This window comes from Dicentrarchus labrax, unplaced genomic scaffold (genome assembly GCF_905237075.1).
Source record: "Dicentrarchus labrax unplaced genomic scaffold, dlabrax2021, whole genome shotgun sequence".
Lineage (NCBI taxonomy): Eukaryota > Metazoa > Chordata > Actinopteri > Moronidae > Dicentrarchus > Dicentrarchus labrax.
This window is the reverse complement of record NW_026136715.1, coordinates 7,244,031-7,313,918: the sequence shown is the minus strand read 5'-3', so window position 1 is coordinate 7,313,918 and position 69,888 is coordinate 7,244,031. Positions and strand designations below refer to the sequence as shown.

The following is a 69,888-nucleotide window of genomic DNA, read 5'->3' as shown; positions in this document are numbered from 1 at the left end:
TACAGCATGTAACTCCATTAAATCACAACTTGTTATTTTTTTTACACTTAATACGGTAAAATGAATAATGGATTAATTTGTGAGCTGTAGAAGTGCTGGTGGGTAGATTTTGTTTCTTTTGCACAGGACCAGGCTAACTGTTCCCCCGTGTTTCCAGACTTTATGCTGAGCTAAACTAAGCTTACTGGTTGCTGACTTTAGCCTTATCATTAGTGTACAGAAATGAGAGTGGCATCAATCTTCTCATCTAACTCTTGGCAAGAAAGTGAACACACGTATACCCAAAAATGTTGGACTACTCCTTTAAGTGCTTATTTCAATAGTGTGACTAGAACAGTGCTCACCCTGCAGTAGTCCCATGAGGAATCTGGCCATCGCCATGAGGGCGAGGGTGTGAGAGCCTAGATGGGCCAGAAGAGGAGTACCAGCTGTGATCAGACCCCAGGAGGCCGCAGAGATGAACAGGACACGCTCTCCTCCCACTCTAATACAACAGCAAACATTATAGAGTTAGATCCTGAAACTCTAAACCTAACTCAATAATAAATGTTTCATGGAAGATTTGAGCTCGTCGTTCACACAGAGCCTTGTGAAGACGTGCTACGATGCCAGCTGAATTGCTCACTTGTCACTGGCATGTCCTCCCAGGATCTGTGTGAAACAGTAACCCCAGAAGAATCCACCCAGAACCAGTCCAGAATCGATCTTATTCCAGTGAAAAGTGGCGGCCATCGACACTGCACAGATTGGCATGGCCATCCTGGCACAGTAGAGGAGGCAGGTGCCCATAAACAGCGTCAGGATCCATTTTCGAGCCAGAGGTCTATAAGCGTGAAGGGGAAACTGTTTGTACTTAATGACAACATAATGTGTGTAGTAACAACTGTACACACACACACACACACACACACACACACACACACACACACACACACACACACACACACACACACACACATTTTAGTACACTGAAATAATAATAATAATAATAATAATAATAATACACTTTAGAAACTAATGAAACAATATTGCGTGTACTTACAAAATGAACTAAAATAAAACAAGTGTAACACTGGGATTTCTACATGATTGTGTATCAACTGTGGTCACACAGTGTTTGTATTGTAAAACCTTATCTGATTGTCTTAAAACTTGCCCCAGACAAATAGCCCCCATGTTATTGTTTTTAAAAAACTAAAACCAACAACAAAACTAATAAAAACAAAACTCAAAGTTAAAAATAAAACTAAACTGAAACTGAAACTGAATAAAAAACAAAACTTAAAAACAAAATAAAAATAAAACATACATATAAATAAAATACAAAACTATAATAACTCTGGTCTGGACCAACAATGCCATCCACAGAGCAGCACCACCGGCATGACTAAACAAATAACTTAATTCCAGGGAAGCAAGTGTGCGGCAATATTTGCCTCTGCCGTTCTGGTAAATGCACATTACATATTATGGTTGCCCAGTCAGCAAAACCGGGTTTACAATCCACTCATTTTAAGAAATCATGAACCGTGTAATCAGAGGCGGGAAGATGGGAAATGTCTGTACTTTTGACTTACATTTGACACATTACACTGTAGTAATTCAGCTCTGACGGAGAACTCTGAACATGTTTTCTCAACAAGTGACAGACTTTGAATGGAAAATCAGAAAGTGTGAAGGTGAAACCAGTTGAGAACCACTGACTTAGACTCTTACTAGCAGTAGGAAGGTGTAAAACTAAATCTCAGCATTGTGATCTAAATCTTGTGCAGTTCTTACCTGGGCCACAGTTTCTGGTCTTCCGGCTCCTCTTCGGTAGAATCACCGGCTGTACAAACCTCCGGCTCCAACAGAGGACTACTGAAGTCATTCCTACTATCTCTTGATGTGTGCTCGTCAGCCATTCAGAGAACACTGGTTTCTCCTCGGTCGTATGTGCAACTCTGCCGCGCTGAGAGGTGGTGTGCTTCAGCTGTACCTATTATCCTCAGGCAGACGTGCCAAACAGGTAAAACTTGTTGGGACAAAACTCAGAGAGAACTTGCTCGTGATTTGCAAGACTGACAGCAGAGGTCTGAGCGGTGGTGGTTTTCCTGGGTAATAGTTTGCATAGGCCCATATTTAAAAAGGACATAAGTATATTTGTTCTATTGAAAAATGCTTCATTAGTTTAAAAATAAAATAAACTCTTATATACCAAATATCAGTGGAACATCACAACAACAAAAAAACAGCTCTTGTATGGTTCACAAAAGTTTTGTTTATTTTAATAATTGCAAATCTGATCTTAAAAATGTTGAATAATAAAAGGGATGTGAGCACTCTGGGTCTCAGTATTTGACAAAGCCAATATCTATAAAGACAATACAACCTTAAAAGAAATTAAGGATGGACAACTAGCAGCAAGTTTGTTTTTTTTTTTTTATAAAAAGTAAACAAACCAAATAAAATAAAACAAGCACAAGTGCCTTTCCCCATTGAAAAAAAAGAAGATAAACTTACATGCAGTTGAATTGAAAATACTGATAAGTGGCAAAATGGACAGGAAGTTCTGTGACTGTTTTTAAAATGCCTGCTTTTGATCATTGTTAATTGCAAAAACAAAGCCAATGAACAGAAGAATAGGTCTGAATAGATTTTAATTATATGAGTTCTCTAACTAGAGAGTTGTAGTATTTGGCCCCCGTCACTCATTCGCATTTCTTTATCGGAGCAGCCCTTTCTCTCGAGCAGCGTATAAATCCCCCTTCCGGGGGGCAGAACGTTATCCTGACCTCAACCCCTTTTAACATAAAACCCATCCACAACCGTTTGGAGCATGTTTTGGGGGCCGTGCATTCTTTAGACTCAGAAAAAAAGGTGTTAAACTCAGTCAGAAAGCCATCTCTGATTTCAACCCGTCAGTCAGGACTTATTTCAACCCTCTCAAACACTCAAGAAATGATCATTTTGCAAAGGCAGTTCATCCCATAGACATACTGTAAAGGTACAATCAAATTTCAAAAAGTGTAGAAAGCAAGTGATACTAAACAAAAATCGATGAAATGTTATATTAATTAAAACTATATTACATTAATAAAGTGTGTCTTTCCATTTAATTGAAAAATACTCACATTTTTGTGTATGAAATTTAAATTTATTTCTGATCTAGACTCTTGCAGTGTGTCATCTCAGTCTAAACACATCTTCACTTATAAAAAGGGCGATTGTGTGCCTGCTGTTTCAAAGTTTAAACCTTTACAGCTGTACTCCCCTCCATCCTGTGGAACCAAGCTTTGGGCTCCACACACACACACACACATACACACACACACACACACACACACACACACACACACACACACACACACACACACACAAGCTACAGTATTAACAATGTTCATTTAAACCATCAACTCTCTTTCTGGCAAAATAAAGTCTTGGTTGGGGACAACGGTCACAATAAATAATACTATTGGCTTAGGCTTTAGAAAGACAAAATATAAAACAGCAATTTGAGTTTTCTTGTCTCCAAGATCTATCTAAAAATCCAGGATTCAGTATTTAAACTAAATAATTTCTGTCAATTTGCAAATACAGCAATTTACAGTTTGCACAATGAGTTAAGTCTTAACCTCTCATGAATGAAACATGAAAAAAAAAAAACAACGTAGCATTTGTTTATACATATATGTTACCTGGTTGTCACACAGTCACTGACTGATCATAAATTAAGGGGACGTGGAAGGTGGTTGTTCTTGTCTGTTATCTTCACTTGGGGTCCTCGATGGTGCCCGTGCTAAGGTCAGTCATTTTGGGGTATTTCACCTTCTTCTGGTCCAGCTCATTCTGTGCCCACAGCAGCAACTTCAGGAGTTTAGCCAGTTTGGGCGTCGACTCTCTGTTTTCATAGTCCAGCACAGCTTGGTTCACCTCACTCCACACCTGTGCATCAATATATGTGTTACAGTCAAAACAGAAATAAACAAATAGTAGTGGTCTGACACACACTCTGCCACAACAAGCAGGATTTCAGTCGCCTGGTGCGTTCACACCTAAGTGGTTTGTTTCAGTTTAAATAAACTCTGTTTGATTTAGATCGTTTAGTTCGGTGTAAAAGCTGCCAAATAACCAGCTGACACGGAGGGTCTCGGTCCACTTCCACCTTTTCAGAGTCCTACTACTAAATCCATCTGCTGATTCTGCACCGTTCACACTGTCTATAAACAAACAGTCTTTATGAGCATGGAATATGTTTATGTAAATCATCTGGTAAACATGGTAGCATGTGTGCACGTTATCACAGGAGTGCAGTGAGTTCCTGATACATAAAATGAAGCAGTCAAATGAAGCTATAACAGCAGTGTGTCCTGTTTGTATCCTACTCCATGTACTTTTAGAAGTCTATTAAAAAGTGTATGACATAGCAACTCCACAATAATAACCTTTCCTGTAGTGCGGCTGTACAAGAAGCTTCTTTTCTTTCCTTTTCTGTGTTTGTCATAATTAATAACGTGCTGTTTATTTGGAGTCTAATAATACATAACAAATGCTCATAATCAGTTTTTTCTTCATCTTCATCGTCTCTTTTTGAACATAAATGTATAAATATGAAGCACAGTCACTGGGATTTCCCCACGTGGGTCCATGTAATGCTGTTGAAGCAGGACGACACCTAAACTGTCACGCTTACAACTCTTGACCTGTTTGTAAAAAGTTAGTGTGCACAACGTGGACCAGAACTACAAAAGGCAGAGGACCTCAGGTACAAACAGGACAAAAGAAAGGTAGTTTGTATTGTAATATTACAGGATTAAAAGGCAGCAGGTGTGAAAAACACACTTTTTCCCCAGTGAAATAGTGTAGTGAAATAACATTTTAGTCTGTTTATCAGGCCCGGACATAAACCAGCCTACCTTTTGTCGTTGCATCATGTTAAGCAGGTCTCCGAAGGGTGACTCCTCTGGGTTGTCAAAGGCCAGAAGGGCTAATGTTCTCTCCATCTCTGTCAGACACTCGCGGCTCTCCTCCCCCTGCTCGGCCAGCTGTGTCTGGGCAAACTCCAGCGCTGACTCAGTCTCCCTTAGCCTGATTAACTCAATCAAATGTTGCTGCTGCAAGAGGGGGGGATGGAAGTACAAGCAGTGAATGTTTAAGTTCACACTTTATCTAGTATCACAATATTTTCCTGATGAACCAGAAGAGATGACAAGAACATGATCTGACAGCCTGGTTATTACCTACAGGGGATGGACGGGGGTTAAATGTTTATTTAGATTGTAACAGTTCTCTTCATCACTTCCAAAGTTTGTAAAGTTCACCCCATAAACTTCAGGCTCTTCTGTCTACAACTAACATGACGATGAAGTACTTTCTAGTTCACAGAGGAACAGACTAAAATCAGAACTACTGATTCGGATTACAAAGATCTGCGCACACGTACCTGCAGATGAAAATACAAGTATCGATTGGTGTCAAGCAGCTCCGGGTGTAAGCTGTTGATGAGTGCAATAGCTTCCTGTATCTGTCCCTTCAGGATCATCTCTCTAATCTTTATCCGTTCATCCAAAGAGTCCAGGTCCACACTTGGCTCGATCCCAGACTCCATCCGAAACTTCTCCGCAGCCTCTTTGAATCCCTCTTGAAACAGATGTGAAACAGGCAGAGACACAGATGTTAATTTACTTATTTTTTTTAAGACTTGTACAAAAGTTATATTATATATTTAAGCTCACAGTCACTGCTGTCAACCTCACACGCCTCACCTGTCACCAGGTAATTCATAATGAGCCGATTCATATCCGCCCTCTGTATATGAACATTGTTTAATTTGTCCATCCACTCTTCTTTCGTGATGTCTTCTGGCTTTTCAGCATAACTCATCATTGGGGATCCTGGAAAGCGGAAAAGCCAATGGAAAATACAGTGAGCAAGACTGACACAGCTCGGCCACAGTTTGTACCTGCACGACGAGCAACGCTACAACCGCGCAGAGACATCGATATTAAACGTTGAGCGTCGACACGGACGACAAAAAAAAAAAATCACAAATTTAACAACAAAACAACAGACGTTATGTTTCTACGTTTAAATCTCGTCTGAGGGTTTGCTAGGGTCACGAAGAAATGATTCAGAGGCTTTCAAAACAAACCCGTTTCCTCCCGGGCAGCAGCCCCGGCTAGCTAGCAGCAGCCTGTGTGCGTTTACACAACTCACCGTGCAAACACAAGCTCCGGCGATTATCCTCTCTGGCGGGCGGAGACAAGACAATGACGAAAAAAAGGGACAACTCCGCCGTCCCGTCTGTGTTTTTATTTTTGTATCTTATATGATTTAAGGAGTGTTTAAATCGTAAAACAGCGGGGGCACACAGGCAAGCTGTTTTTTTTTTTTTTTTTTTTTTTTTTTTTCGCGGCTAGCCAACTCGCCGAGGCTAACGTGCTAACCTCGCGATAAGCAACGTCACTCTCGGCGAGCTCTGCGATTGGCCGGGGCGGTGACGTCACGGTTGCCGAGGAACAGTGAGAGCGGCGAGATCTTGAAATCTGTGACGTGAGGATGTGTTTGTTTGTGTTGTTTACACCCTTTCTGTCCAAATATGTTGTTTGTTTGTGTTGTTTACACCCTTTCTGTCCAAATATGTTATCTGTTTGTCTCTCTATACACGCTTATAGGGAAGGATATGAATTGAAATGGAGATGTATAACGAATGTGGTGCAAATAGTAGAGAAGAGTTCAAATACAGTAATATAATCGTAAAATAAACATACATTAATAACATTACGAGCACTGAATTATTCTGTAATTATTCAATCATTCCTTGTAATTGTCTATTACATCTATATTAATCTTAAACTCATTGCTATTTAATTTTCTGTCACTGTGGAATATGTTTACACTTATATTTACTTTGTGTATAGGCTCTTATTATATTTCCATTTTTATTTTTATCCTTATTTTTATTGATTTATATACCTGTACATACATTTCTATTCTGTATATTGTGTTAGATATTGTAAATATAAGTATTATTTCTATTCTTTACCATGTGTGAGTTGATCAACTCTAACAAACAGGGATTAATAAAGTATTTCTGATTCTTACAGGTGAAGTAAATAACATTGATTATGTGCGTGTCATGGCCCCTATCAGTGGGTGGGATATATTAGGCAGCAAGTGAACATTTGGACCTCAAAGCTGATGTGTTAGAAGCGGGAAAAATGTGCAACGTGAGGATTTGAGCGACTTTGACAAGGGGCCAAATTGTGATGGCTAGACGACTGGGTCAGAGCATCTCCAAACCTGCAGCTCTTGTGGGGCGTTCCCGGTCTGCAGAGGCCAGTACCTATTAAAAGTGGAATACAGTGTGCAAAACATATTTCAAACAGTGCATATGTGCAATTGTTACAAGGTAAGTTTGTGTAAAAAGATACAGGTTAAAGTTAAACAGTCTTAATTAGCAGAGGTGGGAGTGCTAAACACCTTGAACAGACATTTTACAGAAACCATCAGTACCAAATTATAAAATGATCAAATTAATAATTTCTCATTCATATGTTATTCAACAGAAGTAATATTTATACTGGTTTAAATAATCAATTTGAAAAATTACTGAGGAAGAGTTTTGTGCTAAAGGTTTTAAAAGCTCTGTTATAAAGGCAGGTTGAGTTCAGTGAGCCTGGGCTATTAATGAAAGTTTTACAGTATGTTTATGTGTGATTGACTGATTGATTGATTCACACTAGATAGATATAGACACTAAAGCAGTAGTTCCCAACCTGGGGGTCAGGACCCCTATTAGCAGTCGCCAAACATTCACACAGGGTCACAAGGCCTTCTTGATTTCAAGGGTTGTGAGAAAACTTTACAAATATACACAGTAGGCCTATATCTCATCATCTTGCAGTAAAATAGTATTCAGTTAAAGCAACCAAAGAGAAAATAGAACAAGCACTGAATTAAGTGTGTATGACTGTTTAAAACTAAATAAAAACACAATACAGACAAAGAATTGTATAAAAAGTTCCTAAAAATATGAGGAAAACAATCAATAATCCTTCAGTTATTGTGTTCACTATGTACAAATGATCAGTTGTTCTGTACTGTTATTTCTATACATTGAATATAATATGAGATATCCACAAAATATGTCATTTAATTAGGGGTCAGCAGTTTAGTCAATGATAGAAAAAGGTTGAGAACCTCAGCACTAAAGCAACATCAGCCAGGATCTCCACATTAAAAATCATAATGTTACATTTTCCTGACCAAAATGTCTCATTATGTTGGATACAGTGCTCTTTGTCTTAATTGCTATGCATCTTCTGTAAATCCTGCTAAAACAAAAATCTTCTCCTGGAAGAAGAAACTCAACATTTCTGCTTCAGACAACAAAAACAAATCAATTCTTCAATTGGATTTTTTTTTAAACAGATGGTTCCGCAAGTCAGTGAAAAACAAAATTAAATTCATCCTCAGTAACACCAACGCTGAACGCTGCTCTTGAGGAATACCTTTATATCTTGCCAACCTCTTAACTGAGCACACTGGGACCTTAAATTAAATATATACGGCTCTGTGTCGTAGTCTTCCTTTGATTTTGATAGTGTCTATGAGTTTATATCAAATCTCCCTCTTTCCACTGTTCCTTATGGATCTGTAATAGTTTGCTATGTGTCCCCTCACAGTCACCAGATCTTAATCCAGTTGGACATCTATGGGCAAGGCTGAATTAACCAATATTTACCATGCAAATTGGGCAACTGCCCCCGGGCCCCCGAGCAATCATACCTGGTCACTGCAAGCCTGAAAACATGCATTTTCAACTGTTAGTCCCATTTGTTTTACCTGTGACTTCTGTAAGGTAATGTCATGGTTTAACTGCCTATACACTGTTTGTCTGCTTAACATTGTTTTGTATTAAATGTAGAATATTTTAATTTCACCATTATTTCCCTGGTTAAAAGTTATCCCACTTAGAGAATGTATAAGAATGAATATTGTGTTCATATCTACAGTCTGTCCACAGTATAGGTGGAATAATTCAATCTTATCAGACGGGGATCCCTGAGACTACATCTGATCGTATACGGGTCTGTGGTCTGATGTGTATCAGTGTGGGGGGTATCAGGTTCAGAATCACTCATCTACTTTGCAGGATGGTTGCTTTGGCCAAGAGACAACTGTTGAAAAATACTTTCACCTAACACTGGCACATTTACAGTGATGTTGATCAGTGTGCTTTGTCACTAAAATTAGATAAATTAAATCACTAGGGACCCCCAAAACCAATCCCTAGGGAACCCCAGGTTTACTGCATGTCAGCTGGTTTTTGGGGAATTTGATTACTTGTAATTTGCAAGAAAAATGCACCATTAAAGTTAAGTACCAACAAAGGTGGGCCCTGCATTATTAGCTAACATTGATACCCTGTCTTGTAGAGGAGCCCTGCTTCAGAATCTAGTTTTGACACTTTAATTATTTTAGATTTTTATAGATTATTTTCTGCTCACATACTACATTGTCCTAGATAATCGAGTAAATCAATTTACAGCAAACTAATGTAACAAACACACAAAAACAAACAACCGTATGGGCAGATTAGAAACTCAATTTTGTGACCATTCAGTAGGCACATTAATCCATCACACCGTTGCTCTCTGCCTCGCAGTATAAAGGGCACATTATGTGCTGCTATGGCACTGGACGTTTGCAACAGACATAAATCATAAAGTACAGAATCTACCAATATGAACATAATTCGTAGGACACTAGTGAGGTTATTCCATCATATAGGAAACTCTTCACTTTATGAAAGCTCAAGGATTCAAATACTTTTGTCACATGCGCACCTAATGTCACACAAGTGAGAAGCATCACACGAGAACAGGAACAAAATGACTTGAATGTTACATAAATATAAAACTTGTTTGTGGTTAAACAATGCGAAAGGAGGAGTTAAAATAAATAATATGTATGTACAGTTAGTGTGTCTTTGAGGGAGTGTGAGTTAGGGTAGTGTGAGGGTTTCTTAGCTATGAGTCAGTGGAGTACTATCATTTGTAGAAGTGCGGGATTGTATCTAAGTGGCCTATAAATTATTAATAGTACAGGAATTTTTCATGGCATTTTGACAGGAAAAGCCACAGGTGGAACTGATAACGTTAATAACGGTTGTGGGTAGTGCTGTCTCAAATTCTTAAATTAAATTAAACATGGGGTCTAGAATCTGCACAGAATTATAAAGATGTTGTAAAATATAAAGCTGTGTCTTTCAGGGGCCCCTGGATGGTTCTTGGCCCCGTCAGCTGCCCTACTTTCCCTGTCGATTATCCAGGCATGACGCTCCAGTTGGTAGATTGTCTCACTCGCAAATATTCAGCCAGATGTTTGACAACAGCTGAGAGGTTAGACACCCACAGACAAGTGGTTATGGTTAAAATCAGGTTTGAATCATCCATCCGTTAAGATCCCATGTTCCCTAAAAATGTAGCTTGAATCTCTTTCATGTTTTAAACACATCCTCAGAGTGATCAGCTGGTTCTTCCTTCAAATGCTGGTCTCAATCTTGTGTAGTAGGCCTATTTTCTGTATTCACACTGATAATGTAAAGCTTGTAAACTCAGTATCGGCTTTTTGCACAGCAGACTTGACATAGTAGGAAAAGCTCTGGGGTTAGATGGCTTTATTGTATCCCAGTAAGCCATATATTATTTTATTTTATACACATGTGCTTTTTCTGGATGTTAGCTCCTGGATCATATCTACTATGTATATAATGCATGTATTGAAATATACGTTGTGCTACATGTTTATGTGTCAGCAGTGTCAAATTTCATCAGTTTATTCACACAATTATTACTCCTGTTTCATCATCATGGTGTAAATTATCTGTTTTCTAGCAAGGTTGCTAACTCAAACACCCTGACACTAAGGATGAGGCAAAAGACACCCACACCTTCATCTTGCCTCTCAAATGGGGCCCTTTTCTAGGAACCTGTCCCTCAACCGAGCCCTCTACCCAGTTACAAATAATAATAATAATACATCATCTATAAGACCCTTAAGCAGAATTTATATGTCAAATCTGCAGGACTGCATTTCATTCTATGTAAAAACCCCCAAACATATAGAGGAGTTCAACAAAATACACTATTGTATGCTTTTTGCTTTCTGGTGGACAGTTGGATGAGGAAATTGCCTGGCTGGTTCTGTCAAATGGTTAGAAAAACAACAAAAAAACAGGAAAAAAACGGTGTTACTAAAACTTAATAATTAATTTATTATAAATTAATTATTAATATTATTTATTATTATCATTTATGTTATTTAGTTAGCTTGTGCTGGTAGGTAGATTTTGCTGCCATTTCACAGTGCCAGGCTATTTATTTCACCTTCTTTCCCGTCGTTAACGGACATATAACGTTACTGCCAGCGATATTCTCCTACAAAAACCTTTATTTGATCAATTTTTAAATTAATTTTAAATACAATTCAAAAATTTAACTTTCTTCCTATCCTGTTCTGTGCTGTAGCATTTTCACTTTCTTTATATCATATTTTTATATAGCTACAAAAGTACAAACAGATAGGCCTACACAGTCAGGAACCAAAACCAACAATAATTAAATAAAAATAAAATACAAATGTAAAATGTTACATTTTACAGTGCCAGAAATTGTCTTACAGTCGTTTAATTACTTAAAGGTCTTGACGGCTTTTTAAAAATGTTTAACATTTGATAAAATTGTGCCATATAATATAAATAAATAAATAAATAAAATAAAATAAATTAATAAAGTGTGTGAGAGTTGGTTTGGTTCCTGGCCATTTTTTAAATTTATTTTTATTAATGAATAATTGAATTTTCACTTGTGTGATATAAATATTGTTATTTTCATCGCCTATATAACATCACACATATTAATTTAAACATTCATCTTAAGTTTATTTTTTTGTAAAGTTGGTTAAATCGATCCAGAACATTCTTGTGTATAAACAGAGTAAAAAATAAATAAATGCTCTCACACAGAATTTACTCTAAATGATTGAATATTGATCAACCAGTGTGTGATTGCTGCACTTTACATCCAGCATCCTCTCCCCATCATCCCAGTACGTCTGTGCACGCGCACGTCGGGTAGCCATGGGGTGTTTTTGGGGGCGGGGCCATCGTACTGCTGCAGCTGTCCATGGTTGCGTAGTGAGAGGCAGAGAGGGTCCGGGTACGTGCGAGATGCAGCCATAGTCACGCTAACACTGTCTTATATTACAACCTGCTGGGATCGTTAGTTTTGCAGCGCATCAAAGCCGACTGAAAGGTGAGCCTGAAAGGTGCATTTACATTTGTTTATTTTTTTACTCGAGACTCTGCCCCTTGCCCTTGAAAATTACTGCTGACGATCCATCCCCTTTCTTGCATCAAGAACAGGCCAGGAAGCAAACCAACATGGATGCTGTGCGCTATAGCAGTTGCTGCTGATGATGCTTGCATAGAGATTATGCTCCTAGCATCGTCTAATCCTCCGTATAGACTATTTACAATGGGATGTGATTCGTATCAAAGGGACATTTAACACCCACTTGTCAGAAGAGACTGTTTTTTTAGGTGATAAATGTTGAAATAAGGTATACAGGGCTTCAATTAGACCAGTGGCTATTCATTTGTGTCAAGCTGACACCCATTTGGAAGCAGCTGTATTCTCAGGACTGGGTTTGTCTTTCTTTTTCTTTTTCTTTTTTTACTTTCAGCATCAATTCTGATCAATCTTTTCCTCTTGCAGCATGTTTGACTGTATGGATGTGTTACTGATTTACTGACAGCAGCAGCAGAGGCAGCCAGTGGTCCTGCCAAGATGTCACAGTTACAGTATTATCATTTAAAAAATGTAACCGGACAATTGAATCATTGGTGCAATTACACTGAAAGAACTGTGCAAATGAAACGAGTGCAGGGAAAGATGATAAACCCAGCGTGTTGCTCTCATGGCTCTCCCTATATTACACATAACAGAGCTGGCACATATAGCTTGTACAGGACAGTTGCATTTAATCGAGACAGACCAGCTGTTGCCTGCAGTCGTACAGGCATGACGTTAGCTGAACGCCTGATTTTTTTTTTTTTAACAGATGTATATCACAGTCTTAACAAATACCTTCCTGTGTTTGCTTATGGAGGTTTTTCTGTTTCTGTGTCCAGCTTGTGGACGTGAGGCATTATGGCTGAACAGCAGAGGCAGCGCTCTCTGTCCACCGCTGGTGAGTCTCTCTACCTTGTGTTGGGAGTTGAGAAGGTGGCTACGACGGATGATATTAAGAGATCTTACAGGTGAGGCATCCCTCTGTGACTTAGTCTACTTCATTAAACTGCCAAATGCTGTGCTGTTTTTTACTCTATCGTCTGTTTTTGACACCTTTTTCCACGCAGGAAACTGGCGTTGAAGTTCCACCCTGACAAGAATCCCGACAATCCAGAGGCAGCTGATAAGTTCAAAGAGATAAACAACGCTCACGCGATTCTGAACGACCCCACGAAGCGTAATATTTATGATAAATATGGTTCTCTGGGACTATATGTGGCTGAGCAGTTTGGAGAGGAGAATGTCAACACTTACTTTGTCCTTTCAAGCTGGTGGGCAAAGGTAAGACTGAGTGAACCTGCTCTGTGATCACTTTTATTCCTGGTTATAATTGTTGTTCACACACTGACTCTTCCCTTCCTCCCATGAATCTGCTCGCCTGCAGGCTCTGTTTGTCTTCTGCGGCCTCGCCACTGGCTGCTACTTCTGTTGCTGCCTGTGCTGCTGCTGTAACTGCTGCTGTGGAAAATGTAAACCACGGCCCCGAGAGGGCCAGGACCAGGAATTTTATGTGTCCCCCGAGGACCTGGAGGCTCAGCTGCAATCTGACGAGAGAGGTGAGACCGAATCAACTGTGTGGCCACTCCCGTTTTTAATTTGTTAGGGCAAAGGGGTCAGCAACCTTTAGTGCCAGAAGTGACATTTTTAGGCAAAAAAGGAAAGAAAATCTGAGCCACAAAACATATTTGAGCCTTATAATGTTAATTCCTCAGCCTCAGGCAGCGATGGAGATCACAATAATATAAGAACACTCTCTAAGGTGCTAAATTACATCTAAATCTACAGCCTGAGGGAAGAGTTTCAAACTGTGGGTGGTTTGTACAGTCCAGTATAGACCGGCCCTCGTGGAGAACCTGCTGGTCAAAGACAGGCATCGGTGGGGGGGGTCTGTGGGACACCTGTCACTGTACCAGCCTCTTTTAACCAAACATTTAACTTCATAAGGACGTACAAATGTTTCTGTCCCTTCTTATAGACCGCATCTGAATTTCAAGGTATTATCAGTGCCAGTTCCTTTGATGAGGGTCTGAGATTGTGGGTGGGATGATTTCCTTTTGAAATCAATGACCATACTGACCACATTTAAAGCAAACAAATCTGTCCAAGCAAGAGTCAAAACTAGTAGTCACTAGTTTTGGCAAAATATAGAGGAAAAGGCGGCAGTTCAGGATGTAACATACGACGCACATTTTGAAACAGTCTTTTTTTTATTTGGTGTGTAATGGCTACACAATTGGAGAGTGTAAGAATCACTTTAGGCCTACAACAATGATAAATTCAAGGTGATTTTATTGTTATTTAACAATGCAGGGCTGTGTAATAAAATCAAGACATAGTTCCCTTTATGCCACTTGTAAAACAAAATAAAAATTGATTAATAAGTCATAAAAATACAGTTGTTACTGAGCTTTTTTAACCAGGTTGAAGATGTGAGATGATCTTTTTGTTTTTTTGGAGCAACAGCGAACCACTGGAGAGGAGCTGAAGAGCCACTCTGCACGTCTCAACCCAAACACTGAAAATGTTGTTTCTGTCTGTCAAGCAGAGGCTGGGGGTGACCCTATAATGCTGCAACCATCAGCCACAGAGACGACCCAGTTAACATCGGATGGGCACCACTCCTACCACACCGACACCGGCTTCAACTAACCCTCCGTCCCCCATCAATCCTGGCCTGCGGTCCTGCCTGCTTCCCTGCTCCACCTCAGTGAGATGAAAGAAAGGGGCGATCCCTCTTTCCACTTCAGAAAGAGAGCCATGTGGAGGAGAGGGACTAGTAAGCATGGCCCATGAAAGGAACTAATGAAGTCACATCCCTTACACCCCCTCCCTGATTGGTCCACAACTTATTCCCCCCCCCCACCTCCTAGTACAAGAAGAATAGAGAAACCACTCAGTAGTTTCCTTTTTATTTCTTCTTTTATATTTCTTGGCCTTTAACCACACAGGTCGCCTACCTTACTCTCCCTCTCCCACATTTTGCATCATGGTGTAGCATGCACTGTTTATAAAACATGGTCTCCAGATTTTTATTTTATCTTTAGCAACATTTTTACTTTGCAAGACTCATACTGTTGGTGCATACATATGTGCAATACGTTCAAATGAGGACAGTTCACGAGGAGGAGGAGGAGGAGGGTGACGTTTACGTGATGTTTTATGCTAAAGGAGAGGAGAGCCATGGCTCAGGGAGGTGCTGGTTAGAGAGGTGCGCTGAGGTGGTCGGTGCGATCATTAAACCTTCAAGAACAGAGTTGTCATATATTTACTTCTGATTTGCAATCAGTTCTGTTTTAGTTGAAAAAGCCACCTGCCATTGTCAGAGTACGTCTTTGGCACTGTGTTTGTCTTTACTGTGCTTCCCCCCTGAGTGTTTTTATTGTGAATCATGAGGTTGTTAAGGCACAGAGCTTTATTTGCAGACATTATTTCTAGAATGCCTGCTGACACAACATTTCTACTTTAGTCATTAATTAGAATTGGCTTTTCTTTCCTCAGCCTCAGCTTTATTTCAGCTCATTCTTGTGGGATAGAGACGAAATTCCCGTCTTTCCTGCAGCACCAAACAGCTCGACATGACAGTTATTTCAATGTAACTTTCATGTCGGTTCATAATTTCTTGCATTATGTGTCTATTGTGGCAGGTTTATTGTGTTGATCTGTTGTTGTCAGTCAAACCTAACGAGAATTTTAGTTTCGGTTTGTTTTATTTTTGTCACATTAGCAGTTATATCTGATTTATTGTGTTTAAAAATGTTGACATCGGATTCATGAATTAGAAGCATTGGCTTTTAAAAGAATTGCATACATTCATTGATCATTTAATTATGCAGTTTTTCATTGTAGAGGAAATTGAATTTTCTAGGCTATTGGAATAATAAGACGTCACAACTCATTGAGACTGAAAGATATTTGTTTCATCTAATTACCCGATGCAGATATTTTTGTTTACTTATTGATGTTGCGCTATATGAAGCCAAGGAGCTCCAGCTGACTCTGATCAGAGCTGTTCATAAGTAGAAATAACAGATCTCTATCAGCAGCAGGTTCAGAGGGTGACATGTTTTTAACTCTGAGCTGTCTTGAATATGTTAAGTAGTTAATGTGATGTGTAAAAACATGTTACAGCTCTGCGTAGCTGGGAAATAAAGCTGACTACAGAACGTCCACGCGGGAATATTTTATGTAGTGAGGAATATGATTTCCATCCTGTTTTTAGTCCTTGTGTTTTAAGCTGAAGTCTGATGACATTTCGTCCAATGCTGTGATCGTTTTTAGACTTTTTTTTAAATCCACGTAGAGTAAGAACCTCGTAAGGCATATCATCTGTGAGCCAGTGCTACAGGCAGCTCCAAGTTAAATGACTCTAGATTTTTCATACAACTGAATTTCGCATATATTGCCACACATTCGCAAATTGCCATAAATTGCCATGAACATCTTTGCCACTTTTGTCAGATTCATAATTGCTAATAATGTGTTTCAATGGTTTACAATTGGTGAGCTCCTGTTGCCCACCCTCTGCTATTAACGGTATGGATGTTGACCTCTGTGGCCCTTGTATGATGTTTCCTGTAACCCTTGATGAAACATAGATGTTCCTGTCATGGCTTTTTCATTGAGATACTGAAAAATGCTACTGTAAATGTTCTAAGTTGAATGCACTGTGTGTTTAAAAAAACTATAATGGATCAATGATCAGGAAATGACTCCATAAAAAGACAACATAGTATATAGTGTAACTATAGTGAAATGGTTATATGATGCATTTTTTGGAATTTTATTTATTTCATACTTTGTCATGTTTCAAATGATGATTGGCTATAATTTTAACTGGTATGGTGTTGTAATGTAACCATTAAATTTAGCAAGAAATGGTTTAATGGTTATGGTCGCTTGTACATACACTTGGCCCATATAAAGTATAAACCTTAACGTTTATGTTGTAGCATGGTAATTGTGTGTCTGGAAGAAAACAAGTGGATCATTGATCTGATTTGCTGTTGTTGAATAAATGTTCCTGAACATTGTGTCTTTATCAAATTCTTTCACTTGAGGATACAAACAGCATGGCGTTAGTTCTCGTTAACACACTCAGTTTGTATAGTTTGGAGAAGGTTGAGATCTTACTGAATTTATGAGGGCTGCAATGACTTATGTTTTGCACAAAATCACATGACAGAATACAGAAACAGAAACATACATCCTATATCTGCTACTGAGGAATGTTTAGAACCAGTTCCTCTAGGATTTCACAGTTTTTTTTGGGATTGCTGCAGCCTAATATTCCTGATTTCACAGCAGCTTTTCTAAAAACACATATTGCATTTTTCAATGTGCCTGAAATAACCCACCAGTACTAAGTACCAGCACTTTTGATCTTGAGTACCCTTACTTCGTATTGAATACAGCCAGGTCATCAAGGTCTGTACTTCAGTATGTTTTATGAGCAGTATGCAATAGAAGTTGTGAAATAATCGGCAAAAAATGACTTTAATTTGATGCAAAACCACTCTAGCAAGATCAGATTTTAGACCTTAGTATTCCATAAAACCTATGTGCAGCAATCCTGGTGAGGTACTCCTAAATGCCTACATACAGTGGGTACGGAAAGTATTCAGACCCCTTTAAAATTTCCACTCTTTGTTTCATTGCAGCCATTTGCTAAAATCAAACAAGTTCATTTTATTTCTCATTAATGTACACTCAGCACCCCATCCTGACAGAAAAAAACAGAAATGTAGAAATTTTTGCAAATTTATTAAAAAAGAAAAACTGAAATATCACATGGTCATAAGTATTCAGACCCTTTGCTGTGACACTCATATTTAACTCACATGCTGTCCATTTCTTCTGATCCTCCTTGAGATGGTCCTGCTCCTTCATTGGAGTCTAGCTGTGTTTAATTAAACTGATTGGACTTGATTAGGAAAGGCACACACCTGTCTATATAAGACCTTACAGCTCACAGTGCATGTCAGAGCAAATGAGAATCATGAGGTCAAAGGAACTGCCCAAGGAGCTCAGAGACAGAATTGTGGCAAGGCACAGATCTGGCCAAGGTTACAAAAGAATTTCTGCAGCACTCAAGGTTCCTAAGAGCACAGTGGCCTCCATAGAGAAGAGCCTTGGTGAGAGAGGGGAAGAAGAACCCAAAGATCAGTGTGGCTGAGCTCCAGAGATGCAGTAGGGAGATGGGAGAAAGTTCCACAAAGTCAACTATCACTGCAGCCCTGCACCAGTCGGGGCTTTATGGCAGTGTGGCCCGACGGAAGCCTCTCCTCAGTGTGAGACATATGAAAGCCCGCATAGAGTTTGCCAAAAAACACATGAAGGACTCCCAGACTATGAGAAATAAGATTCTCTGGTCTGATGAGGCCAAGATTGAACTTTTTGGCGTTAATTCTAAGCGGTATGTGTGGAGAAAACCAGGCACTGCTCATCACCTGCCCAATACAATCCCAACAGTGAAACATGGTGGTGGCAGCATCAGGCTATGGGGATGTTTTTCAGCTGCAGGGACAGGACGACTGGTTGCAATTGAAGGAAAGATGAATGCGGCCAAGTACAGAGATATCCTGGAAGAAAACCTCTTCCAGAGTGCTCAGGACCTCAGACTGGGCCGAAGGTTCACCTTCCAACAAGACAATAACCCTAAGCACACAGCTAAAATAACAAAGGAGTGGCTTCGGAACAACTCTGTGACCATTCTTGACTGGCCCAGCCAGAGCCCTGACCTAAACCCAATTGAGCATCTCTGGAGAGATCTGAAAATGGCTGTCCACCAACGTTCACCATCCAACCTGACAGAACTGGAGAGGATCTGCAAGGAAGAATGGCAGAGGATCCCCAAATCCAGGTGTGAAAAACTTGTTGCATCATTCCCAAGAAGACTCATGGCTGTAGTAGCTCAAAAGGGTGCTTCTACTCAATACTGAGCAAAGGGTCTGAATACTTATGACCATGTGATATTTCAGTTTTTCTTTTTTAATAAATTTGCAAAAATTTCTACATTTCTGTTTTTTTCTGTCAAGATGGGGTGCTGAGTGTACATTAATGATGAACTTTTTTGATTTTAGCAAATGGCTGCAATGAAACAAAGAGTGAAAATTTTAAAGGGGTCTGAATACTTTCCGTACCCACTGTAACTGAGTCTCCGTGTAATCATATAGCTAACTTAACACTAAGAAAACAGCACTAAAATGTCCTTATGTTGTGTTTAGGGTTGTCCTGAATTAGGGTTGTGGCACCTTTTTTGGTCTAATTCACTCACTGTATAATTAACATGAATAAATTCACTAGTAGTTTGGTGATGTATGGCGCAACGTGTTGTGCAGGCGACTGCTGTGATTGGGTCAAATTTGCAGGAAAGTTGCTGTAATTGGAAAAATAGTACGATCGCGCAGAATTCACAGGGATTGATTAAATTTGCATTGATTTCTGTGACTGCAACATCACAACTTCCTGGAGGGACTGAAAAACATTAAAAGATGGATTAAATACAAATATTAAATCATTTATTAACTCAAAATGTGGCACTTTTACTAAATAAAATGAATTTATATTTATTTACACTGTATCAGTTATAATTTATAATATTCAATGAATGAAGAATGCAACTGACAGTCAGTGGTAGAGGACACATTCAGATCACTTACTGTATAAATACTCTTATGACGATAAGTCCTGACTGTCAACTGACTGTAATTACTATATAGTTAAATATCATTAGATTATTACTTGAGCATTAAAGCAGAATTTACTGTAGCTGGTTGAGGTGGAGCTCATTTGTAACTTTGTACAGGACTGCAACTTTGATGACACCTCCTGTGTATCTACTCTGCTCTAATGATTATTTTCATTATGGATTAATATGCTGATTATTTTCTCCATTAATCAATTGATTACTTGATTTGTAAAAACTCTGAATATAGAGAGAAATGTGTCGTTACAATCACCCACAGCCCAAAGTGACACCTTAACAAAGCTTATTGTGTCCAACCAGCGGTCCAAACCTCAAAACTATTCAAAATAAATTAATATTATTGAAATGATTTAAAGGAAAAGCAGAAATTTCTCACAGATCTGAGGCTGAAACCATTAAATGTTTTTGCATGAAAAAGGACTTATAGTAATTAATTTTCAGTCAATCAGCAAATTGAAATAAATCATATTTTATAAACTCTTCACATGTTTTAATGCAAAATGTGTGTAAAAGTATAAAAATAATGAAGTAAAATGTACAATATTGTCCCTGCATGGAGTTGAAGTAAAAAGAGCCTTTAAAGAAAATAATTAAAGGACAATTACCTCAAATTTATACTTGAGTAAATCTACTTACATTCCACCACAGTAACAAAAACCAAATACACAGACCTTCCTGATAATAAATCCTTTGTTATCTATCTCAGTGTAACATGATGTTCTACACTATCTCTGTGCAGTGAAGTGTTTTTCCAGCAGATGGAGACAAGTCTTTCATTTTACCAACTTATTGTAGAGTGTTAATTATACATGAGAAGTTACACACATTAAAAGGTTTTACTGTAAATTTAGTTGTCTGCAGTATATAAATATACATTCAATTGTGTAACCTTCCTCACAGGTGCTTTTTTGCTTTCAATGTTCTGCTGCTTTGTACTATTTTATACTGCACTATATTTTCAGAGGCAAATACTACTTTTCCTTCACTGCATTTATTTATAACTTTAGTTACCAATCACTTTTCAGATTCACATGAATAGACCAGCTATTTAGACTTGCTTTAATTTAAAATGTGTAATAATACATTTGTTTAACTCTATTTTTGTTGTTTTAGATGGCTGTTGCTTTGTCTCTTATGTGCTACATAAATAAACTTATTATTAATAACAATGCAAAACATAATTAAGAAATACATTATCATGTGTCATTATAGGTTAATTATAAAAACATATTATAGGTTAAAATTAAGATAGAGGCAGAAATTCACAAGCTAGCGGTGTATAAAGTAAATAAAATTAGCTCATGCATCAGTAATTATAATCCAAGAATATAATGTTTATTATTCTGAAATGAGCCACTCTGCATAATTAGATAAGATAAGATAAGATGTTCCTTTATTGAAATCCAATGTAGTGCAAAAGAGTAGAGAAAGAATAAAATACAATAAAATACAATAAAATACAATAAAAATATAATATAAATATAAATATACACTATATGCAATGTATAACCGCAATGTTTGACAATAGTAAAACTAATGAGTACTTTTACTTTTGTACTTTGACTTAAAATCACATTTTATTTTACACAGTTTCTGCACAGTAGTGTGTGTGTGTGTGTGTGTGTGTGTGTGTGTGTGTGTGTGTGTGTGTGTGTGTGTGTGTGTGTGTGTGTGTCTGTGTGTGTGTGTGTGTGTGTGTGTGTGTGTCTGTGTGTGTGTGTGTGTGTGTGTGTGTGTGTGTGTGTGTCTCTTTGTGTGTGTGTGTGTGTGTGTCTGTGTGTGTGTGTCTCTTTGTGTGTGTGTGTGTGTGTGTGTGTGTCTCTCTCTGTGTGTGTGTGTGTCTCTCTGTGTGTCTCTGTGTGTGTGTGTGTCTCTCTGTGTGTCTGTGTGTGTGTGTGTGTGTGTGTGTCTTTCTGTGTGTCTGTGTGTGTGTGTGTGTGTGTGTGTCTCTGTGTGTGTGTGTGTGTCTCTGTGTGTGTGTGTGTGTGTGTGTGTGTCTCTCTGTGTGTGTATGTGTGTATGTGTGTGTCTGTGTGTGTGTGTGTGTGTGTGTCTCTCTGTGTGTCTCTGCGTGTGTGTGTGTCTCTGTGTGTGTCTCTGTGTGTCTCTGTGTGTGTGTGTCTTTCTGTGTGTCTCTCTGTGTGTGTGTGTGTCTCTGTGTGTGTGTGTGTGTGTCTTTCTGTGTGTCTCTGTGTGTGTGTGTGTGTCTCTGTGTGTGTGTGTCTCTCTGTGTGTGTGTGTGTGTGTGTGTGTCTCTCTGTGTGTGTGTCTCTGTGTGTGTGTGTGTCTCTGTGTGTGTCTCTCTCTGTGTGTGTCTCTGTGTGTGTGTGTGTGATGTCTCTGTGTGTGTTTCTTTGTGTGTGTGTGTGTCTGTGTGTGTGTCTCTCTCTGTGTGTGTCTCTCTCTGTGTGTGTCTCTGTGTGTCTGTGTGTGTGTGTGTGTGTGTCTCTGTGTGTGTGTGTGTGTGTGTGTGTGTGTGTGTGTGTCTCTGTGTGTGTCTCTGTGTGTGTCTCTGTGTGTGTGTGTGTGTGTGTGCTCTGTGTGTCTCTGTGTGTGTGTCTCTGTGTGTGTGTCTCTGTGTGTGTGTGTGTGTGGCCTCAGTGATCCAGATAAGCTGATTGACGGTGAGGAGAAACAGGAGGCTGCAGCGACCAGCTCGTGGAAACCGTCCGAGGAGAAAGTGGCAGCAATGAACCGACCGGGTAAGTCTACATCACAGTTAACGTTTTAACAACAATTCAATTAAATTCCCGCCGGTGTCTTTGTTAGTTGTAGTCGGCAGTTAACTTGTTTGTAGCGGGTTTATGCTGCTGTGGACGCTGGATAACGTTAGCTCCGTGTGCAACAAGTAGCTAACGTTAGCTGTTAGCTTCAGTTAGCTTCAGTTAGCTGTTAGCTTCAGTTAGCTTCAGTTAGCTGTTAGCTTCAGTTAGCTTCAGTTAGCTGTTAGCTTCAGTTAGCTGTTAGCTTCAGTTAGCTTCAGTTAGCTGTTAGCTTCAGTTAGCTTCAGTTAGCTGTTAGCTTCAGTTAGCTGTTAGCTTCAGTTAGCTTCAGTTAGCTGTTAGCTTCAGTTAGCTGTTAGCTTCAGTTAGCTTCAGTTAGCCTCAGTTGTGGGAGTTCAGCACGAAGGACAGCTCCCAACGGTACATCTGTTCTCACTGGAGTTTTAAACTTATTTAACTCGTTACCCATTAATATATATATATATATTTTATATATATCTATATATATATATATCTATATATATATATATATATATGTATATATTATATGTTATGTTTTAAAGTATGCAACACCTTTATCTCAGTAAAATTATATTTATATTCATATTTATTCCCCCACACTGTAATCTACTGGGCTCACATGTGTTACACCAGTTATTATAGTTTATAGTTTTTCATTAGTTTTTTATTTTGATTTCGTTTTTAATTCAGTTTAGTTTCATTTAGTTTCCAGAGTGGATTTGCTAGTTTCAGTTTCTTTATTTTTTTTAATTTTAGTTTTAGTTAAAGTTTTATTAGTTTTATTTTTATTAGGCTATTATATAAAGCAAGTTATTTGTCTGGGGCAAGATTTAAGAAGTTCAGAATAAAATATTATTTTATTATTTTATTTTATTGGTTCCTTTGCATTTTGCATTTTGCCTCCTGTTGTTTTTATTATCTATCTATCTATCTATCTATCTATCTATCTATCTATCTATCTCTTTATATATCTATCTATCTATCTATCTATCTATCTATCTATCTATCTATCTATCTATCTATCTATCTATCTATCTATCTATCTATCTATCTATCTATCTATCTCTGCCTCCTTTGAAGGTTTCAGGGCTGTTTCTTCATCCATGAAAATGTTATTTGATGATATTTATTCACCCACACACTCTATTTAAAGGGTCTCCTGTGTAATATCTAATTTTTCTTTTCAATTCAGTTTAGTTTCAGTTAGTTTCCAGAGTGAATTTGTTCACATCAGTTTCGTTTTTATTATTTTAAAAATGTTAGTTTTGGTTTTTATTCATTTCAGTGTTAATTATTTTTTTATTAGGTTATTATATTATTGTGGGGACAGTTCAGGGTTGATATTACAATAAAAACACACAGACTCACAGTCGTAGACATCCAGTATCTATCTATCTATCTATCTATCTATCTATCTATCTATCTATCTAATGTTTAATCACCCATGCGTCTTTGGAAGGTTTTGGTGTGGCTTCATCATCCATGAACTTCACCACAAGGATATCAGAAAATGGATGCTCTCCCTCAGATCTAACAGAGGAGGACGTAGAGAGTCTACAGATTGAACTTTCAAAGGTTATTGATCACAATATACTTTTAACACAAACTAGATAAAGTTAATACGTTCAACAGCAACCTGTCACTTTTGCCTCTCTACTGGTTAAAACTGTTTTTGGTGTTTTTCTCCTACGTAGATTGAGGATGAAATTCAGACCCTGCGGCAGGTGCTGTTGGTCAAAGAGAAATATGCCACAGACATCAGGAGGCAGCTGGGTATGAGTCCTCTCAGTAACATCAAACAGAACCTGTCCAAAGGCTGGCAAGACATCCAGACCTCAGCGCCGTAAGTTGCATGTGTAGACAGATGGTTAAAAACTCCACTACCACTTACCTGGTGTTAAAACACCCAGCCACTCCACTGGCAGAACATTTGTCACGTATTGTCTTTGTGTGACACGATTACATAACCCTCTATGGAAAGACTAACGACTTGTGACTGCCGTGATCTCGCTCTTAAGTCGGGAGTAATAATCTGCCGTCTTCTCCTGCTCTCGTTTCAGATATCTCTCAGCCTCTGCCACTTTGGAGGACATCAGCCACTCGGACATGTGAGTGTTAGTCGTCAGGTTTACATCCGACCCTATACAAGCGTTTCATGGCGCAGGGGTTTCCCAGCGTTGTCTCTTTTTCTGTCCTGTGCTCACATGTTAAAAAGGGATCTCTTCTAAGGAACAAGTGATGGGATTTTCCAGGTCAAATAGGATCGGTGCCCTGTTAATAGCCTTACAGCCTGACTTAGGACAAGGAGCAGTAGTATTACCAGGCAACGGCAGGACTGGCCTGAAGCGCTTGTTCGAAAGCCAGATGGACCGTAGCTGCTGTCGTACATGGGCCTGTTGTTAACTGTTTAATTTTTGTTGTTTGTGCTCTCCTGTTTCCTTCAACCTGTAGATATGTGAAGACACGGGACAGTCTCTCTCATGCAGGCCAGGTGACATCTTCCACGCTGTCCAATGTGGGCGTGGCCCTCACCAGGAGACTGGCAGAGATGAGGTATCCTCAGGCTCGACCCTGGCTCTTACCTCCTAATTTCTAACAAGAAAACAAAAAAACAGTTTTATTTGTTACAGAAAGTAGAAAAACAAAATGAGCAGAAGAAATTGGCTTGAGATCGTAGTTTCTATCAAACTCTGCATCTTAATAGTGCAGAAGCTCCCATTTGAGGTGTCTGGTAGGAAAAAATGTGTCTTTGGCTAATTCAGACGGACAGATGGACAGGCAGGAGACCAACAGAGAGTCTCCACAAGTAGACAACATGTCAGAACGATGCTTTAAAATGCAAACTGGAAGATCAAACTAATACATTTAACAAATATTCTAAAAGAAAATACTATAATAAAAGCACCTTTTGTCTCTCATTTCTGTCTACATGGAGCTGAACACCAGAACTAAAACATTGGTTTAATTTAAAACCAATTTCAGTGTAAGAACAGTAAAGTCACTTTAATAACTGTCAGTCATTGTGTTAATGTAGTAACATGACGAGACTCTGCAGCACAATAGAATAGGATTTTGTACATTTAACCCTATTTTCATTTGATAAACATAAACATAACTACACAGTTATTTGTAAGTATCATATTATATCTCTAACCAGTATTCATATTCTAAATTTTCTTGTCAACAAAGCCTGTGAAAACACCAAAACTGAACTGAAAACAACAACACATCACACTGAGCTGTTGGAGCATCGATAATCTGCAGTGGTGGAACAAATACTGAGACCCTTTACTTAAATGAAAGTGCCAAAACCACAGTGTAGAAATACTCAAGTAAAAACCGTCTGTTCAAAATCTGACTTGAGTAAAAGTACAGAATTAGCATTAGTATCAAATGTAAGTTAAAACAACCAAAGAGCTAAAACAACAATGTCAAAGCTTCAGGAAGAAGAAACTACTGAATTTGTCAACAAAATAAGCCTATTAATTATTTATTATTATAATAATATACAATATAGACAGAGAATTGTATAAAACTTCCCAAAAAATATCAGGAAAACTCATTTTTAATGTAAAATTTACACCAAAATGTATCCAAAATCACTAATTTTACACAAACTTACTACCATTATTGCATTCACTATTTAGGCTAATTGTACAATGTATCAGTCGTTCTGTACTGTTACTGTTATACATTAATATAATATTATGTATCCTTAAAATATGTCACTTAGTAAAAGGTTTATTTCCACAAGGAAAACAGTTTGGATGTCAAAAGTGAAGTATTTAGTACCTCAAATTTCTACCTAGTACAGTAACTTTACTTTCCACCACTGACGCTGAAGAACAACACAACAAACTACTGAAGACAGTTTTTTAAACAGGGGATGCGTGTTTTGAACTCGACGGCCTCCTCTGCTCGTGTTTTTGTTTAGCGAGTAAGCAACCGTAATCCAATCACACTAGTACAGCTGGACATCAGCAGCAGGAGCTGATAAGTCTGTTGTTCTCATCCATGTGGAAACTGTAGTGACGTTATCTGTGTGTGTGTGTCTGTCTTTATCTCCACAGAGCTCTGCCTCTCCCGAGCCCACCACGGTAAGATCTGTGAGTGTGTGTGTGTGTGTGTGTGTGTGTAGATTATAGTGAGTTTCATTTTTGTACAGCTGTGGTAGACGATTATAAAGTATGATATGAATATGGTATTGAATAAGTAGGGCTGAAATAAAAATTGACGATAAACAATATTCACAAATTTGATAACTGAAAGAAAAACCAAGAATCATTTGCTGCTTTTCTCAGTTTTATATTCTTTAAAATCAAATATGCTTTACGGACTTTGAGACTTCACACAAAACACACAATTATTTTAATGTTTTAGAACAAAAAAAATAAGAGACAGATCAATCAATAATAAAAAGAATTGCTAGTTGTAAATATAAGAAAAAATACACCTGCTTTTAATCCTTACTTGTCACTTTTAATGCTCATACTCTCTTTTTCTGTCTCTCCAATGTGACACACAGTCCCCTGAGCCACACCATGAGTGTGCCGACGATGAGGTAAAACACTAAATCCTATATTTACTGCTCACTGCTGCATGTGTGTGCGTGTGACTAAATAAAAAGTTAAATTAAGTTGGTTATAACTTACAGAAATGATTTGTCATTTATATTCTGTGTAATTTGTCTTCACGTTTCTCCGCAGACATTCCTCCACATTCAAGTCTTTTGAGGAGATGGTCGGCAGTGTGAAGGTGAGTTTTGTTAGAACAGCAGATGTGTAGTGAGCAGGGAGTGTTTGTACTGTGTGTGTGTGTGTGAGTATTGATCACCTGTTTCCTGTCCGGATCACACAGGACAAGATCACTGGCAGTCCAGCAAATAATGGAGACACCTTTGGGTTTGAGAGAAGATCACGCCCCAGCACATGAGGTGGACCCTTTCTATCACAGTTAATTATTTTTCATACCATGTAAAGTTGTTTCTGACTGTTGCATTAATACAATATGACTAATAGAATGTATTGAATTTAAACTGCAGTGTAAAAATAGTATTTTAATATGTGAATATATACACGTTATATTTCTGCATGTTGGATTCATGTAATATTTAAGAGTTATTTATTTTTACCTGTGAGTGCAGTAAACCTGTTTTACTACTCACAATATGCATTCGTTGACATTAATTGTGATATTTACAAAACAGAATATCACTAATGAAGTATTTTTGTATTTCAAAATTTTTCAATTAAAGTCAATTGAATGGTGTCTGATGTGTTTTTGTCTTTGATGGTCACATAGGTACTTTTAATTTACTAACATTAGTGTTTTAATCTCACAGCGATTTCTGAGCTTCTCTCAGTGATTGTGGCCTTGTCTTATATTTTGCCTCTGGGTGGCGCTAGAGGCTTCAAATTTATTAACAGAGTTGTTTTGCTCGGCTTTATGGAAACTAGATGCAAGTGTGTATTGTACTAAACTAAAACAACATTAGATGCAAGTTTCAGCTTTATCTTCATTATGCAATATTAAATTAAATTGAATTAATTAAATAACTAAAACAATAAAATAGAACAAAGAAGGTAGGTCAAAATAATTAAAGTTTTCTAACATTACAAAATCTTCTTTTGTACATTTAAACAATATTTTGAGGACAGTTGTCGTCCAAAACATTTATGCTACACCTGTCCTAGTTTTTGCATAAGTGTGCTGGATTGTTATTGTATCTACAGGTGACACTTTCTTAAAAAATATAATAAATATCTGTATTAAATTATGTTGTTCTCTGTAAACCCACATACATTTTATAAGCACACAGTAAATGATAGAATTGCCTTCTGGTCATTGTGTAAGTGGTGTGTTTATGCGTCAGCTGTTGTGTTCTTTCTCTAGACTTAGACTTTGAAAAGATATATTACAACATATGAGGAACATATATGTACAAACATATACATTATAAATACTTTATAAAAATAACATTTCTGTTTGTATCTGACTGTAACCACTAACAACCAAACATTTATTGTTATCATTATACATGTGAGGGCCATGTCGAAACACAGGTCGGGAGAAAGATCTATGGGAAAAAGCGAGTTATAATACTGTCAGCGGCTCAAAGGGAGTAAAAGAGTCGTTCCCTGACCGGGAATCGAACCCGGGCCGCGGCGGTGAGAGCGCCGAATCCTAACCACTAGACCACCAGGGAAGGTTGCTTCACAGAAAGTGTTCTAAATTCTTCAAACTGTAGCGACTTAAATTAATGTTCCTGATTTCTAAATGTCACTTAACATTTAAACATCTCTTCCAGTTTGTTTGTGACTCCTAAACCCCCCCAGCAGGTAACATTAGATAGTTAACACCGAGCGGTTTAAGTAAAGCCTCCTCTTGTCTCGCGTCACTCGTTGTCCTGACCGAAGTGAACAACAGCACGTTCCGAGTCCTCGAGCCGCCTCAGTCCCCGCCCCGTGCCACGGCAGCACGAGCCGGTGAGGAGTGGAGAGGGGGGGGGGGGCAGACCCTATAAAAGAGCCAGTCATCAGTCTCCGGATACAGCAGCAGCGAGTTGACCAAGAGGCGGTCAATAGAAACAGTTCATCCACAAATGGGCCATTGTAACAACTAGCACCTCTTCCACTTCCAGCCATCCGCACCTTAACAACCGCATCCTAATCCTCACAGGTAGGTCTAATTTATTAAAGTGTTACAGCATTAAAAGTGCTTCTCTTGTAGGTTTTGTTTGTTTATTTAACTTTAAAGGTAATAGTTTGATAAAAACATGTGTGTGCTACACTTTAGGCATTAAAAAAGTGAAATAATTAAAGTTTTATAGCATTAAAAGTTCTCTTCTTGTATGTTTTAAACTTAATAGTTTGATAAAAACATGTGTGTGCTACACTTTAGGCATTATAATAGAATAAAAGCAAGAAGAACTACAGCAGGAAATAAGATTATGATGCTTTTTGTGGTTGTTAATCTTCAGTTTAGTGAAATAATTTAACTTTTTTAAGTTATTAAAGCCACACTTGTCTTAGTTTTTGCACAAGTGTGCTGGAATGTGTTGTTGTGTAGTGGAGATACCTGCCTAGTTGTATCTACAGGTGTCATTTCCCCTAAAAATAAGCATTTCATAAGCACACAAACTAGTAAACAGTGGTTAAAACTGCATTCTGCTATAAGTGTTTATGCGTCAGCTGCTGTTGTTTATCTGTCTGCTGCTTGAAATCCCTAAATCCACCTGCTGCTCACCTGTTAAGCTTTACAGCCTTCAACCGGTTCTCAGGCTGCTGCAGGCCCACAAACTTATAATCTACATTAAGAGTCTGAAATACACACGAAAAACACACATTAAAATAATAAATCCATACATGTTTTATTCTTGCAGATGTGACCTATACAAATATCTCCTGTTTGGCAAGAACATAATCTTTTTTTTTTTGCCAGGTCACTTCTGTGATCACGCAGTCAGCTCGTGCACTATAAGCTATCTGAGTTGAGTTGGACATGTGGACATCCTCTCTCTCTCTCTCTCTGACACACACACACACACACATTCTGGTTATTTGAGTTACAGGAAACCAGATTCTTAGAAGCAGCTGTTCGTACTTTATCACAGGGCCTGTTGACAGGAACGTAGCTCAGAGGGAATGAATGCACGCAGCAAAAGCTTCCCTGCAACTGCTTTTGAGTGACAGTTACATGCTGTCTGAGGAGTATCTGTCTACACACAGATGATTTTGTGATTTTGAGTGCGGTCCATTAACCCCTCTGCCTCCCGTCTCTCCTCCAGGTTACAGTTTTCCATCTTTCTAAGCGGTTTTTCCACCTAAGGTCGGGAGAAAATGGCAGCAATTCCATCAAGTGGCTCCCTCATCGCCACCCACGACTACTACAGAAGTGAGTCCGACTATATGCATTTTTATTTTCTGACGCCAGAAGTTAATTCTTTTGTGTTTGATTAGATATTCTTGAGGTTTTTTTGTATATTTATGTCTTTATATCTTTATTCCAGGGCGCCTCGGGTCAGCCTCCAGCAACAGCTCTTGTGGCAGTGCAGAGTACACAGGGGAGGTCATTCCACACCATCCAGGTATTTAAAAAAAAAAGTTGTATTTAAGGTCCAGCGTGTACGATTTAGTGGCATCTAGCGGTGTAGTTGCAGATTGAAACTACGGTGGCTGCTCCTATGTAGAGCGAGTCTTTTGTCCATTCTGGGCTACTGTAGAAACATGGTGGTTCAACATGGCTCAATACATTTTAAGGTAACAAAAACACAATGATTCCTATATTTAGGGGATTACACACTAATGAGAACACACCTATGAACATTATATTAAATTTCTGCTACTAGAATCTCCTAAATGTTTCACACTGGACCTTTGAGAGTGAGAAAGTAAAGTCTCTCTCCCTGCATCCAACCAAGTTTCCCGTCTAACATTCACTTTGTTCTTCGCAGGACTTCCAAGGCAAGATTCTGGCCACTGGTGGACTTCATTTTTCTTTGCAAAACCGAACCAGCCCGGCATGCAGAACGGATCTGAAAATCAAAAGTGAGTGTTAAGTGAACATAATGACACTAAAGTGACTCTAAACTAACATTCCTTGTTTATACATTGGATCCCTCCCACTTTCTTTCTTCATCTACTGTCTGTATCCGTGTCTGTTATACTAAGAAATAATTAAATACTTAAGTTTTTCCATACATAATGTGGGGGCAGTGTTTATGTCTTAACTGTCTAAACTTAAATAAAGTTATAATAAAAAAACTTTCCTTTGTGTTGCAGGAACGGAACGTACACAGTGACCAACGGTCAGGTGACCTGCATCGCCAGGGAAATGGTTTTGAAAAGACAAATCAGCGAAAGCAGTGAAAACGGAAAGTTTGAAGCAACCAGCCCTCCACCGACTTCCTCCTAGACTCCATTCCCTGCCAGCGCCTCACCCCCCCCCCCCCCCCCACAGCCTCACAGTCACCCTCAGCTTGCCGTCTCATTGCAGAGAGATGGAGATGATGGCGGTGATGATGATGGCGTTTTCCCTTAAGCCACTGGAGCTTGCTTTTCATACTTTGCCTCTGTATAGTATCTTTTTATTATGACCAAAAGCTTAAAAACTAAAAAAAGTATGTAAAAAGTTTTTTCATTTTGTCCTTTTTTTGTGACTTGACACTGTTAATAATAAATAAAATGCTTGTAGTCATTACTCATATTGTGTTTTATTGATCCCACACAGCCAAAAGAAACATGGTCTCATAAAACATTATCTGTTATGTGCTTTTAAAAACAATACCTAAAATCTCCAGTACTAATCATCACCATTCATTCAGCAGTTGTTTTCTAACTCTGTGAGCGAACACATGCAGCCTACTTTCCAAACAGACCTAATCTGTTTAGCTTTGATATGATTAGCAACGATTAATTCAGTTGTCTGTGCAGCTTACATCATGCCTCGCCTCACCTGAGCCCAAAATGTGGGTCAACAGCTCCTGGAAAAGTAAAGGTCAGGACAATTAAACACATACGTTGTGCTCATATTTTTGGGGATTCTACGAATGTATAAACTAATTAGGAAACAACGGACAAAGCTAGCTGAGGCTAACATGTATATGCAAAACATTTCAAAGCAGGTCACTGGTCAGTTACCAGCTCGCAGACCTGCTGCAGAGTTTGTCGCACGTCCTTATAGGTGACGTCTTATAACGACTGCATAAAAATAAAGTAGTCCACCTGCTGCTATTAAATCTTACACTTTAGTCCCTCTGGTGTCCTTCAGTTTGGGGATACTACTAGTTTGGAAGAAAGAGGGTAGTGATTTAAAAAGTCTTTAATATCTTATGGCATTTCAGCCATTCAGGCCTTCATCAGGGCAAATACAAACTGGTTGCCTTTGAGCGGTTTCTTATACCTGTTGTGGCAAATAGTCACATGATCAGTGTAGACAGTCACATGTGTTCAGCAGAGGAAACCACACATCAGAAATCCCACTAAATGTCAGGATAAAACAGAAATAGACAAATAGAGAACTATATACACAACATTTCACCTTTCTCTACATCCAGGTAAGAAGACTCAGAAAACATGATGGGACTGTGACAGAAAATGAAAGAAGTAATGTACCTTCTTACGTGGATGTACTGAAAAGTGAAATATTAAGAGGTTTTAAGATGTTTTGTATGTTGTTCTCTATGTTCTCTATTTCTGTTTCATCCTGACATTTAGTGGGATTTCTGATGTGTGGTTTCCTCTAATGAACACATGTGACTTCTTACCTGTCTACACTGATCATGTGACTATTTGCCAACAGGTATAAGAAACAGCCCAAAGGCAACCATTTTGTATTTGCCTGAAACATGTAGCCAAATATGTTTCTATAACTGTTACTATGAGAGCACCACAGGAACCCGAGCAGCTCTCCCTGCAGTTTGCTGTAGCTCATTGTTGTAAAAGATTCAGTCTGTTCATGTTACAAATGCCGTGAGGAGAAAGCGTTTATTACTTTCCTGTAATCTTTGTGTGCGTGTGGTTATTCAAATGCTCCAGATTTTCCAAAGCCAGAGTCATAGATCTACATTTTTACTCAGTTTTAATTACTGTTAACTGATCAATAAATGCACTGGTGGTTCTCTGAATGGACTTTTCTGTGAAATCAATAGGGAACATTTTGCAATGTGCGTGCTGACTACTAAGAATAGACTGAACTCAGCCTGGTTACAGTCCAGTTCTGTTAATCTTTCTGTTCAAACAGGAAAGCCAAACAGCTCCAGTACTGTATGTGGAGCATTTGGAGCAACCTACTGGGACAAATATTAAAGGACCAAAGACATGATTCACGTTTTTTAAAATGTCAAGTAACTCATTTTAAAACTGTCCTACTCGCCCTACAAAGCTGAATCTATTCCTGGCTGCGTATCATAGAACGGTCTAAAAATGTCCTCCAATCCCGGGTCACGTACAAACACTGACTCCAGTGTCAGTGAAGTGATGCAGGAGTTTCCCTGTCACACACGTCCTTTTTTCATTATTCCACAGGGCGCTCCGGGTCACCCTGTACAAATTTTACAGGACACAGCAAAGGGCAAATACCCAGAATATTTATGTGAAAACAACACAGTTGCAACGATCAACAAAGCACTAGACAGAGGGAAATAAACAAACAAACAGATGCGTGGAGATTGAGTGTGTAAGGCTGCAGAAAGGAGCAGAATGTATACGGTTGCAAAAACTTGACATGTTTGTTTTATTTGTGATCTTAAAGTTGAAGATTTGCTTCAAATCAAAGTCAAAAATAGGGAATTTAGTGGAGGTGACCTGGCATTTAAAGGCTGACATCCAATGGAAAGAGATTTTATGAGCCACTACAGGGAAGGATTTTCAAAAATAACCGCTCTCACTTTAACTTTACTTGATTTTATTGCTGAATTTGGTTGATCGGAATTGGTTTGTCTCTGTAAATACTTTTATAAGGAGTTCAGCTACATATGAAAAGTATCCTGAGATAACTTCTGTAATGATCTGATGATATACAAATAAAATTGAACTGATCATAGGTCGCTTTTAGAGAAACTGAAATGTTATAGTTGAAATGTTATGACTAAGGCTCTTGGATGGATCATTAAAGTATAGAATATACTAGTTGTGGTGTACCTCAAGGGAGCTGTCTAGGACCATTATCAAGTGCTTTTTTTTTTTTTCTTTTTTTTTTACAAATCATTTACTGTTAATCTTCTACAGCATGCAATATTGTATGTTTGCTGAGGATTCAATGATATTATCTATAATATCATCTGTCTTTCTCACTTCAGTAATAATATTACAGTTACCTCCCCTAATTTTTAATTTTGTTTATTTATTATTTTGTCTTTCAGATTGTCTGGTTTTGTATGTTCTGAGTTGGTGTTTTTGGGGTGTTTTATTGGGATTTTATGTTGTCTTTTGTGTGATTGGTGTAATCTGTTTTGATGAAGTTAATGGGGATGATAATAACACTGAAATGATTAGCCGATTAATCAGTTAGTTGATTGATTAGTGACTATTTCAGTTCCTGGCTCCAGCTTCTGAAACGTGATGATTTGATCCTCTTATTTGTCAAACATGATAGTAACCAAATATATTTGAGGTTTTTACTGTTGTTCAGATTTAAACAAGACATTTGAAGACACTACCTTCAGCTCTGAAATAAATGCAATAATAAAGTTTGATGCAAGATCGGTCTTCATAATATGGAGCTGAATATAAATTCACCTGGAATCATATTTCTCTGTGTTGCTCAATGAAAGTATTCTTGGGTAGGAGTCTTTTTTTAAACCATATCCGCTGTCATTGCTTATATTGAGTGGAAAATGTTGGCACGACCACACAGAGCGCTCCTGCACACCAATTGGCTCAAGGATATATAGGGAATCTGGGGCAAAGGCATCTGGCCCATGAGTCAGTGCTGGCAAAGAGTCCAACCTCCACAAAACGTACAAGTTCAAACTGCACCGATAAGAGAGGAAAGACACATCTGATTCTCAGTATTAGCTGCAAAGTGCATTGTTGTATAATTGTGTATGTTTGTCTTTACAGGTAACGGGTTCACGACTGTCTGCAGGGACTCAGATTTCATCCAGTTTTAGATCTATATTTGATCAGCAGCATGAGCAGAGAACGTGCACCGCTGAACTTGAGTCCACGTGTCTCTGTTTCAATGTCAACATGAGAACCTGCACGCTGTTGAAATCCCGCCACTATGAATCATCTCTGCAGCAGCTGTTTATTTGTTTTTCTTGTATGGATCAAGTTTTTATGATTAACCTGAAGGGAAAAAAAGAAAATATTTAAATAATAAAAGTGTAGTTCCTGTTTAAATACTGCTGTAAGTTCACTTTATTCCTCTGTAACTGGTTTCTTTTATAAACTGGAAAACCCAAAGTGAAGATGAAATTTGAAGTAATGAATTTGCTCGTTGAACAGCAGAGATGTGAGTCTAATAATAAAAAATATAATCTATCTATTCTATCTATTAATATTATATATTATTGTCTTGTGTTTTGAACAAATGCAGATTAACATGAAAACTTGAAATATTGAAGATACAAAGCTTTTTTAATCGTTAATATCACAGGTTTAATTATGCTATTTGTTTTCAGTGCAGGACTTTTACTTATAACTGACTATTATTATTATTATTATTATTATTATTATTATTATTATTATTATTATTATATTTACAGTTATTACCACTTTTACCCAACTAAAGGACCTAAATACTTTCTCTGTGACTAGAAATTATTGCAGCCTAATCTGTATTTTCAAATTACATTAAAGAATATTCTACTATTTCACGCAGTCACTGTATCTGTGTCTGCAGTTAAAAGCCGTAGATACATGTTTTTAAAATAATGAGGTCATTGTTGTTGTGTTTTCACTGAGTGGAAATATTGACTTTGGTCGGATGGAACGCAGCGTCCATTTGAGACTTTCTAAGCCAGCTGTAAATGTTCCCAGACCTATATGAGCTACGCCAAAATATCTGACAACGTCACGACTCCACTTCCAGTCTGGGATCATAAATCATGGGAAATCAGGTCACACTAGATGAGACTGGAGGACCAGACTAGAAATATAAGAGGTCATTCCCTAGAACCACAGGTCAGAGTATCGGGGTAACAATAGAAACACTGACCATGGGATGTACTGAAGAAGTTGAAAGGTTTCTAGGTGTGGGGTCAGTCAGCTGGTCCAGACTAAAATGACCTCAACAACTAATAGCTGGATTTGAATGAAAGTATGTACGCTCATAGTTTCCAGACTATAAATCCTTCTGACTTTGATGACCACCTGACTCTGTCTCTAGCTCTATAAGGTTGACAGTTATGGCAAGTAACACTATACTTGCATCAGATCGCTGTTTTCAGTCCTAATTGAGTTTGTCTCTATCAAATAAACTATAAATAAATAACTATTGGATCCATGTCCACCTCAGGATTAATTATAATAACTTTATTGATTCTTTCTTTTCTTCTTGCGCCTCCATGAAGTCAAAATGATTTGATTTATGACTAAAAACCTGCAAAAGGCATTACTTTCCCACCAGTTCTTTGTGTTGTTTAGTGCTAGTTAGCAAATAAGACACTAAACTAAGATGGTAAACATGATAAACTGCTGAACATTAGCTGTGTAAATGGTGCAAAAAGACAAACTATAGAAAGAATTAATCTGAACTATAGACTTTGTAAAACTTTAAAAAGAGAAGTGTGTTCTGATCACATAGCCTACATGTAGTAATGTTTACTTAGTTTATGACTTAGAATGGGGAAGGAGACAATACCTGTAAGGCTCAGTAGCTTAAAGAAAGTATTATTTTCTTATGTGACATTATTTTATGAATTTAGTTTTAATAAATAAAAGATAAATTGGTTAAAAAAACAATGAGCGATCCTTTGTTGTTCAGGGCTAATGAGCAAACGTCTAATATTGTTTCCACATTTTAACGAATGCTTCCAGAAAATATCTCATAGGCCAAAGGCTGTCTTCAGTCAGTAGACTTCATTAGAAGTGTGTTTTTCTCTTTGCAAAGCTCTGCACTCAGAGGCAGAAGAATGAGCTTTCTAATTATCATCCTTTATTCTTCAAGGACAGCAATGAAATTCTCTAACAGCAGCGGTTCCCAACCGTTTTCCTTAAGGGATCCCTTTTCTATAATTGAGTAAACCGACGACCCCTGACTAAGTGACACACTTTATGAATATTTCATATTATATTCAACTATTATAGAACCACTGATTAACTGTACAATTGTGCAATAACTGCAGGAAGTTTGTGTAAAACTGGTGATTTCGATTAATTTTGAGCAAATTATTCTCAAAATATTGTATCAGAGATGAGTTTTCCTGATATTTTATGAACTTTTCATGCAATTTTCTGTCTGTATTATGCATTTGTTTTTTACTGCGTACTTTTCTATTGCAGGATGGGGCTGCTTATTAGAAAGTGAATGTATTTTGTGTTCAGGGTCTTCAAAAGTTTGCGTCTTAAAAAACGAAACTTTAAAGAAACCTTGACCTTTAGGCCTACTGTGTATATTTCTGAAGTTTTCTTACACCACTTAAAATCAAGGAGGCCTGAAGCATTGACAACCCCCAGGTCGAGAACCTTTCTTTGTCTTACAGGTTGTCTGTGTACAGTCTGTGACCTCTGCACCATCCTGACATTGTCTATCTGTTCTTACAGCCTTCCTCCCACTGCTTTCTGTAACTCTGCTGCCCTCTTGTGGAAAGCTCACTCCTTTAAAAACAATGAGTGTGTGTGTTGAACCACCTGTAATGTTTTCTTCCTGATGTGAGACTCAAGACGATTACAGAAATAAAAGAAGGAAAGCACAAGGGAGGTCTCAGTTAGATAGCTCATCGCACTATTTTATTCAATTACTGACATCTCAGGAGAAGAGGAGAGCCTTGCAACTCTGCTGTTGGTAAACCACTGTTGTTGTTTTTTAGTTTTTTTTTGTTGTTTTTTTTTTCATAGCGTTGATGCAACACTGAAAAAGCGCTATTTCCAAACAAACACAGGTCCCTCATTAGTGATATGTAAGAGGCAGAGAAAATCTCACCTGGACAGTTTTGCATGAAACATACAAATGAAACAGGTTCAACCTTTTCTTTTGTCTTTTTGTAGTTTCACATATAATAATAAATATCCATACCTATAAACACTCCAAAAAAATCAAAATATTAAGTCACAGGTACTGGAAAAAGCTCCACTTTTAAATCACAATGATAAATGTACAAAACAATAGACATCTCATATAAATGTTAATGGTTTTTCGTTAGAGAATTAAATCTCATTTCAGAAGAAATCAGTGGATAAAAACTAAACTTGGAGATTCAGTATTTCCTGAGGTTTATGGGTTCCCCTTAAAAGGCCAGGAGAGGGGAATGGCTTTTATGTTACCGAGGAGATATTACAACAGGTCAAAGTGTACCTTTCAGGGTACCAGTCGGGTTAAGGACAAGGAGTTTTCCCTGACAACAAAGTCGGGATATTAAAAGATTCTGAGCACTTAATGTAGTATAATAAATGTACCTACACCCCACCTATCTCCATTTAGGCCACAATAGTATTCTAAAACAGCTGATTAAAGTCATCTTGATCCTTAATAAATCTTTGCTGGTCCACTTTGAGAAGTTGTGAAGCTCCCTTTTTTACTTAAGATTACCTTTTTTTTTTTTTTAAATGCTGGAAGCCACCACAACACCGAGCCGACCACAACCAGCTGTCACGGCACACTCTGACCACGTGACCGAGTCGTCAAAGAGGTCACGTCTGCACTTGATGCAATGAAACGACAAAAGGAAAATATCTGGGCAAATGTACACAGATTAGGGGTATAGGTGAGGAGAAAAAAAAACAGCCTGAATAAAACAAAAACAAAAATTATTCTGAAAAACTGTACATGTAAACATCACACTTTCACTGAGTCCAAAAACCAGAGGGGAAAAATACAAAGCTTCACACAGGTTTACAGTACAACCCCCTGCACAGAGCTACAGTCTCTTATCAGTGCAGGAGAGGCAACAATTGAAATAATATAAATAACAATAGAAGTAATACAGACCACCACCAAATGATAAGTTAAAACAGGCAAGGGCTAAAACCACTTTGATTTTTTTTTTTTACAGTGCTGTACCCACAGAAAAAAAAAAAGAAAGCAAAAAACATCTTTTATCACTCTTTGTACAGCTATACAGTACATTTATCTGACCACTTTAGCAATCCACAAGCTACCAGGGCATTTTTAATCAACACCAATAGATTACATTGTCCAGTCAATACAAAGAGAAAAAATACATTGGGCATTATTAGAAAAAAAAACAACAACATATGACGACACGCGGTCGTCGTTGATCACAGTAACTCCAGCACACAGCTAAAAATGTTGCTCAGCGTGAGACAGTTTACAAATCTGCAAGCTAAATGTCTGTGGAAAAATGAGACAAGATCAACATGGCATCACTGAGTTAGACATGAAGTGTAGAGGATCTGCTATGGCTACAGTAACAAACGAGGAGGTTGGAGGAGACGAGGAAGACATGTGAGGACTCGGGGGTCCCACGTATATCTATGATTACGTCTGTTAGAGCCCAGAGGGGTGTTTCATAAAGCACGATTATTTTAGAAAGTCAGGCAATTCTGCTTCATAAAGGAGGTTTAAATAAGTCTGATCTAAGTTACCATGGAAACCCATCCCTACAGACTACCGTGGTCCAGGCTCAGCTTCACTTTAAACAGTGTCAGACCGAAACATTGCGTTCTCTCGTAGGTTCCTCCCCTGAAGGATCCTCTTTACGGCTGCACCGTGAACACGAGTCTGCTCGCACAAAAATGTAGGTCACGTAACTGACATGGGATGAGTTTAATTGCATAATTTAAATCTGTGCTCATATCTGTCAACATACGTGCTTCTGCAATCAAATTAAAGCCGAACTTCACCATTTCTCCTCTCTTTAAAAGTCACTAAATTAAATTAAATCCATTCATTACATCTGCAGCAAGTGGCAGACAACCTGTCAGAAGATATTTAAAAAAAGATAAAAAAGTATTTTCTCAATATGGAGACTGCTGAGTCACTTGTACAAACCAAGTAACACAATCCAGCTGATAATTTAACACATTTTTTGGCCACTTGATGGCACCGGAAACAAGTTGCAACACTGACATTAGCATCACTTTTAAGATGATATGGCAAACTTGTTATCAAACAGTCGCTTATTTATACATCCAGCTGTTACGGAGCAACATTATTATCATCTATTTGGAGTCAGCTGATGAATTTAAGGTCAGTATTCACTCTTATTTTAGCTCGTTTTTTGGTCTCTACCAACTCCTGAGGGAAATATCTTGCTCCTCAGCTGCTGAATGCATCCCCAGCTAGTTGCTAACTGTGTCTTTGTCTGCAGTTTGGTGCTGAGCAGGTAGTATACAGTGTGTTTTTAGAGTTTTTTTTACTGCTGGCTGCAGCTGTGAGAGTAAACCGAAACAGTAAAGTCGTGGCCAGACAGCTAAACAATCAGCTGAAACTGTCTATAAAGCTCTGTAAAGCCGCGGGGAGCTGCAGATTCAGCCGATGATTCTCTGTAGTTTCAACATTAGGAGCCCTCTCACATTACACATTGTCATTTGACACTATTTTATTATGAAAATATATTGATTATAACTGTTTTAAGGTTCTAAAAATGCAAATTATGTAATGGTTTTCTATTAAAAAAAAGTCCTATTTGATACATGTTTAATTGTTCTTGTAATTCATGCAGGATTTAAACCCACAATGTCAGAGCACAGCAACAGGCACAGCTAACAGAGGAATGAGTCTGAGCTTTTGTCCAGCACACAGCCAGAGGCTCTATTTTATGTTGTTTATTCCAGTGATGTAAGTTTTCTGCAGTGATATTTTTATGTTTTAATATGTGTTGCTTTGTGGCTGCAGAACTGTGCTCTTTTGTCCCAACATGTCAGTTTGTGTGTTTCAATGTCATGAAATAAATAAACCAGACTCGACTACCACCGCTCACATTTTCTCTAAACCAACTTTATGAAACAGATTCATCCTTGTTCAGTTCTTTTCACGAGACACCACGCTTTTTTTTTTTTTTTTAAAGGCGCCTCCTTTATGAAACACCCCTGAGATGGACCATTCAAACTGATGAGTTCAAACTGAGCTCCAATAAGATTTTCAAACAGGAGACAAAGGAGCTGTTTGCTTTTTTAATTTTTTCTATATATATAGTCATTAATAAAGCAGACTGAGAGCTGCTTCTGCATCAAACTGTCCTTTGTTATAATCAGTTCTCACTATGTTTGAACTGAAGCTGATATTACAAATGAGGTAAAGACACACTCAAATCACTGTGTTATGTTACCTTAATCCTGAGCTATAAAGTGCTTCCAAACTTGCAATAGATAATTTAAATGTAAAATGTAACGCAGCCCAATCATGACATGGCAATAAAATGTATATCCAACTCTGAACCGGTCTGGCGGTGGTGAGAAGTTTATGTGAATGACGGACTGATTCATGATAAATAACTGATAAATTTTGATAGATTTGTGATAAATACAGAAATATATCTCTCTTGAACTTTGACAGATCAATAAGGTGCGAGCCACTTTCGGGGCTGCTTGAAGAGTCATTGTCCTAGTTTGGAATGTTTCAGCCGACTGAATTAAATCTTCACAGATTGATGTTTGTACAAACTGGGTCACTCCACTTACACACAAACAGAAAATCAACATACTGTCAATACCAACACTTAGAAAATAAAAATACAAAAAATAAATAAAAAATACTCCACATACACACACTTACACAACAGTTCTTTGTGCTGAGTGACTCACCATTAAAAGTGTCTGTTGTGAGACTGTGCTCTAGATCTGCTTTGAGTACTCGTGTGCCCTCAGACCACACATACACACACACACACACACACACACACACACACACACACACACACACACACACACACACACACACACACCATAGCAGAAAGCTGGGAGAGTAAACTGTGATGCGATTACATCTTTTTTTTTTTTAAAGATTGTCTCTTGCTTCTTTTCAAACAGTGTGTTTTTCAGATATGATATCAATGAGTGGAGATGAGGGAGAGAGGTCAGAGGGGATGATACAGACTGAGCAGCCCACACACACACACACACACACACACACTCGCACTGCATCCAGTAAAGCCATATGGATGTTAGGTTGACACCGCTGCATTCATGTGACTGTCAGGAATGGATGCATGTGAGCTCAATGTGCCAGTTTTAACTTAAAAAAAATTTACTCACAGAACAATTCCTTCACAAAATGACCCCAAAATCACTTTAAAGTAAAAAATAAAAAAAGACGTGCAACATTAAGTCTCATTTTTCTGCCAGGTCTTATTTCCTTTGACTGATCCCAATACATGAAAGTGCCTCAGTTATGAGGTTAGCAATAAAGATCAGTATTAACAACAAACAACAACATTGAAATTGGCTACAATGCTGCATGGGATATCATTTCTTTTTTCTTTTTTTCTTCTTTTTTTTTTTACAACTTGACAGTTACAGCAGGAGGAGATTGTGGTAAAGTACTCCCTGTTTTGCCTTAAAACACTTCAGCAAGTCTGATAAAGTCCTTTCAGTAAGCACACCATTACTGATTATCTTCAATATTGCACCTTTTTCCACTGGTTATAAAAACCAAGAGTCTAAACAATATATTAATCTCCTTTTTTCCCTGACAGGTGTCTGTGACCTCAATTTGCATACCCATGCTTCTTAAAAGCCTCCTTCCTTTTTTAAGTAATGAGAAATTGCCTGTGATAGAAATATTCATAATAAAATAATTGAAAATGAAGTCACGTTGGGTAATGAGTCTTTGTCTCTTAGTCACGACATGCCCTAACAATCTGGAAACCACTCCAACAGAGCAGGACCGAGGTATAGTTTTGACCACACGACTTGACTGATCTGGCCAAAATTTACAGGAGAAAACTGATAAACACTGTCCTGTTTTTCTTTTCCTTTTCTCTACTTTTTTTTAATGTGCATGTGTAAGTCAGCACGTCCTCCAGTAGCTGTTGAGGTTAACAGGTCAGTTGATTTAGCAGCGATTCATCTATGGACTTTCAGAACGCAATGCAGAAGTGAATTCGGAGAGAGTTATCATTTAGAAATGACTCAGACGACCTAATCAAATCATGCCACTGTACAGCATATTTTACATTTGTGTAAAGATAGAAACAAGGTAATGACACTAAATCACTGCTATTTAACCATTAATATGTCCAAACATCTGCACAAATGAGCCAGTGTGGCATTATGGTCACAGCTAATTTAAGGTTAACACCTCTGGTACGCCACTGTGCACCAATGCAGGTCTTTTTTTTTTCACATAGATCATCGCTTCCTGAGACGAATGGAGGTTGAAGTGGTAAAATGAACTGAATGGGATGAATGGCTACAGATAACAGGGCACTAAGGTCAAAGTGAACCAAATGCATAAATAAACATTTTTCAGCCTGTGATATGTTCTGGCCCGTCCAAATACATAAACATGTGGGAATAAGAAAAGGTACCATACCTACAGGACCCACTGTGCGCTGCAGTATCACTCGTGTACATTTTGTGTCTTTGTATGCAAGTCTGCCCAAATATGTGTGACCGAGGGCGACAGACGTGGACAGGCTAGGAGAGGGTCTCGCCACGGTTTTGGCTCGGACTCAGTTCTGCTGCAGGATCAGGTTTTCCAGCTCGTCTGCTGAGCGGAGCAGGAAGGCGGCAGACTCTCGGTATCCTGCGATGAGCTGCCTCACCGCTGTGACCTCCGGAGGGCTGAGCTGAGCCGAGGCTCCGCCACCGCCGCCTCCCTGACCGTGGCTGTTGGAGCTGGAGGTGGAGGAGTTTGGGCCGACTGCCTTCATACTCAAATCTGTGGGACCTGGGGGTTTAAGACACAGATACAAAGACACATCAGAGAACATGTTATGCTAAGAAATCAAACTATAAGAAATAAATATCCAGGAACTAGTGGGGGAAAAAAACTTGCTCATCTCATATTTCAGAGATGCATCAGAGAAGAGCTCAAAACCTTGAAGAAAAGATGTTGATTTATCAAAAAATGTTGATTAGAAATTGTATTGAAAGCTCAGTTCACCAAAATACAAAAAAAAACAACCTAAAAACATATTTACTGTCACCTCTAGTTGTAACTAAGACAAAACAATGCCTTGAGCTACACGCTGACTTTAGCATGCTAACATGGTAACTAGCTGAGGCTGATGGGAATGTGATTCGCAGGTATCCAGTCAAAGCATCAGATAAAGTGAAATTTTGCCCTGATTAAAGCACTAAAGGCAAAGTTACAGGATCACTAAAGTCAGTCGGATACAACATCTTGGAACCTTGAATGTCTGTATAACATTTAGTACTAATACATCCTGTAGATGTTGAGATATTTGACATTGACATTTTTGAGATGAAAAGTCCGTGGATCACAAAAGCCGTTAGGAACATGCAACATGAATGTACAAAATCTGTATTGTGGTTCATGTCTGTATGTCTACTGATGTACTGTGGTGTTTTTTATTGTATTTTATAATACTTAAAGCTGTATGTAATAAACTCTCTGTGTAGTTTCATGCTTTGTATTGGAACTATATTAAACTGCATCGTCCCTATCAATTAAAATAAATTAAAATATGCTGAGATATGTCAGACTGGACCCGACCGGCCAACATAATAAAACTGTCATTCCTACAGTCGATAAAATTATTCGGCAATTCTCTTTCTAAAAACAATGTCCCTGTTATTTCAGACAATCCGCCAACACCACTTTAAATGGAAATACTTTCTGCTGAATAAAAAGTCACCCGTGTGTTCTTTGGGTGATCCAGAGGAACAGGGACATTAGTTCTTCAAAGACATGTAGCTATTACATTTTTTTTATGCTTTTTTTTTTTATCAGCGCTTTGAGTACCACAAATAAAAACTGATTCATATCAAGGATGAAACTCAACCAACCCTTTAATTAGAAGAGCAGTGCTTTGAATATATCCTTTCTTTTCTAAATACACAGCATTAAAAAGACACATTATTTGGTCGACGGAGGCTCCTCACCGTTGGTTTGCGCAGCACCAGAGTTCTGCTGGTTGCTGCCGACTGTCCCATATCCCCGCAGGTTGTAGTTGAGGCCTCCATTGGTGTAGAGCTGGTCTTGGGCAAAAGCTGCGCTGGAGATGGAGAACCCTGATGGGGCCACAGAGGCCGGGTCCCTCGAGTTGGGCTTGTCAACGGAGGCGGGCTCATCCTATGAGAAATTAAATGTTTTCAATTTGGGCACAATATTGTATTTTGTGTTGTGCAGTTTGGTGGTAATGATGCGTGACTGTCCTCGCACATTCCCTAATCCCTGCTGGGCAAATTCACAAACACCAACTGCCAAGACATTTACCGTGTACACATCGAGTCGCATCCTCTTGGCAGCATTTCGGGTTTCACTGTCACAGGCAGCAGCGAGGATGTTCTCAGCCATGGCAGAGGTGAGGTGAGGAGGTGTTGGTCGTATCTGGCAACAAGGGTCAGCGAGATTTTTGCTCATTATGTTTTATTTCTTTTGAGACTTAACGATTGTTTGTTGGATTTATACAGACAACATTTTAGCTGAGGACACTTTATACCTCAAAACCGCCTTTTTTCATGCGGCGACAGGATTTGAGGTAGGTGCGGATGCGCTTGCGGGAGCGCTCCTGGAACTCTGGGAACTGGCGGCTACAGGACTCGATAATGGCCTGGATCTTCTCCTTGGGCTGTTTGGAGATGGGCACCATGCGGTCCAGATTCTCATCCACGAACAGACGCACAAACATCTGACAGAGACGGAGAGAGGGGGGAGGGGAGAGAGGGGATGTAGAGCAGAAAAAATGGAGTGGGGGTGCAGGGTGGGGAGAGAGAGGGGTGTGAGAGTCGAAAACAAAAGAGAGGAAAGGGAAGGCAGGGGATGGGGGAGCGTTAGAGGTAGAGCGGAAGAGGAGAGGATAAAGAGGGAGGGGGAGGTGATGAAAATGGGAGCGATGGAAATTGAATCATTGCTCATATTCAGGACAATAACTCGTGATTGCTTTTTTGCAACTCTACTGTTCTATATGTTTCCTTTAGATTCAGAAATGCACAGATTGTAGTTCTCACAGAAATAAGGCTGGCTGATATCCATCACACTGGAGAGCCACAGATAACAACAGCACTGTATTGTATCTATGTGGATTTAATGAAACTGCAACAGTTAGACAGGTTACTTACATTGAAGGCTTTGAGTCTCTCAGGGTCCATACCCTCGGCGTCATTGATCTTGTCACTGTCATCGTGGTCATCGTGATCATCGTCGTCGTCGTCAATTATCTGTGCCCGACCAGAGGTCAGATCCTCTGCACTCATGCTCAGTTCAGTTTTTACAGAGTCATAGCTTCCTGAGCTGTAAGGAGGGGACTGGAAACACACAGAAATACATGTTTTACAGATTTTACAGACACAAGAGCTGTTTGTCTTTACTGTTCATTGAGAGAGAAAAAGTTTCTTACCTTGTTGGCGTACTCGGTTTTGATGGGGTACTTTCTGTTGGGGTCTGCGGGGTAAGAGTTTGGTGGCGAGCTCCCTGCAGGCAGCAGTCTGTCGCTCAGATTGACCGGCTGCTGATCCTCTGAAGAGGATGAGGGTGAGGTGGTGCTGAAGTCCAGTGGAGCGCTCAACCCGTTCTCTGCCATCTCCCCGTAAGGGGCCCCACCATCTGGGGGGTTCCCGCCCACAGCCAGCACCTCCGGGGAGGTCAGGGCCGGCAGCCCGCTCTCTGAGGAGTCGTCATCTGGAAGAAGGGGAGGAAGAAGAGGACAGGGGCAAAGACGCAGATACAGAGATGAGATGTGCAGATGTTTTTCATCATTTAGCACAAATGTGGGTTTGTTTACTACAATGGGAAATATTTCTGTCGAACAACAGAGTGGGTGTGTAACTACAGGGGGGTGGGGCCTTTCTGCCTCATGTGGTGATCTCTAAAACTGTTAAGGAAGTGGGTATTGGGGTCAACTGTCAAGATAAATAAAAGTTAGGGTTGTTGCGAAGAGCAGGTCTGGAGGAGGAGCTAGCTGAAGAGGAGAAGGAAGTAGGAGGAGCTTGGTTTGATTAGAGCCTATATAAAGAGGTTTTAGCAGAGGTGTGAGACTTTTGCACAAACCTGGACTCTCACTGGCAGCCATTGTGTGAAAATGTGAGTTTTCTATACATTTATGTTTACAATATATTGACGCTTAAGTTACTTAGAAGCTGAGAAAGTTTGCACATTGTGTTAATTCTTATTAAATTCAACATAGCCAGATAGTTACTCCATATATATTAGATTTATTTCATGATAATTAATACGTGGCACACATTTTCTCTTTAGATAAAACCATGACTATGCAATAAACTTCAATGAAGTGGATTCTTCCGGTGTCTCGTCGGCCTGACCCCTATAGTGTTAATCATAGTCCCTGGTTATCAGCCTACCTCTCATACAGTCCTGAACAACAGCAGTATTTCACAGGGTAGAAGGAAGGGGAATTTTAGGATTTTCAACAGTGAAGAGGGAAACAGATGAGGATGAGGAGGGACTGGAGGGGGGAAGGGAGCCTTCACTTCCTGGTGTGTACAAATTAAAGCTTTTAACCCAGTTTACCCCATGTACTGAGGGTTTCTACACGTGTTCTGCACACACCTATGTTCACTGAGTACAGAGTAATTCTCCCTTTCAATGTTTTGCCCTATTTTCAGTCTTTTCTATAGTGATTCCTAATCTATGAAGGTTAATATCAGCCTTTGTCCTACTTTTCTAAGCCCTGTACCCTGAGAGAGAGAGAGAGAGAGAGAGAGAGAGAGAGAGAGAGAGAGAGAGAGAGGGGTGCACAATGGACTGGGGTTGCTGTGGTGTCCCACCCCCTGTAAGAGTGGATTTATTTGGATTAGTCTACTAAGAAGGAGGCAAGCTGTTTCCTGTGTAGCACCAATCTGTACCCTTTATATGTAATGAGTTTACCTTCAAATTCCAGATGTAAATACAACTAAAAAGGACCAAAAAAACAATAACAGCTATTACAGCACAAGAGGGCTGTGTCCACAGTTAGTGACGTCTTACCGTCCTCTTCTTTAACGTTGGCTGTTTGGTTGCTGACTCTCTCTCCATTAGGTGGACTGGGCTCAGGCACTGGGGGCTGCTCAGCTGCGATCCATGTAGGCTCAGCGCTGTTCATCTCCTCGCTGCTCACCGAACTGTCATCCTGAAGGGAGACGGCGGGAGAGAAGAGAGAGGGATTCTCACACTTTTGACAAAAACTTCAGAGTTTCCCATTCATGCAGGAGAGATAGAGGAAGAAAAAGAAGATATCACAGTGTCTCTTTGCATCTCACACACTTTTTGGAGTTTATCTTAAAACAATACTGACATCCCCTTATGTGCAATGGAAAGCAGTAATCATTCCTGCTGTCCATACAAGCCACAAAGAAATCCCTGTGAGCAATGTGGTACAATATCCACAGTCTGTAATGACAACAATGCATTTTAAATCAAGTGGTTACCCTTCAAGGTTAGTATTTCTAGCATTAAATTCCTTCTTTGTGCGGTATTTTCTTGAACTTCTTGTAGCTTCAGTTGAATTTGAGATTGCATTTTTGCACAAAATTGACTGACTGTGGGTTTTTTCCCCCGTCAAAAGGAGTCTCTTTGAGGTCAGTATGGGCAGCAAGTACAATTACAGCAACAAATAACGCTCTCAACATACATTTATGGCTTGAAAGGATTGTGAACCTACCCTTTAATGGACATTTTGTTGATTTAATAAAACATGCTGAAGTCAACAAACCGTAAACGCAGGAGCCTCCTTGTTAAGTAACGTTTCTTGGAGCACTGCTATTTTTAACTCCTGTTACGTAGAGACCCTAAAGATGCTTGTTGTAGCGTAACACGAGTATGAGTAAAGCATGGGGGTAAGGATTAGCAAAGGAGAGCGGCGTAATCTCTCAAACTATTCAAAGACCGAGCTTCAAACTACAGGAATTACATCTGCTGAACAGCCAGGACCACATTTGTGACCAGTGCTGAGCTTCACAGAGCGACACAGGCCAGTTTACATCATGCTAACATAAATGGTGACTTCGCTATGGCCTGCGTGCACGCCGTCATGTGTCAGCTGGCAGAAGGGGGCAAAACTAAATGGATGGAAACAGAGCAGAAATGCATCTCGTCATCTCATCATTCCCCCCGCACGAGCACACAAATAGGCCTAAACTCCTGGGAGTATGCATCCCTCCCTCTGTAAGGGGTTTTGAGGAGGACCAAAATGCTCAGTGACAGCTCCATTAGGTACCAAGTGAGCATTGAAAAGAGAGCGAAGGAAAGAGTCTATAATTAAAGGTTCTAAGTTGTTGGAAATGTAGCATCATTAATGCTTTAGGAAAGTATATAATTGATAAAATGGGGGGGGGATTACTTTTAATAGTGAGACCAGGTGAGCCAAGAAATGAAGTTGAAGCACTTGGTGACCTTTGACTCAGATATTTTAGAATAAACTTTTGTTTCACCAATTAATACAAACAACAACATACAGTACAGAATATATTCAGAAGTTGATACAACTATTTTGATAATCTATTAGCTGTTTGGTTAATTCTTCAGATTAACACTCAGTGATTCAAGCTCTTTTATGATGATTTGATTTGTCTTTTATGTGGTAGTAAATTAAATATCTTTGGGTTTTAGTCTTTATGGACAAAACCAGCAATCTTGAGATATCATGTTGGGCTTTGATTTTCACTATTTCAGTGGTGTACACTCCAGTGTAAATCATATCTGAGGCATGTTCATCACATCTTTTTGTATGTAGTTTGTATCTTCACCACATGTCAAAGAGAGAGGTCGTCAAAGTTGTGCAGAACAACATTCAAACAGTGGAGGAGTGACTGCTGCAGCAGACTTAAATGCACACTCACAAATATCCTGCTTTTGTCAACAGGACAAACCTTGCTGCTTTTAAACTGCTCTGTAATCCACCACAGCAGAAATATGGAACAAATCACTACAAGTCTCCTACAACACTGCAATAACCCTCTGTGATGGTTAATTATTAAATTATTGGCCTGCTCATTCTCAGTCTGCACACAGATGCGTCCAACAGCCTGAGCATTTGTTAATTTGTACTCACCCGCAAATCACAGTCTGGGTCATTGTTCCGGATAATCCTAATTATGCGTGAGTGAGGTCGACATTATCATCATCAAGTACCGCTCCCTGCACTTTAGTGACAGTGGTTTCTGAGTGTTTCTGTCACAGCCACACATGGGAGTGGTCTCACACATGACGTCACTCTGCACATCTACTAATCCTCATTTCACACTGAGCTCCTCCTCCCAGCAGGACGACTGCTCTGATTCTTTAATATTGAATTAAAAGTTGAGAGGAAGGATGTCTTATTGTGCCAGCACAAAGGGTTTCTCCCTACAGCGTCGATGAGACTTAAAAAGAAAATAACCAGACAATTTGTGCAGTCAATACAAATACAATTATAGTGAAAAGGAGATCTTAACAACGGCTGGCTTTCTAATTAATCCATCAGGACACCTTGTATGTGTGCCCACGCTTCACAAACATTCACGGCCCACTTGCAGGGAGAGGTACTTACCCTCTCAGTGGCATTCATGCACTGCAGTTTCATTTGTTTCAGGTAGGTGGCAGTAAGAGGCATGTTGTAATCAATGAGGTCCGGGACCAGGGAGGTTGGTCTGTCATTTTCTGACAAAGAAAGCAAAGAAACATCACAGGATATTATGAATAATGATGATTGAATGTTTAATAAATATAGAAGAAAGCAAATTAATCAAGTTAGAACTAATCCTCAGTGAATCATTTCTAGTATATTTACTTCAGTACTGTACAGTTCTTTTAAGTACAATTTTAAGATGCTTGTACTTTAATTACTGTAACTTTATTTTACTTCTACTCCACTATATTTTACTGAGAAATATTGTACTTATGTCTGACAGATATACATTAGATTCAGATTTTAAGTATAAAACATACAATCAGTTTATAAGAAATGCCTTATTAGTACCAAACTGTGTATGAAATAGTTAGAATTGACTCCACCTTGACAAACTACACCATATACAAATGCTTACATATTAATATTAATACAAAACTAATGAACCAATAATATAATAATAATATAAGACTTATAGGGGCTGTTCAAAATTAAAAATGATGCTTTTATAGTGTGGTATTGCAATTTTTACTTCAGTAAATTATTTGAATGCTTCTTCCACCAAAACCCACCCAGAAAATAAATTAGTAAACAGAGATTTGATAACTTAAAATAACTGATATTAAAAGACATATAAACCCCTATACAATGTTATATAATTATAATAATGATAATGTAAGTATGTAATGATCTAATTGATATTTACACACATTCTTTTGTGATTTTAAGACCGTATTTGTGAGGTTCTGAGTCGGCTATATCAATATCTTTGGGCCCCCCTCAGACAACTCAGCGGCCTCTCACTCCCATACTTTTAACCATTAGAAAGAACCATTAAACATTTTCCATGAATCAGCTATTACCAGTTCCAGTTTGAAATGTACCCATTGATTTACACACAACTATAACTGGATCACTCTGAAACTGTAGTTTAAGTAGTAAAAGTAGTTCTGGACTTAGATAGAATGTCTTTTTTCTATGAGACCTGATGAAATAATATCCTTGGAAAGTCACACTGAATCATGTTCATTTGTTTGTGTTGTGACTCAGAGAAGAAGTCTAATTTTTGATGGCCAAACTGCAATAACTAACTTCTTCTTGTTGTTTTAGAGTAGATTGAAAAACTCTCACAACTACAAGTATAAATACCATAAAACTTAAATTAAAAACAGGGTCCCAAATACACGCAGGTCCCCTTCACCAGCCTGGTAATGGATGTATAAAACCTCTTAAAGCCCATTAGGTCACGCACTCAAGAGAGTTCTAATCTGCTTGTATCGCCTACACGAATATCAATATATGTCAATATGGACATGTTACATATTGTTAGATCAGTATCACTTAATTGATACGTTGTTCAAGTAATATTCATACTGGTTTAAATAAACAATCTGATAGTATTTCCCATCTTTTGTGCAAAAGGAATTAATGAACTGTCCCATATAGACGCAAATAAAAGGCCAGACTATTAATTTAAGTTTTATAGTATTAGAATTCAAACTGGATACCAATATAATACATTTCTGTGCCTTTTACAGTCTGAGCTGATCACACAGACAAATTCTCTGACTGAGGCAGAAGTGCTGCTGTATCCCGCCAAAGGTTGAAATCCAACCAAGTAGCCTTGACTGTATGAAACAACCTGAAATCATACAATGTGGCTGAGAGCCATCTGCAGTCTCCACACTGACCACTAGAGGGATTCTCTGATCTTCCAGTGGGTCCATACAATCCCAGAGATGTGGTCCTCTTGAGTCTTTGTTACATCATGTCGGTGATGGATATATACAATATGATTTATTAATGATGGTTTGATTCAAAAACTCTTCAAAGTGCAAAAAAACCTAAGATCACATCAGCTCATATTTAGTGTCTGACAGGACAACGGAGAACTTGCCATGTCTGTCATTCAACACCTCCTCCTTACGTGATAAAAACCAAATAAACATTTCTATGAATCTTATGATGAAATTATCCCACAACAACAACAACGTCTGGCTGTTGTAACAGAAGATTGATTGGTTCATACCATCTCAGCATGCATTGCAACATCCTAATTAACCGTTTTCCATGACAGTATGTCAAAGGATGTGAGAATTAGCCACTCTAAAAGGTTAATCTCAAAAATAGCATATCAGTTAATGATGTCTCCAGAATTAGTGAGCTATCCACAGGTCAGATGTGTGCCATTACCTTTGAACTCTGCCGTGCTGGGGTTGATGTGCATCCTCTTCTGACACTCTCCACAGCTCATTAGGAACCGAGTCACCGCCTCTCTGGGCAGGAAGGCGTAGGTCTCTGCTATCTGTGCCGGGAGAGTGAGCAGAGGAGACTGGGTTACGACAACAACAAAAAAAAAATGGCAGCAGATATGGCTCAGGCTGTGGCTGAACTCAAAATGTGTGCAGGTGTTTGGTTTTTTTTCGTACCATGCATGTGTGAAAGTTTTGGGTCAGTGATTATGTGTTATCTCGATGTGGCATGAGGAGGAATCCTCCCTCCGGGCGATCTCTCATGCCTTGAGATGGCCTAATTCCAGATTCCCTTGTATATGATACCCTAAAACACAAGTGTTTGTCATCTCTCTTCCTCTTCCTGCGCTCTCAGGTGCGGTTGACTCATATCTTCACCTCTCTCTCTCATGCTCTGCCTTCCTCCTCTGTTTGTCTCCGCTGCTATGCCACCCTCCCCTCCTCGCCCCCTCTGGCGTTTCCCTGTAAAATGCGACCTTCACGTGACCATGGAGAGGCAGCAGGGGTGCCCACCCCCACCGGCCCATTGCCGCCACCGCCACCATCACCACTGCCACAGCTCCCTATCCCCTTTGCCCCGCCCCCCTCCACCCCTCATGGCCCCTTGAGGCAGCTGAGAGGGAAAGGCCACCCAGAGGAGCGTGCGCCTCCCAGAAGGCCACAGTGACAGTTCCATATTATGCCCTGCCCCAGTGATGCTGCCTCCTCAAAAGGGTACACTCTATGAGACGTGACAGGACCTCTCTACAGGGCAGGAGGAATTGACTCTGTTTTTTTTTTTTTCCAATCCTGGGGGGCGAGAGGGTGGAGAGGAGGGGTACCAAAGTCCTGCTAAACCCCCTAACACTGCACTAAAGCAGCATGCAAAGCCCCTCGTTTGGTCAGGACACCACACCCGACCCGAGACCACACACCTCAGTTTGTTAAGTAAACTCATATACTGCCTTTGTTCCAGAGTCATCCACACGTACTTTGTTTTCCTGGTAAAAGTAGTTCCCTTGGTAACTTCTGATGCTAAAAATGATATATTGTGTTGCCAGAGCTAAGCAGTATAGCCTATTGTCTCTGACTGGAAAAAAAAATCTGATGGCCTCTGGGTGCTGCCTTTAGTCAGCGGCGTTTGGACGCTTTGGGCCCCTAAAAGGAATACTGACCTCACTTTGGGCCAATTTATAAAATAACCCGACTGTGATTCTTTTTTAAAACTCACTCCAGCTGCACTTCTCACACAAAGGAAAAGGAGGCGTTGTCTGCACGCTGTGATTTGCACGTTTCTAAAAAATGTTTTCATAAAAAAGAGCAGAATAAGCCTAAACTATATTTACAGACCAGAAAACACAGATCTGCCTACAATTAGGAGATGGACGTCTTTACATTGGACATATTTGTCCCTATTTGTTTTACAAAATGTGTTGCAAGCGTGTGACGGTGTACTTAGGCACAGTGGTACTTTGTGCTAAATGCTAATGTCAGCATAATAACATGCTTACAGTGACAATGCTAATATACTGATGTTTAGCAGGTAGCTATGATGTTCACCATTCACCAGCTTTGTTGGACATGTTAGCATGCTAAGATCTGATAATTGGGACAAAATACAAAGAACAGCAGAGGCTGATGGGAGTGTCATTAGTTTTTAACGTCTTTGAGCAACTTTACCTGCTGGCGGCTCTAGAGGAACATTTAGAAGATCACCAGAGTTAGGGTTTATCCTCTGAGGACCGTGAATGTCTGTACATTTCATGAAAAACAATTAAGAAGTTGTTAAGTGATTTAAGTCTGGAGCAAAGTGGTGGACGGACAAACTGATGTCCTGTACCCTCACAGATCTTCGAGCACACACACAGATGTTTTTCTGACAAAGAACTTATAAGTCAGACAAAAAAAAAAGAGATTTTTTTGGGAGCCAGCGATTTTCTGTGTAGACAACCTTTCTTTTTCTTTTGTGTGCAATTGTTTTCATGCACCACAGGAAAAGGCAGAGACAAGAGGGTAATGGTGACTTTACTGATATAATATATTCAATATCAACAAGTATAAAGAGATGCTGAGACTGAGAGCAGTGCAAGGTTAGCTGCAACCTGCAAGTACCCACCGCTTTGTAGGTCTTCTTTTGGCCTGCATGTTTGGGTGCTCTGCCCGGGTCGGCGCCCATTTCCACATGCATGGCATAGATGATGTCGAAGAAGTCTTCTACCACGGCTACACGCTTCAGGGAGGAGTTGTCTTGGGCTGAGTTCCCATCTGAACACTGAAAACACAGACAGAAGACTGGAGGTTAGTTTAATTCCCCGCCTCAGGCTCACAGATATGACATGTGTTGTATCATCTACAGCGGGAGATCTCTGATATTACAGCTGTAGTTATATTCCTGCATCCATGTGATGTGAGAAGGACCTTTAAGGCACATGAGTCATGGGTCATGTGGTTACAGACAGTCATGCACAAGGTGTCCTCACCAGCACTGACAAAAAAAAAAAAAAAAAAAACTTGAAACAACCTCCTTTGTGTTGTCCAGCCCTCCTTCCAGCAGTCATTGTCTATACATTTATCTCTCAGGTGGAGAAGTCTCGGCCCGGCCATCACCCCATCTCTGCAATGTTTAAAAATAACACCACAGACTCTGTACAGGACCGACAGTCCCTCCTACCACCACCTCTGGCGCCCGTGCTGCTGACCCTGTCGCCATAGAAACTGCCACTGATTTCTCCCGGGCAGGTGTGCTGGGCAAAGGGTCACGTGACTCGCCGTGCAAGTGGGATCGCCAGGACAACAGCCTCCATCCGCAGCACCACATGGGGCTTTTTCTCTCCTTTCTGCCTCCATGTTTTTTCCTCCAAGTAACTCTCTCATCCCCTTCATTCCCTCCAGACAAACAGTCAACACTTTGCATTTTCCCACTTATCTTTATATTTCTGCACCTGCTGATATTTCAAAGTGCCCCGGCAAGCATAAAATGGGGGAGAAAAATGGATTTGGGCATTTTAATTAGGTTTTTTTTTTTTCATCTCTTCCACACAGATATGAGACAAGCTCTGACATTTTGTGGAGATTGGGTTCTAGGTGGGGAGTGATCTTTTCTTGTTTGAGTGAGAGGAGGGTCCGGAGTTCAAAAAGTTGTCCCCCTGGCATTGAGGAATCACACTTTTTTTTCCTCTCCATCCTCTGCTTGACATTTCTGCACAGTTCCTGGGATCTGACATTTCATTTTCTCGTTTTCCCCCAACTGCGTCCTCTCTCCTGCCTCCATGTCTTCATCCCCTATACCTCCGTCCCGTCTTTCTTTCCTGCCCCCACCCCTCCACCTCCCACCCCCTCCTCTTCTCTCTCCTTGCTCCTGCTCTCCCAAGTGCGAGGTAATGATCGTTGCCATGGCAACTAAAACCAGCTCACAGAGCGGGTTTGTTTTAATCCGGCCCTCTCTCCCTCTCCCTCTCTCCCTCTCTCTCTCTCTCTCTCTCTCCCTCTTTTTCTCCCTCTCTCTTTCTAGCCACTCTCCCCTGTCAGCATGGGCTAAATGTAATGATAATAAATGAAATAATAGCGATCCTCCACCTCATCATCACAGCTGTAATCTATCGCACTTGGAGGTATCATCATCATTCCCCCAGTGACATCACCGCCGCCGCCGCCGCCGCCGCCGCCGCCACTGCTGCTGCTGCTACTGCTTGGGACAATGGTGTCAGGTCCATTCACGCTGGATTTAGATAATCTCATACAACTGTGGGGTGTGCAGTGCACCCACACTGCAGCTGCATCCTCCACTGAATTCTACCCCAACAAAATATCCAACATACACACCGGATATTCTGCTGGGCATGCATCCTCCCACCAGAAATTAGGGCTGCACAGTTAATCGAAATATTAGCAAAATTCCAATATGGCCAAGTGAAATATTTGCAGAGGCTGCAAATTTTTTTTTATAAAAGGTAAAAATGTGTGACAAAAGAACAATATGATGAAGTACTTTAGTGCTGCAGAGACGCCCTCTGCTTGTTCTCCAGATGTAAGAAAACACTAATTGTGAATTATATTGCAATATCTGTCAATATATCATGCAGCCCTACCTGAAATCCAACCAAAAAAACACACACATACATAATACTGCAACCCACCGGTGGTAAACTTGGCTAATTCTGCTGAAGTCTGAATACAAGACCTGTATCTGCAATGCTTTTGTGTAGGGCTGCAACTATTATATTCATTATTGATTTATTTTCTCAAAAAATGCCCACAAATCCCAATTTCCTAAGGCCGCAAGGTGACTTCTTGTAATGTCTTTTTTTTTTTTTGTCCAACAAACAGTCCAAAACCCAAAGATACTCAGTTTAAAATGATACAAAACAGAGATATTTTACAGCAAATCTTCACATTTGAGAAGCTGGAACTTGCATTTTGCCTTGAGAAAACAATCAATTATCAGAATAGTTACTAATTATTTTATAAATACATTAATCAAGCTATAACTTTTGTCTCCTCATGTAAGAACTTGCAAGCTTTTCTATCACTAGTCACGACGTCAGTCCTGCTATCTAAAGGCCTTCTTGGGCCCCTCTGCACCAATAAGCTCTTTAGTTTCCAAACACAAGTCAACAGGGAGTTGAACATTCACCTCAGAACACAACATGCTTTGGAGTGTGTGTATTAGTGTGTGCCATGTGTGTTTAAGTGCAGACCGTGTCTACCGGGCAGCGCTTGTATCTGAAGCATCTCAGAGGAGAACAGCTGTTGAACAGCGCCGTAGATATTTGGTCTCATCAGCAGCGTGCCGTTTTAAAGAGCAAAGGAGACATGTCAGCATCCCTAATCACCAACAACACCGCAAAAACTCTCGCCCTCCTTCTCTTCCTTTCCTCCTTCTCTCTATCTTTCTAATCCTGTAGGACTTTGCTCTCCCCCAGCCACTGTACAACCAGCCCCCATCCCCTGCGCGCACTCCCTGTCCCGCACCAAACCGCTCTGTTGCTAGGAGACTGGAGGGGTTGAGTCGGCTGCCCCCACCCCCGCTGGCAGTCACACGCACACACACGCGCGTGCGCACACACACACACACACAGACACACACACACACACACAACACACATAACACACACACACTGTAGCAGTCACTGAGGGGAGAGAGGAGCAGTCCTGCACACAGGCAGGTCAGGAGGAGGAGGTGGTGGAGGGAGGGAGGCAGGGAGGGAGGGAGGGAGGGAGTGAAGGGGGGGGTTCACGGGAAGCAGCTGGGTCACAAAGACAGGCCGGCAAAGATAGAAGAGATGCATCACACAAGGAATTAGCTCCACGGGTGAATGGATAAACACTCCTGTGACATGCAAAAAATCTCAATTTAGCCTTGCACTTAACTTTAAAAGTCAAGGTGCAACGTTCACGTGAAGGTGGTGCTTTATTTTGCAAGGTGGGTGCACAATAAGTAGCTTAAGTTGTGGCAGCAGTGATGTGTGCTCAGGTAGTTTCTGTGTGTGTGTGTGTGTGTGTGTGTGTGTGTGTGTGTGTGTGTGTGTGTGTGTGTGTGTGTGTGAGCGGGTAGGGAGTAAAGATGGCTGTGTCAACAGTACTCATGACTCAGATTATCTCACTGCAGATGTGACAACAGGTCATCTTTTAAAGCCCCATCTCCCCTCTGTAAATCTATCAACTGGCTAATGGACACGTAAATGGAACAATCCCTCTGTGTGCGTGTGTGTGCGTGCGTGCGTGTGCGTGTGCGTGTGCCCCAAGGGGAAGATAAAGGTTCATATAACAAAAAAAAACCTGATAAAGTAGAATATTACCTTCACTTTTTTTTTTTTTTAATAAATCCCATCCCCTTCTATTTCTTTTCACCATCATCCTCCTCTCTCCTCTCTGCCTCAATTATAAAGCCCTTGTCATTAAATCCACATTAGGTGCACTGAGCTCAACCCCTCTGTCCGACATCCGTGTGTGTATATGTGTGTGTGTGTGTGTGTGTGTGTGTGTGTGTGTGTGTGTTTCTCTCTCTCTCGGCTGCTCCCATGATGAACATTATTTGATAGAGTGTGTGACATCCCCAATATCCCACAGAGCCAGAGACAGAGACAGTCCCACCGGCCCGCAGACTGCCACTGTTGACGTTCCAGTCACTGACTCAAAATGGTATGTAAATGACTCGCACATACATCATCACCTCCCAGAGTCCATTTCACCATTTTCATACTGTCCCACTTTGTTAAATGTTGGCCTTGCAAAGGTATTAAAAAATGACAGTAGCGGTGTGGTAGGAAGATTATTGCCGTCTTAAAGGCTCTGTGTGTGTGTGTGTGTGTGTGTGTGTGTGTGTGTGTGTGTGTGTGTGTGTGTGTGTGTGTGAGAGAGAGAGAGAGAGAGTGTGTGTGTGTGTGTGTGTGTGTGTGTGTGTGTGTGTGTGTGTGTGTGTGTGTGTGTGCGGAGCAGAACTATCTCCCACACAGGGGGGAGGCCCCCGGGCCAGTTAAAAATGGTGTTAATTTCTCCTCCTATGGGAAAGCAAAGAACGGTCTCTCCATGGCAACAGAGAGGGTGCTGAAGGGAGGAAACACAGAGCATGCGATCAGCGACCCCCTCTTTGTACGAGCACGCACGCACACACACACACACGCACACACATACACACACACACACACACAAAACTAACACATGTGCAGGGATGGATGGATTTCATCACTGTAACGTCTGAAATTAACACATATTGACATTTCTTTATGAATCTCAGTTTGACTCTCATTAAACAAAGAAGTGTAGCTTCAAACAGACACATCTTCTCCACCTTTAAGCGCCTGATGATGAAGTCAACCACCACTACACACACACACACACACACACACACACACACACGGTAAACGCATCCATCTGTGACTGTTGACGAATGAGACGAGAAGGTGATTCTTGTATGGGGCGGTGAGCGTTTGCCGTTTGAACCCATGAGTGTGAGCCCATGTGTTGCCCCTAATAAGCGCTGCCAGAGTGGGTTGAAACACAAAAAAACAAAAAAAAAAAACACACACATCGGACAAAAGCACTGGAGATCCGCTATGCTAAAATAGCATTAATGCAAATGATGTTGAATAATAGGGCCAGTATTCTTTTGACTCTGTGGCCCTTCCACAAAAGAGGAGCTCTCAGGGGAAATGTGGACTAATTAATCAGATAATAATGATGATGTTCCCCTTCCCTGCTGACGGTGAGGCACAAACATTTAGGGCCCATTTTCCAAGACACAGACTATGAATAGTGGTTTCTGGTTTCTACACGAGGGAAGGACGGCCCGAGACAAACCTTTATCTTAGTAAATTGATAGCTTGATTAAACACTTAAACATTCTGAAAACCTCTTTCTGTGGTTTGTCCTGTTTAATTTTATGCTGTGCTGTCACTTTAATGATGAATCTGGAGACTATTTTTAATGAATCAGTGAATATTGTTGTTGATAAAATGTCCGAACATACTGAAAAATGGCCCATTATAACTTCAAAACCCAAATATGTTCAAGTTACTATTAAATAAGACAAAGAAAAGTAGCAAATCCTCACATCTGAGATGCTGGAACCAGAAAATGTTGTATTATTGGTTGGAAAAATGACCGAAAAGACTATTTGATTATCTAAATAGTTTCCAATATGGCTGCAACTAATAGCCGATTAATCGATTAGTTGATCACCAGAAAATAATTAGCAACTATTTTGATAAACGATTAATTGTTTCGAGTCTTTTGAACGTCAAATTCTTCTTAAAATGAAGCTTCAATTGGACAGTTAGCCGAAGGAAACATTTGACAGCTAAACCAAACATTAATCGAAAAAATGATTGACAGATTAATCGATAATGGAAAATAATTCTAAGTTGCAGCCCAAGTTGCCCAGTTAATTTTCTGCTGATCACCTATTAATGGTTTCAGCTTTAGGACACTTTGTTTATTTCTGTTCTGACAGACTTAATAATAATATTAATTGTTAATACGAGTTAAAATATAAAGGTTTTACACAAGCTGATGTTGACGGTGAAAGCATCTCCAGTAAGATTCAACTTTCACTTTTAAACATCATGTTCACTGTTTCTCAACTGTTATATACATGTATGTGTGTGTGTGTGTGTGTGTGTGTGTGTGTGTGTGTGTGTGTGGGGGGAGTGTGAGAGAGAGAGAGAGAGAGAGAGAGAGAGAGCATGTCCACCAAAACCGATTTGTGAGAGATGAACAGAGATATTTACAGATTTCAGTTGGCATGGCAACAAAAAGAAACAGCTCGCAGTACTTCAATTTTTTCAGTACAATGCTCACGTCAGCCGAAAGGAAATGCACAGGGCGTTTAAGCGTTTCTTTTGAAAACTGGCTGCACTCTGACTCCCTTCGTCTCGGGGAAAGTCTTGTTGCTCAGGCAGTGTGCAATTCTGTGGTGCATCTCTGTGTCTGTTTCTGGTCCTATTCCCCTCCTCCTCTGTAGCGTCCTCTAATCAGGACATAATGAGAGCTAAACGAGGTTGCATCTCCACACTGAGGGCTGCTGGATTCTCTGAGCAACTGCGAGGGCTCTGAGTTGTGCAGAAAGAAGGGGCGAGACGACGCGGGCTGGAGGACAGAGATGGACAGAAAAAACACAGAAAGAAAAAATAATTCTGTGTCCGGGCTTGAAAAGAAGGCATTTCCACTGAGTCAGTGCTACTGTGCCCTGCCTTTCTGTCCCGTCACACACTGAAGCCGCCTTGTATGCTTCACTGACACATAGAAGAGACCTTCTCTGTCTGCACATCAGCCACCATCCATCCCTACCCCCACCCAGCCTCCCGTCATTTAGCCCCATGCCTGCCCCCATACAGAAACTTGGCACACCCTGGGAGCAGCTGCAGCGGGGCATCCAATGCTGGAGCTCCAGAGACACGCCCCCGGCCCTGCAGCCTTATGAGGAGGCAGTGACCATTGTGTGTGTGTGTGTGTGTGTGTGTGTGTGTGTGTGTGTGTGTGCGTGTGTGTGTTTGTTTGTACGTCTCCTCGTGTGTGTGTGTGTGTTTGTGTCACTTTTCCACTGGCCCAGGACGAGCCTATTTATAAAGCCCATGAACGCTGAATCAAAAATCACGCTTTCTAATAGTCACATGCATTTAAATTGGTTGATTTCTTGCGTCTGACTCATCATAGAAGCAGCGTGTGTTGGCTGATGTTTTGTTTGTTGTTTAAATTTCCCAAGTGGTGCTGAGTCAGGGGGAGGTTTCCCCCCTGCTTTATGATATTAGCTACAAAGCGTGAGAACTCCTCTCCAATAAACAGTGAGCAACACTTTTTCAGGCAGACTGAGCCTCTCCAATGGTTTAATGTAACCTCAAATAATTATGTTAGATGGGCCTCAAAGGGAAATTAGGCTGTTGGTTGAGCTACAGAATGTTACATTGATGTAAATATATATATATATATATATATATATATATATATATATATATATATTTGACAAGGGGACATATAACAATCAACAGGAACTGACAAGAGTAACAGACAAAAGCTAATCAACAACACATTTCAGGCACCATCTGCACCTGCAGAGACAGATCACACCTGCCCTCTTGCCCAGAGGGAAACATAATATTGAGTGGAGATTAGAAGAGTTTTGTAAAGGCAGTTGGCTTAAATATAAATCGTGCATTCACACAGGTAAAACACCTGTGGAGGGATCAGTGATATATCAACCAAAATCAAAGGATTCGGTGTCTAATCGGTGCCAAAAACCTCCTTTAGTTTGTTACCAGAAAATGTGTTTCTGCTCTTTGAGGTCCAGAGAGACTCTGTCCCAACAGGGCGGGTGGGGGGAGATTATTCCCTGAAGGCGCTTATTTAAAATGGTGGTTGTCTCCTTGCTGGCACAGCAGGCCCAAACACCACACAGAGAAATGGGCGCGCGTGCACCGGCGCACGCGCACACACACGACCGAGCTACTGGGGCACTGCTGACTCTTCACCATGTTCACGTTTATCTTGGCGATCCGTTAAAAGAACAACGTGTGGTTTTTAACCCTGAATACACCTGCGGTCCCAGCAACGTGCAGCGGGACGTGTGGTGACCTGACTTCCATTACGCCCCAGTCCAGAGAAGTGAAGTCTGAGCACCAACTGTGGGCGTATGTCGCTATCAGTCCCGAGCAGACCCTTTTGTTTCCGCCACAGCCCCTCACGTGGTCACCAATTACGCACAGCTGCCACTCTGCATCAAATGTAGAAATTAATGTTTTTAAATGTTTCTCGTGCAAAGAAACGGGCTTTATGGGGCTTAATGTGGGGACGTACACAATAAAATGCGGCAGAGATTCAGACTATCCTGGACTACACAGGTGTTGCCAGAGCAACGAGTGCCTGCGAGCCGACTCGCATCCTTCCCAGGACAATGAAAAGTGGGGTGCAAACACTGAGACTGCCACACAATGATATTTCTTAATGAAACAATAAAGATATTTGAGTGTTTTTTAAACCCCATCCTTGCTCTCTCAGAGGAAGACACATCGATGTTGCCGACGCACGGACGCAGACACCGTATTGCTCGGTTTAGACGGGACAGTGAGGGCTCGTGTCTTTGATGAATCGCTGCCAATCAAACCCGCTGGAGCCACAAAGCACACAAAGGTGAATCTGACATCTTTCTAAGTTGGCATTGATACCAATATAGCCCCCCGAGAGGAGCACGCCGGAGCACCCTGACATACCCGACCCACGAACATGCCATTGCATTCACGCGCGCGCGCACAGCATCACCATATCGGGCAACACGAGACCCTGAACAGCACGGTTCAAACTAAATGTTGTCAATAGTCAATTATCTCGTGCTCTGCGCCCGGCAGCGTGCCGCTGACAGGACTTCAACCTCACTGGCGAGATGGCTATGCATGATAGCCTACCTTTTACAATAGCGATTGCCAGGAGGCACCGGCGTTGCTATGGCAGCAAGGGATGAGAGTAGGGCTGCTCTGGTTGGGATGTGGACAAAGTGAAGCTTTATCGGGGGGGGCGAGGGCGAGCCGGGACGACCAAACGTTATAAGTTGTCATTTTATTCGTGAGACGAAGTGCATGTGTGCAGCCTGGTAATAATGACAACTTATAGGCTAGGTGGCAACGGGACATCTCGTGCTCGTGTACACGCACGTTCTCGCTCTCGGTCACACATAAACGCACACGCACGCACACACACACACACACACACACACACACACACACACACACACACACTTACCGTTGACTTGACCGGGACATATAGGACGGGTTTCCCTGGAGCTCCTTTCTTGTTGTGCTCTCCCAAAACGTTGGTCCCGACCTGAAATCCTTTAGACTTCACCCAGAATTTGAATTTGGCGTTGATGTGGCTGTTGTCGATATAAACGCCATCCGACTCGTCGTTCTGCAACAGTGTCTGCATGATTTTGTTATATTTTCGCCGGGTGACGGTCTTTGTTTTACCGGAGTCTCCATAAGTCCGGAGACACCAGTCCTGAAATTCACTGAACATCTCCGCCTCCAACACGACCGGACTCCGGCTCCTTTTGGGCGCATCCACGCACGCCTTTTTCGTTGCCATCGTTCCCTCTCTCTCTCTCTCTCTCTCTCTCTCTCTCTCTCTCTCTCTCTGTCTCTGTCTGAACCCGTTCAAACAGCCCAGGCTAATAAAGAGAAAGACTTGAACGGGGTTGATTCTCCTCCCTCTGGTCCCCGCTGTCCCGCGTACAGGAGGCTCGGTTCAGGTTTTGGGACGCTACCTCCCTGTGGTTTCCTAGCAAAAGTGACCCGGACAGTAGCAGCACACCTGTTAGCGGAGGAGCAGTGCTGTCCCGAACCGCAGCGGTGAGAAATGTCACTTCCTCACATCATCCGCTGAGGAGCAAGAGAGGGGGGCTGTCCTACAGTACGCCGAGCGGGTATCTCCCACCTGTGCGTAAAACGCTCTTCACTAAAGGGTAGGCTGAAAAAAAAAAAAAACCCACAGTCCTCGCTAAACAACAAAGAACACAGACAAAAGCGTGGAAACAAACGTCGCTCTCAGTTCCTATCGACCTACTTTCTAACAGTCAACACTATTTTCGGATGCGGGTTGCTCAACCCTTAAAAAAAAAAGCGCAAATATGCTCACAACGTGCTCTTATATGGCCACATATCCGATCAACATGCGCCACCTGGGATTGTTTCTGCTCCTCACACCTGTTTGAATGTGATTCTCGCTTGCAGTGTCTCTGCGCTTTCTATCCCGTGAAAAAACACACACACACACACACACACACACAACCACACACAGTTTTATATATCTGCATCACACTAACTGGCTCAATTTGCAGCAGAGCCTGCGGTTTACAAGTATGCGTTATGTTGCCCAGGCGCAGAGAGAAAATGTCCGATATGGAGACGTGGAAGGTGAGAGAGGGTGGGGGCAGCGTTTATTTGATACTGTCTGAAGAATATGCCAGAAAACACTGAAAACACATTTTCCTTTCAGAGAGAGGAAACATTTTTTTAAGATACAAGTGGACAGTGATGTGTAGATGGATAAAAACGTGGGTGAAATTGTTCAAATCATGGTGGGAAACATACATCTATTTAAAAGACAACAACATCAGTTTAGTTAATGCCTTCTTTATTGTGATATACAGATTTTTACTGTGCAAATGAATAAAAAAAAACAGTTTAACAAATAGTTTATAAGTGATGTTTAGAGACCAAATTATTTTTAAAAATAAGTTTATTTTGTGAAGCTTTAATGTGATTTAAATCATCAACATCTGTCACAGTCAGAAATAATAATAATAAAGAAATAAAGCATTTTTTAAATTTAATTTCTCCTTTCTCACTTTCATATGTTGGGACAAAAACTGCACATATTTAGGATCTGCATTTGTCTCCATAAGTGTAGTTTTCTGCCTGTGTGATGTCGTGCTCTCATTGTGTGTGTGTGTGTGTGTGTGTGTGTGTGTGTGTGTGTGACTCCTCCTGGCCTGTGCATTATAGGCCCATGCTGGCGGTGGTGACTGCTGCTGTTGCCATGACAGCAGCGCAGCAGTGTCTCCGGCCGTGCAGAGGGTGAGTGGGATGCCCCGTCCTCATCTCCCTCCATCCTGACTCAAACAACGGCATGCTGGACAAAAAAGCCCCACCCCGACGAACAGCTCATCACTCGTCAGATAAAGAAAAACTGAACGCACGTGTGTGTGTGTGTGTGTGTGTGTGTGTGTGTGTGTGTGTGTGTGTGTGTGTGTGTGTGGTGAATGGTCGAGGCCTTTGGAAGCAATTTCATTTAATTTCATCATTTGGTCTCATGTTGTGTCTTCTCTCAGGACTGGCCTGCATGCAGGATGAGCTCCAGGGTCTCCCCATCCACCCCTCTGGGGAGGAAACATCTCAACACTGCTCTTATTTTGAAAGGTTTGGGGGGTTTTTTTTGGACACCAATCTACAGTTTGTTCTTGCAAATTACTATTCTTCTACAACCTGGAGGTTGGGACTCCCCACTAGGGGTCGCCAAAGCTCCATGGTGGGGTTGCGAGGCCTTCTTGATTTTAAGGGGTGTAAGAAAACTTCAAACATACACAGTAGGTCTGAATCTCATCGTCCTGCAGTAAAAAAGTACGTAGTTATAACAACCAAAGAGCACCAGGGAGAAGAAACATTGGATTTGTAAACAACAGAAGCCTGTTAAGTCTGTATGATTCTTTAAAAAAGAACTAAAAACATAATACAGACAGAGAACTGTATAAAAAGTTCCTTAAAATATAATAAAAACTAAAAATAATCTGCTCAAATTTCATCAAAATTACTCGTTTTACACAACCTTCCTTCTGTTATTGAGTTCACTGTTTACAGTTAATCAGTTGTTCTGTCCTGTTACTGTTACACATTTAATATAATATGAAATATCCATAAAATATGTCATTTAGTCAGGTGTCAGCAGTTTAGTCAATGATAGAAAAAGAAAAATATTGTACTTAATATATATACTAAGTACATTTACTCACATAAATAACTTGTACTTATAAGATAGATATATATATAGATATATAAGAAAATTGCCATTTTTTGCTACTTTAGACTTGTACTCTTGATTTCAGAGGGAAATATTATATTTTTTTTACTCCTCTACATTTCTCTGTCAGCTTACTTGTTACTTTGCACATAACATTTTACACACAGACACATATAAAATCACTTATGATGCATCATTATAGATGAAACTACCCAACAGAATCAGTTCAATCCGGAGAGACTCCTGATACATAGCTGTGTGCACACTAAAGATGAGAAACACTAACAGTAAATTTGTGACAGTTTTAGAGATATGAAACATCAAAATGTCTACAAACACTAGACCTGTGTTGTATATTTGTTTGTAGTTGTTTGCTTTTATTATCCCAAATGTTTCCAACAATGTTCAAACTCAGAGAAATCTGTCATTTTATTCAGGTAACGTTGGGTTTCAGTGGTCGCCTGTCAGTGGATATTCTCTCCTCTGGGTGTTGTCTGCCAGGAGCTGTCAAAAGTTTACTTTTTATCCAGTTTTAGGCGACATTTTTACAATAAACTGTTAAGATCTTGGTCATTTTTAACTCTATATTTGACAGTATGAAGGATTTTAGTCATAGTATAAGTAATTTCCCAACGGGATTATTAAAGTATGTCTGAAGACGTCCGGATCTTAAGTTAACAGAAAAACAAGCTGAGCTAACGTTAGCGGCAACATCGGAGAAACACAGATTTTTAAGGTGGAAATGCTTTATTTAGTGTTTTTACCAGTTTTAATCAGCGGGTCTGTTTGTTTTGGAGAGGAGGAGACCTCTGAGGATAATTCAGCTCCTGGTAGAAACCTCATGATCGATGAATGCTGAAGGAATCTTAACCGGGAGAAGCTGACTGCAATGGTTGTGAAGAAAACAACTCCCATGATCCCAATGCTATTTCATGTCTTTTGTTAGTGTTTTGATGTGAGAGAACCATCTAGAGGCAGAAATTACATTTTGTACATTTAAGATAAAAGATAAAAGAGTTTGTTGCATTTAACTCCAGGTATCATGTTTTCTTTTGGTTGGTAAAGTTAATCCAGTATCATGTTAGTATAAAGACCCAATCCAGGTCAATCAGAGGCTGAGAAGGTGAAAGTTTTCAGTATTTCCCACAAAAAAAAATATTTAAAAGCAAGGAAATGTAAACAAATTCCAGATTTTTATACGTAATCATCTGGTGGACCCTCAGATTTATCTTGGGATCCTTTGAGGGATCCACTGGGAGAACCAGTGGGCTATAAAATTACAACGCTGCTCACACATTAATGCATCAGAAATAATAATAATCAAATAACAATATTTAATCACACAACACACAGCGGTTATTTTCTGCCTAGTGAGTTCTCACTTTTGATGTTTTAAGTACATCTTGCTGATAATATTGCTGCTTATATTTAAACTACTTCAATTGTTGTGTCACTGTCTTACTCAAGTAAATAATCTAAATGCTTCTTTCACCACTGGACAAACATCCACACATTTAACAGGACTGCTCTCATGTAACACACCGATCCCCTCTCATCCTCTGTGCAGAGATCATCTCTCAGCGCCACCATACGTGCGGTTCAGCTGTCAGACCTGTAGGCAGGGTCACGCCTCCTCACTCCTAATGAGGCAAAACTGCTGTAATTACGCTCACAATCCCCCACTGAGCGCTTTCCTTTCACCATGAGGTGGACAACTCCTGTCCTGGAGGGCCACAGCGAGGGCTGTCTCACACTGAGACACCCCACATTCAAAAATAAAACCCCTCACTTAAAAACTCAGGCCTGTTGACAGCAGCTTCATACCCATCTGCTTACAACCTGACCTGCACCCACTAACCCCTGTGTGTTACAAGTAATACTCAGCCTGAGAAAATCTGCTATATAATGTAATCTGTGGCACAAAACTCAACATAAAAATGTCAGTGGAGAATATAACTACACTTCCCAAGATGCATTTTGGGGAGAAACATCCAATCAATCTTATAATTCTGCCACCGCCTGCATTTGATGGGAGCTTAAATTTGTAAATTTGGGATGAATTCAGTAAATATAACATCCAGATTTGTTAGCAACACCAACAACAAAGCATTTGGAATTAGCTAAAGCTCTGGTTCGCGCCTCTGAATTGGCTTCTTCTCCATGGCAACGGCGGACGAGGCTCATGGGTAATGTAGTATTTAGACCTGTCCGCTGTTCCAAAATGACGTAGAAATATTAATACAATAGTGTGAAAATAGTCCTGCAAAAAGTTTTCTATATGCAAAATAAACAGCTTGAGAGTCTGTTAAATATATTAATTATATATTACATTATTTATTATGCAGATTGTGTTATTCAAGATTTAATTGACTCCAAGTCTGTATTTGTTATATTTAACACAGACATTTCTTAACCATTCTTTCTTTTTTGGATAAGAAATCTTATGAGTATTTTACTGTTATTTATAGCTTTATTGTTTTTATTTGTATTATAAAATACAATAATACAATAAAAGGCAGTTCTAGATCACACGTAAGCAGCGTTTTATTGTTGCAGCTGGTCACACAGATAAGCTTAT

At 40.0% G+C, this 69,888-nt stretch overlaps 6 protein-coding genes, 1 long non-coding RNA gene and 1 other non-coding gene across 12 annotated transcripts in view; 4 read left to right on the top strand and 4 right to left on the bottom strand.

Annotated features, from left to right (window-relative positions):
- The window catches only part of LOC127377492 (solute carrier family 17 member 9), a 7,867-nt gene extending 5,837 nt beyond the window's left edge, over nucleotides 1–2,030 (bottom strand). Inside the window, exons 1-3 of one of the 2 annotated variants that reach the window (XM_051425402.1) lie at nucleotides 1,780–2,030; nucleotides 626–883; nucleotides 345–484 (exon numbers count right to left, since the gene is read on the bottom strand). In XM_051425402.1, coding sequence (XP_051281362.1) covers nucleotides 345–484; nucleotides 626–883; nucleotides 1,780–1,904 — 523 coding nt within the window. In that variant the 5' untranslated portion in view covers nucleotides 1,905–2,030. The remainder of the gene's footprint in view (nucleotides 1–344; nucleotides 485–625; nucleotides 884–1,779) is intronic. The other variant, XM_051425403.1, reaches the window with a different exon arrangement.
- Nucleotides 2,031–2,237: 207 nt separating this feature from the next.
- On the bottom strand, nucleotides 2,238–6,374 carry LOC127377493 (glucose-induced degradation protein 8-B homolog). The gene is made up of 5 exons (XM_051425404.1): nucleotides 6,196–6,374; nucleotides 5,745–5,873; nucleotides 5,423–5,619; nucleotides 4,896–5,093; nucleotides 2,238–3,924 (listed from the first exon to the last, which is right to left on the bottom strand). Exons 2-5 carry the CDS (start codon nucleotides 5,863–5,865, stop codon nucleotides 3,751–3,753), a joined length of 690 nt encoding a protein of 229 aa, XP_051281364.1. The 5' UTR covers nucleotides 5,866–5,873; nucleotides 6,196–6,374; the 3' UTR covers nucleotides 2,238–3,750.
- A 5,773-nt stretch (nucleotides 6,375–12,147) lies between these two features.
- On the top strand, nucleotides 12,148–17,368 carry dnajc5aa (DnaJ (Hsp40) homolog, subfamily C, member 5aa). 4 transcript variants are annotated; one of them, XM_051425728.1, is made up of 5 exons: nucleotides 12,148–12,299; nucleotides 13,178–13,306; nucleotides 13,406–13,619; nucleotides 13,723–13,894; nucleotides 14,884–17,368. In XM_051425728.1, exons 2-5 carry the CDS (start codon nucleotides 13,197–13,199, stop codon nucleotides 14,985–14,987), a joined length of 600 nt encoding a protein of 199 aa, XP_051281688.1. In that variant the 5' UTR covers nucleotides 12,148–12,299; nucleotides 13,178–13,196; the 3' UTR covers nucleotides 14,988–17,368. The 4 variants fall into 4 exon arrangements, with proteins under 4 accessions (XP_051281688.1, XP_051281686.1, XP_051281689.1 ...); XM_051425726.1 differs by having other exon boundaries at nucleotides 14,881–17,368; XM_051425729.1 differs by having other exon boundaries at nucleotides 14,802–14,891.
- A 5,243-nt stretch (nucleotides 17,369–22,611) lies between these two features.
- Nucleotides 22,612–27,680, top strand: LOC127377659 (tumor protein D54-like). Its single transcript, XM_051425761.1, has 9 exons — nucleotides 22,612–22,745; nucleotides 24,247–24,362; nucleotides 24,482–24,630; nucleotides 24,848–24,895; nucleotides 25,239–25,340; nucleotides 26,858–26,893; nucleotides 27,313–27,348; nucleotides 27,494–27,542; nucleotides 27,645–27,680. The coding sequence occupies exons 1-6, from the start codon at nucleotides 22,733–22,735 to the stop codon at nucleotides 26,886–26,888; spliced, it is 459 nt and encodes a 152-aa protein (XP_051281721.1). The 5' UTR covers nucleotides 22,612–22,732; the 3' UTR covers nucleotides 26,889–26,893; nucleotides 27,313–27,348; nucleotides 27,494–27,542; nucleotides 27,645–27,680.
- Nucleotides 27,681–28,920: 1,240 nt separating this feature from the next.
- trnae-cuc (transfer RNA glutamic acid (anticodon CUC)) lies at nucleotides 28,921–28,992 on the bottom strand. Its single transcript has one exon. It is a non-coding gene; the product is annotated as a tRNA-Glu (tRNA).
- Nucleotides 28,993–29,297: 305 nt separating this feature from the next.
- Nucleotides 29,298–31,985, top strand: ppdpfa (pancreatic progenitor cell differentiation and proliferation factor a). The gene is made up of 5 exons (XM_051425763.1): nucleotides 29,298–29,465; nucleotides 30,574–30,680; nucleotides 30,796–30,873; nucleotides 31,240–31,333; nucleotides 31,568–31,985. Exons 2-5 carry the CDS (start codon nucleotides 30,626–30,628, stop codon nucleotides 31,698–31,700), a joined length of 360 nt encoding a protein of 119 aa, XP_051281723.1. The 5' UTR covers nucleotides 29,298–29,465; nucleotides 30,574–30,625; the 3' UTR covers nucleotides 31,701–31,985.
- A 793-nt stretch (nucleotides 31,986–32,778) lies between these two features.
- Nucleotides 32,779–35,581, top strand: LOC127377370 (uncharacterized). The gene is made up of 3 exons (XR_007887673.1): nucleotides 32,779–32,841; nucleotides 33,002–33,086; nucleotides 35,348–35,581. It is a non-coding gene; the product is annotated as an uncharacterized LOC127377370 (long non-coding RNA).
- A 2,570-nt stretch (nucleotides 35,582–38,151) lies between these two features.
- nol4la (nucleolar protein 4-like a) lies at nucleotides 38,152–65,130 on the bottom strand. Its single transcript, XM_051425420.1, has 11 exons — nucleotides 64,539–65,130; nucleotides 55,426–55,581; nucleotides 53,272–53,383; nucleotides 51,001–51,110; nucleotides 48,462–48,603; nucleotides 46,876–47,156; nucleotides 46,598–46,783; nucleotides 45,979–46,167; nucleotides 45,753–45,866; nucleotides 45,419–45,608; nucleotides 38,152–44,240 (listed from the first exon to the last, which is right to left on the bottom strand). Exons 1-11 carry the CDS (start codon nucleotides 64,878–64,880, stop codon nucleotides 44,023–44,025), a joined length of 2,040 nt encoding a protein of 679 aa, XP_051281380.1. The 5' UTR covers nucleotides 64,881–65,130; the 3' UTR covers nucleotides 38,152–44,022.
- Between the last annotated feature and the right edge of the window lie 4,758 nt (nucleotides 65,131–69,888).

Bases quoted from the DNA above. Each gene is read 5' to 3' on its own strand.
- nol4la (XM_051425420.1), bottom strand. From the start codon at position 64,880: ATGGCAACGAAAAAGGCGTGCGTGGATGCGCCCAAAAGGAGCCGGAGT. The intron at 53,384-55,425 runs GTGGGTACTTGC...CTCCCGGCACAG, and splicing joins AAAAGAAGACCTACAAAGCG to ATAGCAGAGACCTACGCCTT. The intron at 47,157-48,461 runs GTAAGACGTCAC...CCCTTCTTCCAG, and splicing joins CAACGTTAAAGAAGAGGACG to ATGACGACTCCTCAGAGAGC.
- LOC127377493 (XM_051425404.1), bottom strand. From the start codon at position 5,865: ATGATGAGTTATGCTGAAAAGCCAGAAGACATCACGAAAGAAGAGTGG. The intron at 5,620-5,744 runs GTGAGGCGTGTG...ATCTGTTTCAAG, and splicing joins TATGAATTACCTGGTGACAG to AGGGATTCAAAGAGGCTGCG. The intron at 5,094-5,422 runs GTACGTGTGCGC...CCCCTCTTGCAG, and splicing joins ACTTGTATTTTCATCTGCAG to CAGCAACATTTGATTGAGTT.
- ppdpfa (XM_051425763.1), top strand. From the start codon at position 30,626: ATGGCAGCAATTCCATCAAGTGGCTCCCTCATCGCCACCCACGACTAC. The intron at 30,681-30,795 runs GTGAGTCCGACT...TCTTTATTCCAG, and splicing joins CACCCACGACTACTACAGAA to GGCGCCTCGGGTCAGCCTCC. The intron at 31,334-31,567 runs GTGAGTGTTAAG...TTTGTGTTGCAG, and splicing joins AACGGATCTGAAAATCAAAA to GAACGGAACGTACACAGTGA.
- LOC127377659 (XM_051425761.1), top strand. The intron at 24,631-24,847 runs GTAAGTTGCATG...CTCTCGTTTCAG, and splicing joins GACATCCAGACCTCAGCGCC to ATATCTCTCAGCCTCTGCCA. The intron at 24,896-25,238 runs GTGAGTGTTAGT...TTCAACCTGTAG, and splicing joins GACATCAGCCACTCGGACAT to ATATGTGAAGACACGGGACA.
- dnajc5aa (XM_051425726.1), top strand. From the start codon at position 13,197: ATGGCTGAACAGCAGAGGCAGCGCTCTCTGTCCACCGCTGGTGAGTCT. The intron at 13,307-13,405 runs GTGAGGCATCCC...TTTTCCACGCAG, and splicing joins GATATTAAGAGATCTTACAG to GAAACTGGCGTTGAAGTTCC. The intron at 13,620-13,722 runs GTAAGACTGAGT...GCTCGCCTGCAG, and splicing joins TTTCAAGCTGGTGGGCAAAG to GCTCTGTTTGTCTTCTGCGG.